General features: G+C 42.4%; 7 protein-coding genes across 7 annotated transcripts in view; 5 read left to right on the top strand and 2 right to left on the bottom strand.

Annotated features, from left to right (window-relative positions):
• Positions 1 to 3,480: 3,480 nt before the first annotated feature.
• Positions 3,481 to 14,233, top strand: LOC308380370 (semaphorin-7A; the record flags this gene model as incomplete). Its single annotated transcript, XM_080857689.1, has 14 exons — positions 3,481 to 3,559; positions 5,136 to 5,275; positions 5,525 to 5,587; positions 6,505 to 6,600; positions 8,421 to 8,523; positions 10,057 to 10,164; positions 10,549 to 10,688; positions 10,998 to 11,176; positions 11,938 to 12,046; positions 12,284 to 12,482; positions 12,700 to 12,815; positions 13,230 to 13,402; positions 13,541 to 13,596; positions 13,884 to 14,233. 14 exons carry the CDS (start codon positions 3,481 to 3,483, stop codon positions 14,231 to 14,233), a joined length of 1,911 nt encoding a protein of 636 aa, XP_080713815.1.
• Positions 14,234 to 26,532: 12,299 nt separating this feature from the next.
• On the top strand, positions 26,533 to 29,390 carry tlr18 (toll-like receptor 18; the record flags this gene model as incomplete). The annotated part of the gene is made up of 3 exons (XM_080858090.1): positions 26,533 to 27,572; positions 27,676 to 28,852; positions 29,040 to 29,390. 3 exons carry the CDS (start codon positions 26,533 to 26,535, stop codon positions 29,388 to 29,390), a joined length of 2,568 nt encoding a protein of 855 aa, XP_080714216.1.
• Positions 29,391 to 33,683: 4,293 nt separating this feature from the next.
• Positions 33,684 to 34,057, top strand: s100a1 (S100 calcium binding protein A1; the record flags this gene model as incomplete). Its single annotated transcript, XM_080857417.1, has 2 exons — positions 33,684 to 33,824; positions 33,908 to 34,057. 2 exons carry the CDS (start codon positions 33,684 to 33,686, stop codon positions 34,055 to 34,057), a joined length of 291 nt encoding a protein of 96 aa, XP_080713543.1.
• A 1,379-nt stretch (positions 34,058 to 35,436) lies between these two features.
• Positions 35,437 to 39,653, bottom strand: mettl25b (methyltransferase like 25B). The gene is made up of 8 exons (XM_080858310.1): positions 39,487 to 39,653; positions 39,232 to 39,350; positions 38,911 to 39,127; positions 38,241 to 38,303; positions 37,981 to 38,118; positions 36,918 to 37,858; positions 36,270 to 36,454; positions 35,437 to 35,592 (listed from the first exon to the last, which is right to left on the bottom strand). Exons 1-8 carry the CDS (start codon positions 39,586 to 39,588, stop codon positions 35,483 to 35,485), a joined length of 1,875 nt encoding a protein of 624 aa, XP_080714436.1. The 5' UTR covers positions 39,589 to 39,653; the 3' UTR covers positions 35,437 to 35,482.
• A 357-nt stretch (positions 39,654 to 40,010) lies between these two features.
• isg20l2 (interferon stimulated exonuclease gene 20-like 2) lies at positions 40,011 to 42,498 on the top strand. The gene is made up of 4 exons (XM_080858600.1): positions 40,011 to 40,135; positions 40,525 to 41,408; positions 41,652 to 41,852; positions 42,183 to 42,498. Exons 2-4 carry the CDS (start codon positions 40,704 to 40,706, stop codon positions 42,294 to 42,296), a joined length of 1,020 nt encoding a protein of 339 aa, XP_080714726.1. The 5' UTR covers positions 40,011 to 40,135; positions 40,525 to 40,703; the 3' UTR covers positions 42,297 to 42,498.
• Positions 42,499 to 49,401: 6,903 nt separating this feature from the next.
• Positions 49,402 to 66,810, top strand: bcan (brevican; the record flags this gene model as incomplete). The annotated part of the gene is made up of 14 exons (XM_080858089.1): positions 49,402 to 49,406; positions 55,947 to 56,029; positions 56,533 to 56,925; positions 57,409 to 57,583; positions 58,079 to 58,206; positions 58,522 to 58,815; positions 59,080 to 60,336; positions 60,614 to 62,050; positions 63,536 to 63,643; positions 63,967 to 64,125; positions 64,787 to 64,869; positions 65,089 to 65,233; positions 66,186 to 66,368; positions 66,701 to 66,810. The coding sequence occupies 14 exons, from the start codon at positions 49,402 to 49,404 to the stop codon at positions 66,808 to 66,810; spliced, it is 4,560 nt and encodes a 1,519-aa protein (XP_080714215.1).
• A 2,134-nt stretch (positions 66,811 to 68,944) lies between these two features.
• The window catches only part of hapln2 (hyaluronan and proteoglycan link protein 2), a 5,795-nt gene continuing 3,411 nt past the window's right edge, over positions 68,945 to 71,328 (bottom strand). The window contains exons 5-6 of the mRNA XM_080858324.1: positions 71,015 to 71,197; positions 68,945 to 69,606 (exon numbers count right to left, since the gene is read on the bottom strand). Of these exons, the coding sequence (XP_080714450.1) occupies positions 69,329 to 69,606; positions 71,015 to 71,197 (461 nt within the window). The 3' untranslated portion in view covers positions 68,945 to 69,328. The remainder of the gene's footprint in view (positions 69,607 to 71,014; positions 71,198 to 71,328) is intronic.

The following is a 71,328-nucleotide window of genomic DNA, read 5'->3' as shown; positions in this document are numbered from 1 at the left end:
CCTCACATCCCCATCCAGAGCCTCACATCCCCATCAAGAGCCTCACATCCTCATCTGGAGCCTCACATCCCCATCTGGAGCCTCACATCCCCATCTGGAGCCTCACATCCCCATCTGGAGCCTCACATCCTCATCTGGAGCCTCACATCCTCATCTGGAGCCTCAACTCCTCATCTGGAGCCTCACATCCCCATCTGGAGCCTCACATCCCCATCTGGAGCCTCACATCCTCATCTGGAGCCTCACATCCTCATCTGGAGCCTCAACTCCCATTCCACTGGCTAGAAAGCACACCAACAGCTACTCCTCCTGTGACGGCTGAAGGTATGGAAACTGCAGCTCTGCTGACTGAATACACGTGTTACCCAGTAGTTGAAATAGCGAGATCCACTTCAGCTAGCACCCACCCACACACACACACAGTTTAAAAGTGAACAGCTATGTTTGGAGTCCTAAAGACTCAAAGACCCCCCCCCCCCCACACACACACACACACACACAGTTTAAAAGTGAACAGCTATGTTTGCAGGGCATTTAGGTTTCCATCACATAACACCCCTCTGGCCCCAAGCTAACGCAATAGCGGAACACTTCATACGCACGCTTGAAAAAGCCATCTGCGCAGGAGAGATTGTGAGCATCCCTTGGAAACAGACACTCAACACATTTCTCAGTGAGTATCGCTCTACACCACACAGCGCCACCGAAGCATCACCTGCAGAACTGATGTTCCAGCACAAAATCCACACCAAGATCCCAATACTCACCTCAACTAAATGACCCTCATAGCAAAATCAGAACTCCTCCTTCTTCAAAGGGATCAGTGCTGAGACACACAGGATACCTGTCCAGATCCAGATGAGGGTGACACTGTTGTTGATGCAGCACCATAGGACCCAGGGTATCCTTCCAGAGGGAATGGGCAGCGGCCATTATACCTCTACGAGTAGAGTGTTCCATCTTTAAGACTGTTCACACTATTGTCTGGAAATGACTGTTTTGTCTTCAAAACCGTTTATATTGAGTAGTATACCAATTAATGTATTGAAAGGACCTTTCCAAACTGCTTGTACAGCACACGTATGAATGCATTTGACTGTTCCATCACCAAGACTGCTTGCACTAAACGCACAAATGAAACAGTTTGACCGACTGTCAAAGTTCCTACACAGGACCGGAACAATGTGATAATTGAATTTTGAATTTGCATTCATTATTCATTCATAATGTGCGTACAATATTATGCCATGTTTATGACAGCAGTGCGACAGTGACGGGTAGCCTGGCTGTCTACTGGATATAACACACATACACACAAACACACACATGGGGCGAAACCCCATAATTTGATGGACAATAAGGTTATTTTTGGTTAACGTTATAACATGCTAAACAAGAGAAGATTTCACTGTTTTTCAGCAGTAAGTAATTGTATGCTTTACATATTACATAACAAAAGACTTGTATAGCTCATTCATACAATGCCTTATTTGGGTAAGTCCATTTGGGTTGAAAGCCAGCAACCACGCGTGTTCCTGTTTGAATCGTTCTTTTTTGAAGACTCTGCCTCACTTAGGCCCGTTTCAGACTGCCTCATATGTGGTGCCATTATTCATTATTCACCCAGCCTTTTCTTAACAGTTATGATCTATTGCCTCTAGGTGGCGTCAAACTATCTTTTATATAAAGTAGGCTGGTAAGACGTCGGCTACAATAGGTCCGATTTACAGCACCAAGATTCAGTCATAGGGGTTATAAAAAAGAACGCCTGCCTGTTGTAGCCATAAACTCACAACAACTGTTGCTGTAGCTAGTTTAATTGGTAGAAGTCGCGGGGGTGGCAATTTAGACCAACATAGTTAAGCCTACTCCACTTTGCCAAACGTCTGCCCTGCGTTGCCTACAAGGCAGAGGGACTCATGATCTCACTGGACTCATGATTTTTACTGGAACAAATATTGTAAAAGTCACACAAAAAGATAACAGAACACGCCTGCACTGTCTCTTGCGTCAGGCGTCATATTCACTCGCGTTGCTCTAAACCAAGTCAATCAGTCATTTCCTATGGCTAATTATTTTCCATAATTTCTCAACAAAGTGAATATGAGCAACCTGTGATCAAATGAAAAGTATAAATAACCCGGAGTGGGCCGTTGTGGACACTTAACGTACTTTCAATACATGAATAATGGCTATGCACCACAGAATATCCTTGGTCAGACGTAAGTGCACCTGCACTGAGCAACTCCAACCTTCTGAAGGGCGCCTAATGAACCAATAAGGACAAATAAAATGAAGATCAGCAAAGGTACCAAGACATGCACCTGGTCCGACGCTGAACGGACACGGACATTCAGCAAAGTTTAATTTGCAGATTCATTTACACATTTTAAATACATTTTACCTCATACCCTTTGGTGGGTACCCCCACAACGATAGTGATTTCTGACGCCTTCTGTTGCATGTTTTATAACACGGGTAAAATGCAGCTTTAAGGAGCTATTTGTAACTCAATAACAATGCCTTGCAAACAATATGTAACTACTATACATTGGAATAATTGGTCCGTTTTTTTGTGATTTTCCATTTTATGATGTCCCTGACACCTCAGTATTACGTTGCATTATACTAATGAGAGTTCACAATCAGCCTAATGGTGTACGGCACCAAAGGCAGAGTGGCACTCCTGTGGATGTCTGTTTTGACACTTAAATCAATGAAAACCGTGGGATTCACACCAGGCAGAAACGCAGAGCTGATTCATTGTACGCGATTGCGTAAATTAATATCGATGGATGTGATACCGCAATATTGATCCACATCTTAGGAGCGTCTTTCTTATGGTGGCTAGTATTTAATCATCTCTGACTTGTTAAGAAACCGAACCAAACCGAAAGAAATAAAGACAACAATAGTACTATACTTATTCATTGTCAGCCTATCCATGGTCATCATACAAATCTCATTACGTGCATTTCAAATGCATCTCCAAGGGAAAAACCAAAATATTTGTCGTCATGGTAGCACAACTCAATATTTAAGGCCTACTGCAGTTAACGTTTGAAGTAAGTTATGTGTCGTTTTGGAGGGTTGAGTGTGTGTGTGTTTGCGTGTGGGGGTTGGAGGGGAGGGGGGTGCTTTAATCCATTTTTGCATGCAATTCCACCTTTTCCTTTTAGGCTTTTGAGGTGGAGCCTGCGAGCCCCCGACATCTTCTGAGGGAACCGTGGCAGAAGCAGACCAAGGGATTATTCGAGAGATAGATAGAGAGAGAGAGAGAGAGAGAGAGAGAGAGAGAGAGAGAAAGAGAGAGAGAGAGAGAGTGAGACTGGACCAATCCAGTGTATGATTACATAGGTTGGTTAACTCTTACCGCGCGCACACATACCCCTACAGGGTTTTCTGAGGTAAACATAAAATCGTTTGAACACTGTTCCCAGGACATTGTTTGAACATCTGATACTGACTGGACCTCACAAGATGAATCGGATCTTATTAGCAACCCTGTTTTCCGTTGTTTGGGCTGAGAGGACGCCTAGGCTGAAATTTGTTATCCAAGGTACGTTTTATTGCATGCAGTATTAGTATGTAATAAAGTTGCTGGGATGCATCCACCGGTGACTGTGACAATTTCGTTTCTATGAATATATGGTTTATTGGTAATATGCCCAAATTATGTTTCGCTTCCTGCCGTCGAAATAGTTAAATTACGGAATGAATGGTAGACACGAACATCCTGATGGAACCCATCGACTTATGTCTGATGACAGATGTATATAAATTAAAGATAGCCTACATTACTGATGATAGGTATATCTGAATATAGTGTATACATCAAAATATGAAACATATCTCAAGCAACTCAATAATTTTGCGGCGGTGCCACAACAGCAATGTGGAACAGCAAAACATATTTGTCAACTATAACGAGATTGGATAAGCGTCATCACTTAACCACTTGTGGAGCCAGCTGTCTGAACTGTTCTATCAGTTATGGGAAAATGCACAGCATACAAATTGATGTTGCGTGGAAGAGGTTCTACTAAGAAAGAAAATTAGCAAACATTTATTTCAACAAGAGTATTAAAGTAATAAATATTTTCTGACAACCTATTGGCAATGTTGGTGCTAAAGCACATTGAATTGTTTTCACTTGTCGGTCAGCTTGTTGCCATTTGCCCACACACAGAGACTGATCGTTACGTGGATGTGGAGATACCAACCTACGTTTTATGTAGGACTATAGATCGCAAAGCATATGTGAATCATCTTTGGTGCTGAAGCGCACGTATCATTACTTAATGCGCATCGGCGGAGAGGGTCTTGCGTTGCAGAACTGCAATGCAGTTGCTCTCACTAAGGCAATGATGGCACTGCAGCAGCACCGCTGGCTCACTGAAGATTGAGCAATATAAGGACCTCGAAAGCCTCACATGCAAACCACCCCCCCCCCCCCCCCCCCCCCCCCCACACACACACACACACCAATCAGACACTCGATAGATGGAAAATTCCACTCATCCAGATCACAATTATTCATTCAAAGCACGCACGCCACAACAGTTCATTCTCAGACGACCGTATAGGACCACAACGCACATAACTGTATGTTAACCTCGTTACCTCGTAAGACGTTTACTCGGCTTGCCAAACCGGCAAACATCAGTCCCGCTCACATCAGAACTACCCCTAGTATACTTTACCTTATTTTACAATCCATATTCAATTTTCTTACTATTGAATAAAGTGCATACGCACGCAAGAAGCACTATTTATCTATGTGCAAAGACGTGAATGAGTAAATGTATGGCGCGATACATTCAGCACCACGGAGAGTACCCGCTGCCTCGCCCCGCATCTCCTATTCAAGGCACGTTTAGCTAAATTGTCACAGGACTGGCGAGTCGAAACGTTCTGACCACACAATCGAAAATGCCCATCCCATCTGCATTTTCATCATAGCAACCACCCTTGCATGTATCACCGATTCAGCTCAGAACGGAAGAAACCAGTAAACAATTTGATGGTTGTTTAACACATTTGGAGAGGTAGTTCACCTGCTGACGTCCCATATTTTTGGAGCCCATTCCCAATAAAAAATAAAAACAAATTCCAACGTCTGTCTTGCCCCACAGAACCAAACAGGTTTCATTTCGAGAAACCAGAGAACTACATGACTGTGTACCACAAGCAGGGCACTGATGTCCTACTCGTGGGAGGCCAAGCTGTTATCTACATGCTGACATTCACTGACAAAGGAGTCCAAGACACGAAGGTAGGCGGTGATTTAGTAACCCTACGCCAGGACACCGCTGTTTCTCTGCCCTAGCTCTGACCCAGCTAAAAGACAGTGAGAAATTGATGACCTCAACTGACAGACTGTAGGCTAAAATCTTACAGATACACATCTATAAACTAAACCTATACTACATTATAGGCAACAATTCATCTCTGTTTAACCTGGTAAAACTCATTGCAGGTGTTATGTGTTTAAATTTCACACAACAGTGTACTTTCTCTTCAGATCCCAGTAGTAACGCATCAAAATGCTAAGGAAGCATGTATCGCCAAATCCACTTGGGGCAAGGTAGATTGTAATATTTAAGCTATGTATGCATGTTATGTGCAATATTCACACTGTTTTCCAGGTTTAACTGACAACAGATATGACCTGAAATGTGAACTAGAAAATGAACTCTATTCAGAGGGTTTTATTCTCTAAAGTAGAAGTCTCTCTGTATTGCTATTGTCTCAGAGAACAGCTGCTACGTCAGCTGTATTGGTTTTCCATCTGCTTTATGCTGACACTGAAAATAGGCAAGCGCAAAACACAGATCTGGGTCTGTTTTGTTGTTGAAAGGATTTGGTCAAATCTAGAGCATCACAGAAAGTAGAGATCTTGAACAGATAGAACAGATAGTAGATATTGTAGGTATTGACCAAGGTAGAGGCAACCATTTTGATGTGACCAGAATCAATTTGAACTCTATCACTCAGCAGATGGAAAGCCAACTACCATTCTGAAAAATGCCACCATGTAATGTAGCAGTCAGTGTAGCAGCTATTTTGACAAGGCATACAGTATTTGTACAAGGAATTATGTCTGGTCCTCATCTTTGTATGCAAATACATCCTACATTGTCATTTAATTGAGTATTAGCAGGATTGTGAGGGTATTGAGTCATTCTGTAATTCTGCAAATGGCCTAAAATGTGCTTTACTTACAAGCATAATGCATGTGGACTCCTTTAAAGCTGGACTTAAAACATTTGTATTCAGGAAGGCATTTATGGCCTTGTGTTTAATCTTTTCTGTTATGCTTATGTTAAAAAAAAAAAAAAAAATGTTTTATTGTATTATTATAGTTAGTTTCTAATATGTAGGCACTCTGAGATTCCTGTGAATGAAAAGTGTGTTAAAAATAAAATTAATTATTATTATTATTATTATTATTATTATTATTATTATTATGTGAATCTAATTTAGTATCTGTTTTGTCATCAGTTGGAGTGTGATAATTTCATCACCGTCATTGAAGAAGTCAATGATACGTTTGTGGTTTGCGGAACGAATGTAGGCATTCCCAAATGCTGGCTTTTGGTAAGACCACTTCCTCCATTCTATGGTACTATGTCAATGCTGATCATCACGTTATTGTTTATCGGAACATAATCAACTTAATGTGGTATGACCACATCCATGTGTCTTAGAAGCACTGTGGCAAGAAGCATTTAAGAGCACAGCTTTTAAGTGACACACTTTCATTGAGGGTTTGTAGGAAGGGTGACCTGGAAGGTCACGTTTAGATTAATAATCACCAACAGTTTCAGTCATTTACATCAACATGCTTTTTTTTGTACCTGGTGTCCCTTGAAAATGTCTAATTGACCAAAGTTTGAGAATCTTCCAATTTATTCAATCCAGAAAATTGTTAAAATAACCTAAGTTATAGGTACCTCTGAAGATGTAGCTACGAAGAAGTGACTTTGAAAAACAATCGTTAATTAAACTTTGAATGAAGCACATAGATAAAAGGTGTATATGTGGTGCTGTATTCAAAATCATTGAAGCATGGTAATGAAGGAGCTTAGCGAAGGATGGTTACTGTGTATATGTTAAAGACAAATATATGACTTCAAATCAGCATGACTGTGAACTGAATTTGTATCTGTTTATTATCCATCTTCCTGACCGGCATCCAAATCTATTACTGAAGCAGCAAGAAGATGTGAAAATCTGCCAAAAACGTGATCAAAGTGCTTACAACAGCAGAGCAGATATAATGAGATGCTAACAAACTAGCATTAAAATAAAATAAAAGATCGAAATAAGAGTGCATGAGGATGAGGGTACACAGGCATAGCAAAATAATAACAAGGATTGCAGAAACAAAACAGCCAAAGATGACACAAAATAACTAAAGGTAAAATACAGAAGATAAAAGATAGAGCTAAAAAGTCAACAACTAGTTTGATACTACATAGGTCACCAATCCACAGAGACAAGTTTAAACATAGCCTGTAAAATCAGTTCAGTTTCAGAGTGTAGGGGACACGACTGCAAAGGATTGGTCCCCATTTGATGTTAATTTAGACCAACATCTCGCCCTTGGTTAAGTGAAGGATGGATATCAAAGGTTAACTGTTCTAAATTGCAGTCAAGACCATTTCCATACAGCAGTTTGTACCTAATCAATAAGGTTCTAACCCCAAAATGAATGATTAAACCTACTCCCAACGCGTGCAGTGAGGGTACTAAACAGCTTTTGTTGAGTATGTGTTCACACAATTGCGGAGCCTTTAGTGTTTGAGACAAGTAAAAATAGCACTGAAAAAAGACAGAGAGATTAAAGAAGTGAAAATTCTCTATATGTCATTAAATCAGCAAAATCTTTTAATAGAAATGTCCCTCAAAGATTAAACGCAAGACTGGGATTTGTTTTTTTCCGATTTTTTGCAAAGGATAAAGAGATGGAGACTACAGGGTTGTCTTAAAGTAGATGTGACATTACAGAGCTGAGAGAACCAAAGTGACAGTGCATGTCTGTCAATTCAAAGCCACTGACAAGTACCTCAGTTTCAGCTGAATTTAGCTGAATGGTATATAGGACGCCATGCAAAGTGGCACAATGTGTAATCTCACTGTATTTGACTGACATGGGAAATGTGATGAAAGATGGAAGTTGAGATGAGCCGAAGCTGCTAAATAGGTATAAACTATTGACCTTTGACCTGGCACAGGGCCAATTATCTTCCAACTCCTTTTTGCCTTTTGCAACTTAGTTTTATTTTAAATTATTGTTTAGTATGTCTCATTACTATTTGTGTGTATTTATGTTATGTCACTATTTTTGAGTTGTAAGCTACACCAGATAAATTAAGTATTTATTTATCTATCTTTATGTGATCTGATGTCTGCAGAATAACACTGTGCTCAGCGAGGTGCCCAAGGATGGTCGCATGTCCCCGGCGGCAGACATCTCTCCTCCCTTCCCCTCTCATCGATCCATCAGCCTCTCAGCAGGTAGCAGACAGAGACGGAGAGTGTGATTCAGCCCCAGCCTGCTCTTAAGCACTGTTCTAAAGCACTGTTCTAAAGCACTGTTCTAAAGCACCGCTCTGAAGCACTGTTCTAAAGCACTGTTCTAAAGCACCGCTCTGAAGCACTGTTCTAAAGCACTGTTCTAAAGCACTGTTCTAAAGCACTGTTCTAAAGCACCGCTCTGAAGCACTGTTCTAAAGCACTGCTCTAAAGCACTGTTCTAAAGCACTGTTCTAAAGCACCGCTCTGAAGCACTGTTCTAAAGCACTGTTCTAAAGCACTGTTCTAAAGCACTGTTCTAAAGCACTGCTCTAAAGTACTGTTCTAAAGTACTGTTCTAAAGCACTGTTCTAAAGGACTGTTCTAAAGCACTGTTCTAAAGCACTGTTCTAAAGCACCGCTCTGAAGCACCGTTCTAAAGCACTGCTCTAAAGCACTGTTCTAAAGCACTGTTCTAAAGCACTGTTCTAAAGCACTGTTCTTAAGGACTGTTCTAAAGCACTGTTCTAAAGCACTGTTCTAAAGCACTGTTCTAAAGGACTGTTCTAAAGCACTGCTCTAAAGCACCGCTCTGAAGCACTGTTCTAAAGCACTGTTCTAAAGCACTGTTCTAAAGCACTGTTCTAAAGCACTGTTCTAAAGTACTGCTCTAAAGCACTGTTCTAAAGCACTGTTCTAAAACACTGCTCTAAAGCACTGTTCTAAAGCACTGTTCTAAAGCACTGTTCTAAAGCACTGTTCTTAAGGACTGTTCTAAAGCACTGTTCTAAAGCACTGTTCTAAAGGACTGTTCTAAAGCACTGCTCTAAAGCACCGCTCTGAAGCACTGTTCTAAAGCACTGTTCTAAAGCACTGTTCTAAAGCACTGTTCTAAAGCACTGTTCTAAAGTACTGCTCTAAAGCACTGTTCTAAAGCACTGTTCTAAAACACTGCTCTAAAGCACTGTTCTAAAGCACTGTTCTAAAGCACTGCTCTAAAGTACTGTTCTAAAGCACTGCTCTAAAGCACTGTTCTAAAGGACTGTTCTAAAGTACTGTTCTAAAGCACTGTTCTAAAGGACTGTTCTAAAGAACTGTTCTAAAGTACTGTTCTAAAGCACTGTTCTAAAGCACTGCTCTAAAGCAGACAGAGACAGAGAGTGTGATTCAACCCCAGCCAGCTCTAAAGTACTGCTCTAATGCGCTGCTCTATTTCTGCCACAATCGGGTCACAGCAAGCTGCGAAACAATGAACTCCAAGCAGATGTAGGGCAAAGTCAAACAGAAGCCTGTTTTGGCATGGGTCTGGAAGCCCTTTAATGATTACGATCACACACACAGGAAAGGGCACTCAGACACTGTAAGTCCCTGGAAAAGTAAAATGATTGTATTGTGTTCTGCCCTATTGAAATACTGTCCAAAACATACATTATTGTTGCTTAAATGCAAGGCTTTTTGACCCTTGAGGAAATTATGTGTTACATTCAGACCCTTTGTTATGGTATACTGTATAATTGTCCTTGGTTGTGCCTGCAGAGGGGAGTCTGTACTCGGCCCTGTCGGCTGTGGATCAGCAGAAAGGCTCTATCCGCCGCGTCTCTGGGGCAGGGCGCCTGCTGAAGACTGAGAACAAGTGGCTCCTCAGTAAGTGAAGCAGAGGCTGGTGTGTCTGTCTATCTGTATGTGTGTGTGTGTGTGTGTGTGTGTGTGTGTGTGTGTGTGTGTGTCTGTGTGTGTGTCTGTGTCTGTGTCTGTGTCTGTGTCTGTGTCTGTGTCTGTGTCTGTGTCTGTGTCTGTGTCTGTGTCTGTGTCTGTGTCTGTGTGTGTGTGCTTGATACATTGAGTAGTCACAGGAGGTTGTGATGAATATGCAAGAGGATTAGCGAGGAGAACACAAATGAGTGGGGATGGGCTCAGATTGATGTTTTCCAAAAGACTTCCATAATGGAATTGTAGCCGTCTTGTGCGAAAGACTGATTGGTCTCTTTCTCTCTGTCTTGATGCAACTCCTGGATTCCCTCACTCCAGATCCCCAGTTTGCAGGAGCAGCAGTGATCCCCGCATCACACAAATACAAGGAGGAGATCTATTTCATCTTCAGTGAGATCAACAAGACAGCCAGTGTGGATGATGAGCCCTATAGGGCACGCATTGCACGTGTCTGCTTGGTAAGTCTGCTTGTTGAGAGAGACTAAAACTATACAGCTTTTGATATAAATATACATTAACAAATACATAGAATTGCAAATGTAGTATATACCCATTTGTACTTAAATTGTATGTGTGTGTTTCTCTCTCTCTGTCTCTCTCTCTCTGTCTCACTCTCTTTCTCTCTCTGTGCGTCTGTGTGTCTGTGCGTGTGTGTGTGTGTGTCTGTGTTTGCCTGTGTGCGTGTGCGTGTGCGTGTGCGTGTGTGTGTGTGTGTGTTTGTGTCTGTGTGCGTGTGTGCGTGTGTGTGTGCGTGTGTGTGAGCTCAGACTGATGAGGGAGGTGTGAAGAACATCCTTCCGGACTCCTGGACCACCTTCCTGAAGGCTCGTGTGATGTGCGGCAGTGGAAACACCCCCCAGCAGTACAACAACATCAAACAGGCCTACATCCTGACTGCACAGGAGAAGAGGGCTGGCATCATGTATGGCCTTTTCTCCAATGCCTGGTGAGCATATGCAATGTGTGTGTGTGTGTGTGTGTGTGTGTGTTTGTGTGTGTGTGTGTGTGTCTGTGTGCGTGTGTGCGGGTGTGTGTGCGGGTGTGTGTGCTGCCTGGTGAGCATATGCGCCGCTGCTAAAGCAGAATGTGTAGGTGGACATGTAGGTTAAAGTCCTTGTTGAAAGGATTTGGTCAAATCTAGAGCATCACAGGAAGTAGAGATATTGAACAGGTAGAACAGATAGTAGATCTTGTAGGTATTGACCATGGAGGAGGCAACCATTTTGATGTGAGGTGTTTCGCTTCCAGGCTCTCAGACCATTACTCCTCACAGGTGTACACCGATCATCTCTACACAGAATACAAACACATGGATTGTGTTTATGTTGTGTTCAGCCTTCACACTGCATGTGTGCTATTATCTTTACAGTTAGAGTCAGTGATTTTAAACCAAAACCCTTTTTTAATCAAATGTATCAAATTGCTCATCATGGTCCCCTAGCTGTCTGTCGTATATGCATGCTTAAAAAAACAAGACAAAAACAAACTTTGGTGTTTGTACACAGTCCTGGTTCTGGAAATGGTAAACACACCTAGTGGCTTGGATTGAACCATTAACAATCATGGAATGGAGGGGTGTCATTTTATCAGCTGTTGAGTTCAAATATCATCAACCTTTTGCCAAAACCTTTAAATACCATTCACGTTCACTATTAATATCATAGATTATGAATGAATGGTGATATGAGGTGAACTATCTTCTTGCAGGGAGAAAACAGTAGTGTGTGCCTACTCCATTGAAGACATTGACCAGGCCTTCTCCACATCGAAACTGAAAGGCTATAACAGCCCTCTCACTGGACATCGCCCTGGAACAGTGAGATTTTAATTTTTCTAATAAAACTCGATCAAATCCAGAAAATAGCCTACACAATCAGATCGCTGTCAGAAACGTAATATGTACTGTAGCCTATGTGATGGAAAACATCTCAGAATGGCAAAAAAACAAGCAAAGACATTGTAATGTTAAAACAAACTTAGTCAAGACTTTTCTTCAAATTGAATTGGAATGCCCACCATGTTTGTATTAACATTAGCCCCTTGTTGTTTACAGTGTACCATGAACACCACAGCACCCCCTAACACCAAGATCCTTGAGGTCATCAGAGATCACCCGGAGATTGAGGATGTGATACGACCAATCGGTGGTGCTCCTTTGGACTTGCCCACTGAGGACCATTTCACCCATATCGTCATGGACACAGCATTGGCTGTCAACGGCGAACACTACAGTGTGGTGTATCTCGGAACAGGTAAGGGACTGAAGGCTGAGACTAGTGTAATTAACAAGCGGTGAGCAAATAAGATTGTGATCTTTGCCTCTGTGTGTGTGTGTGTGTGTGTGTGTGTGTGTGTGTGTGTGTGTGTGTGTGTGTGTGTGTGTGTGTGTGTGTGTGTGTGTGTGTGTGTGTGTGTGTGTGTGTGTGTGTGTGTGTGGTGGTTAATTGAAAATGTCTCTTGGTACCCCAGAGCAGGGAAAGGTCTTGAAGGTCCTTCACACTCTTGACGAGGCGTTCATCATTTCACAATTCTCTCTCTTCCACAACGAGGGACCAGTCCTTAGAATGACCATAGACTCCGAGAAGGTAAAAAGGCTATTTCTTAATCTCACGATCTGTTATTTATGCAACTATGGGGATTTACAGTTTTAAGATTATCTTTCAAATATTGTTAAGTTGCAACAGTTCACAAAACAAGCTATAATAAACAGATCTGGAAAACCCCGTTTTAGAGACTACAATCACTATGCCGTTTTGATGACACAAATACATTGAGCCTCTGATGATTGAATCCATTGTTCTACTATGCAAATATCAGTTAGAGATCTTTGCTTATTTGGATTGCAATGACAGAAAAGACCTCCAAATGCTACCCTGTGAATTTCAGTGCAGTGTTCCAGTGGAATAAAGAATTACGGAAGCTCATGAATCCTCATGAGTTCCGGCTAAAGTGAATGTCCATTCTCATCACATCCCAAACCTCTTGCCTCTTTCCCTCAGGGTCACCTCTATGTGGGCACCTCCACTGAGATCCAACGTGTTCCGCTGGCAGACTGCAGTCGCTATGGAGACAGTTGTCGAGAGTGCATTCTGTCTAGAGACCCTTACTGCGGATGGGACCCAGCTAAGAAGAAGTGCTTGGCCATCCCAGCTGGATACAACATTACTACGGGGTATTAAACGGCAATTACAGGCAAAATACTTCTAATTTGATTGCCATTAGATCATTTTAAAGACCCAATTTTTTGACAGCAGGCTTTTGAAATCCATGGAGTAATGACCTCCTTCTCTCTTCTTTCACTTTAAAACAGTGCACTCAGCCAGAACCTGGATCACTCCAATGCCTCAATTTGTGGGGATGTTAAAGGTGGGTATATTGTCTTACATAATACAAGGCACTGTGACCAAATGTTAGAGTGTATATGCAGTTTAGTTTTGCCTCTCTTGTTATATGTAAACACCCCACCCCCATGTGTACATGTTCTCCCTATGTGTATTGTTTGTGTTTTTGTATTTATTGTGATTTTTGTATTTATTGTGATTCATGTTTGTTTGTAAGTATAAGCTACTGGATGACCTTAATTTCCCTCGGGATCAATAAAGTATCCATCTATCTATCTCTGACTAACATACTGCCTCTGCTTGCCTCTCAAGGCATGAAGAGCCGCAGACCCACAGTGCCCAAAGATGTGATCGTCGACTCCAAGGGTCCTGTCCTGCTTCCGTGCCCGATCCGCTCCTACCACGCCACCTATCGCTGGGAAAGGGACAACTGCAGCAAGCGCTACCCCTGCACTGTCTCAGGGACCTCTTGCGTCCTGGCGCCGACCCCTGAGCTGCCGCTGAAGGAAGGCGTGTTCCGATGCGTGAGCGAGGAAGATGGCTTCAAACAGGAAGTGGTGTCCTATCGCCTGGTGTACAACGGCAGTCCGCTTCCTGCCTCCTTTGCCTCCACCATGAGCCTGTCTGTTCTGTTGGCTGCGGCCACCCTTTGGCTTCTGTAGGTGTGTGTTTTGCCCCCTTCCCCCCCTGGCCAATTTGCTGGTGAATGATGGATGAGATGATCTCAAGGTAAGGTTTCGCAGGGCAAGGGCGTTTGCAGGGCGTTTGCAGGTCGGGTGAATTGATGAGGGGAACTGCTGCAGTTGAACCACTCTGTGTCATTTGTGGCTGTTTACAACCCACGCAAATTCTAGGGGGTTTAAGTACGTCAGTCTGGTCTCGAGACTAGAGATAAATGGCCTTGGTCTTTACACTGTTCTCCAACGTGAATTTTTACACAACCCTCTTCCCGATATCATCAGAAACCTGATCTGACTCATGAACCAAAAATTATAGAAATAATTTTGTTTAAAAAAAATCAGTATTCTTTGCCCCACTCATCAACTGCAGCACCCCTGCTTTATATAGCTGTTTATGTATAGCTATCCTGTGCATGCGACCCCTCAGTCAACAGAAGCACAAGATCAAGATCGTAATTTAGAGTTAGCAATAATCCATTTGGCTTATCGAAAACAAAGTCTTCTGTTCAAGAAATCAAACAAAGGGAAAAGGCACTGTGGACTACTTATAAAGCCTTAGTGGCTAATACCATGAGGAACAACACAAAGAAATGTTGCTAACAGTAATGTCAGTTCATTTTGATAGTTGATAATATTGTGTGGCTCTGTTACCAGTTTTCTTCTCTTATTTGTTAGTATTCGATCTCCTAGCTATTGCGGTAGTTTCAAGAAAGTAGAAGTATTTTGCGTTGTCTCATAACAACTCAAATTAATGGTCTTGGTCTTGTTGTGCTTTTGGATCATTTTCTACGGCCCCCTGATTGTTCTGGCCCATTACAGACTCAAATGTGTGGCTGATACAAGCCATCAATGTGTGGCGTAGCATTTTGCAATATGCCAAATAAAGAGCATGCCCATCTGAACACATACAACAACTAGAGATACATCCTTTGCCCCCAGTACTTCCTGAGTACTGCAAAGGCATTCTCCATAAAAATGCACTTGAGATGGAAGTGGGAGATGTGGTGTGGTGTGGTGTGGTGTGGTGTGATGAGGTGATAAAGTGTGTGACAAGCAAAGGGACGATGCTCATAAATAATCTGATTATGCCCTTTTTGTTGTTTTTAGTAGTAGGTTAGTTAGGTAATTTTCATCTTTCTCAGATCTCATGGTTCAATGAGTGGCATCGTCAACATGCGGAACCAAAGCAACGCTTGGCGTAGTGCTACAGAGATCAAAACACTCAAGAACACTGTGGACCTATACTGGAAGCCAGTGCCAATGATTGGCTATTCGACTGGTGTGTCCTTACGTCACTGTTTATTGACTTCAAAGAATATTCTTTATAAAGAGGGTGGCGTCAGGGAAAGCTGTGTTTCGGTTGGCTGTAGAGGGCTTGGCTGAAAAGGTTTGAGCTGCGCTGATACATCTAATCGACTGATGGACTTCTACCCTTCTCTCCCTCTTTGTTATAGTGTTAAATTGGTATTTCTTTGGTCTTGACTGGTATTTGGTCACCTTGATTCTGCAATGGTCTAAGTCATCACCCCTTGTTGGTCTTGGTCTTCTCTTGGGCTTGACTCGGACTTAGATCTGGGTTATAATTTTAATCATGGACGTAAACACAGCAATGGTAAAATCCTATATTTCTGTTGATTCACCGACTAAGCCTAGAATTTGCCTGAGGTTAATACATTTACTAATGTTATGTTATGTTACCTTTGTATTAAATTAATGAATAAAAAATAGTGTACTGTAAAATTGCTGAAGTTATCGCATCATAAGATGCATTTAGAATAAAAATATGTATTCACTTAGATGATAGATTGTTTTATACTCATATACAATTTATGTCATGTCTTGTCAAACATATCGGTTTTTGTATGATTTTTAAAAACTAACTTTGCGAACCTATCTTGGGATGCTACGGAAGGCTCAATTTATCCTTTGCATTGGTACAAGCTTTGAATCTCGAGAGTAGAATTTACAAATTCTTAAAGCTTGAAGACTGCTATAAATAATGACAACTAATAAATCCTCAACGATTCATTCTGGAAAGTGGAGAAGTGGAACTTAAAGCCTTAACATACATGGGATGGTATCCCTAAGCACAATTCACAGTGAGAACATATCTATAGTGAATCTGTTTGAGACATGGCTTAGTGCACGTCATAGAGCCTTACTTTCATTTATGGTATTGCAAAGTAAGACAAGCCCTAGAGGAGCTACAGGTATCGAGCCTGTGTATGTCACTGTGTCCAATCCCCATCACGGCAGACTCTGTGTCATTTGCGCAGAGAGCGTTCCATAGTCCTTTTCCCAGTTGAGGTCATTTTAAGTGAGGGTCAGGTTACTTTGAGTAGATGAAATGTAGAATTGCGGTTTTTGTAGTTGCTGTGAAAAGGTGCTTGTGGCTATATATCAATACACAAGTATTGTGTATTTTGTTCTGCTCTGCAAATGCCTACTTCCACCAATGCTGCCTATTTACATTTCCTAAAAAAGGACATACTATATATTAGTTCTGTACTAAGGAAACATACACCAAACACTAATAAGAATATCACACAATGGAACTTTGACAGAGAAAATGTGTTATTTGCCTACTTTGTGAGTGGTAAGAAACTGAAAGAACATTAACCATCAGAGGTCAAAATGGAGCATCAGATAGTTATTATACCCAGTAGAGACCTCCTACCATAAGTGTGCTAATAGGTTGTGCTGTAAAATGGAGCAAGTCTTGTTATTTCTGTAACTATGTCTCTCATAACAGCTGACCCCAAATACCAGTGCGGTTTTTATCCTTTATTCTTTCCAACATACAGTATTAACCCTTCAGAACTACAGATATCAGTGTCTTATTCAACAGACGTGTTTTTAATGTAATTATGATAGATAGACCTTTGCTTGCTCTTGTGGCACCTGAAGTGGCTAATGCTTCCTCTTTTGTCCTTTTGTAGTGTTATCAAATGCCAAAATAGTGATACTGTACAAGTGCCATATTTAAGTACTCTGTCTGGTTGACTGCTGCATTGTGTTTTGGGCCCAGACAACATGTAACAACCCAGAGTAGCAGCTGCCCAAGGCCAGAACAAGCTTTAGTGGCTGTGCTATATGACAAGTCCAATGCCCAGACTAATGCAGACTTTCAGCTAAACACGTTGACAAACAGCATAACATATTTGCTATGTGAGTGTTCTTGATCTGTCATCTGCATTAAATGAAAACGTGTGAGGAAGATTGACAAACTTTGCTTCGTATGATTATACTTTTGCTTTCTTTACACCGTGAAATTGCTGTATCTGTTTGTCTTTGTGTCTTATCCTTTGTGTCGACAACTGTCATACAGACACATTATCAACAAACACACACACACACACATGCAAACCATTCCATTAGGATCCACACTTCTCTAAAAACAACAATTATTTGCACCTACAGTGTCCATAACATACTACTGTATATCTACGAGTCATAGTGTGGCACAGTGAAAGGGAATCAATGTAAACATTAGGAGTCTTGGTTAAACAGAAGCTAGATGACTCCAGTTTCATATTGATTCAGGTAAAATCATAACACATGAACACACTCGTACATTCATATTAATTTGGCTCTAGATAGGTTTCCGAATGGGCACAAAATCACTATGACAACAAATGTTCCTTCATATAATTGAATTTTAAAATAAGACAAACTGCTAGTTGCAGCTGATGCTACTGTCATGCATTCACACCCCTTTGAATTGCAGGAAGGATAATTTCCTTTTATAAAAAAAACATATGCTACATTTGTTAGATTTGGACCACATTTTGCCCAGGCCAAATATGTGATTTGTTTTTTATTTTTATTTAGATAACATGATTGTTAAGGTCTCTGCTGATACTTTGTGGCCTCGTGGTACATACATTTACCAGCATTTATTTTTTTAACAGGACAGATGTCTGTATGAAACGCAATACATCCAAACCTTATCATTTATCATCAACGTTTCCTATACTGAAAAGTGCAGAGAAAGAATAAAGTATTGAACAAAAAAGAATGGAATTTTCATGCATTCTCTTTTATTTCTTAACTATTATTTCTAATCACATGTACTTCTGATTGCTTTGATGGTGTGTTCAGGCTCAACCCTAATGATGGCTTCGAATTCAAACAAAAAATAAAAGTGTGAAGTTAAAACATGTCTTTGATTTTGGCTATCAATATACAGTATCTTGTGTATTCCAAATTCAACCAGCAAAATTATCACAGTTTCACAATGGTTGATTCTCGTCTATGAAGCCTAGCTTGTACAAGTGCATTTAAGATAGGATGTTCCAGCCACTGGCTTCAAAGAAAACCCAGGGACAACATTTTACTGGGCAATTTAGTTTACAAATGTGTCAAACTAGACTCATGAGAATTGCTGCAGCTCTTACCAGATTCCCTGTTGGTCACAAGATCTCTGTTGCCTTGTTTTATCATTCTGCTGATTCTACAAACTGAGCTAATGTGAGGGCACAAAATTAATGCTTACGTCATCATTTACCTCATCAATTACCAGGGACTAGTTCGACCAGATCATCTATTTTTCCTCACATTGGACGGAACTGGAAAGGACTTACTGGAATAGTGTTGTCTGTCCCTGCCTGATCAAGAAAGCTGGCAGCGTTCAATACCTTGACATCCGCTTACCAAATGCCTGCCAGAAGGCGAATTAGTCACTCCCTCCCATCATAACCGCAGATTGTGTCATCGAAAGGGTAGCGTCTCTCTCTGGGGGGTAATAAACCAGAAGCTTGTTTCGATGACGCAACCCCCGCAGCAATCATGAATGAAGAGCAATTGTATAGAATACAATTATGTCAGCACTGCAGTGTTGCCTAACCTCCACTAGCTGGACTCTGGTAATTGGCAAATGGGGAATGCATGAGTGGACTAAATTCTCACCTTGTCCATTAGTTCAGTTTTCATTCAGTTTTCAGTAGTGCTCAGCTGTCACTGTGTTGTAGCCTTCATTCGTAAGGGCTCAACTGGGTTCTGCATTGCATTTCGTTTTCAGTTTAGATGATTTGAGTTCTGTTGTATAGCACAAACATCCCAGAGCCAGGTTGCGATTATCTGGATGCATCGAACAAACACAGATTCGCTTTGGGTATAATGCATAACTCAAGTTCAAGATTGATTTTTGTTGATGTTTTAGTATGCCGCTTGGTTGTGTCCTCTAAATTATGCACTGAAATCCCTCAGTAGGTTGATTTTAATACCCTATAGATCCTTCCTTCAGTGCAGCTTTGTTTCCAGGTCTTCATGAGTCAGCTGCTTCAGTATGTGTGTGGGAGTATCGCTGCCTAGTGGCTGCTGACAGATACCTCCTACACAGACACCATAGTGATAGGCTACTGTATATATGCTAATGCTGCGGTTGAACTGACTGATCTTATTATCCTTCTTGAGGATGATTTCAGTCGAGGCAAGTTGAGGCAAGCAAAACAGCTGCTCCAGGTTAAAGCCATTTAGCCTTTAGACACCGCTGTGCCATGGAATGATCTTTCTACATCCTCAAACTGTTCTAACCTTAAAATCTACATCCTCGGGTATATCCTACAGTTACAACAGGAGCACGGTGGTTAAAAGCTCATCGTAGCTCATTGTAAAGCCTCTGTGGTAGAAGACTCTTTGCCTTTCTATGACACTACAGTTACAAGACAGTCAATGCAGGGCCCATCACACACCATTTCATGATGCTCTGAGAATCCCCCAGAGCCCTCATATGTCACACCGAGCAACTTCTCTCTCCTTTTTCTTGATGTCTTGATTATCTCACTTAACATTCAGTTCTCTTCCTATCCCTTGACCCACACACACACACACACACACACACACACACACACACACACACCAGGGGACGCAGATAGCACTGGGGACGGGGGGGACATGTCCCCCCCGCATTCATAGTGACCCTGATCCGTCCCCACCACTCTCCCTACGTAAGGCGACAATCATCAGTAAATAACGTTTAAAAAATGTTAGCTTCCCCCCCAGTTCAAAAATCCCATCTGCGCCGCTGACACACACACACACACACATACACACCAACTCCACTGCTCATCTGTTTTATCTTTTATCTTTCATCATTATTTCTCTTCCAGGCTGGCCTTAGGCAATGCGTTCCCTTCTATTTTGAACATGGTTCTTTATTTGGGTTAAAATGGAGTTTTTCCTGTCACTGTCACTGTCACCATGTTTTTCTGAGTAAGCTTTGAGAAGATGCTTACCATTTTTATAGTTATATTAATGAATAAAATGAATGGGGCAGCATAATTCCTTGAGCACAAGACTGAGGCCCAGCAGTGGAGCACACACACACACACACACACACACACACACACACACACACACACACACACACACACACACACACACACACACACACACACACGTCCAAATAGTCCAAATTGTATTCATCCAGGTGCATTCTGAGTTAGTTTCAACACAGCAAGGCTTACAAGCCCATATAATGGTTGACAGATTCAACTTTAAGAATAGGGGATTTGCTTAATTTGGTAATGATGAGTAGTGTTACACTAACACATGCTAGTTTTCGCAAGAAAGAAAGAAAATATATTGACTGAATGCAGAAAGAAACAATTAAAAGCAAAAAACTTAATTTTCCTTTGCTATCAAATGCAAACCACCACTACTAATTTCAATATTATTAATTGTGTAACAACATTCTCACACAAGCAAGAAACCACAACAGCAGCAGGAAGTGGGCCACATCCTCCTGGCCACCTGTTGTGAAAGATAGACTTCATCTGGTCTGATTCAAATTAGGACAGCCAGAGATGTCATATGACTTATTTACCATAGATATGCAACTCCAGGCTGAGCCACAATCCCAAGTTGAGAGAAGACACAAAACTCATTAGAGGTGATGATGACTATACCCCCAAAGAGACAAAGGCTGGTTGCCTTCTTCAGTCCTTCCTGCCTGATGGAAGGACAATTAGCACAACAAGGAACAACAATGGCTATAAATACAACTAGAGAGAGGCAGCATGCTTGGACATGCTTCAAATCCAGGTTGGAATCTTACCCTAAATATACCTGGAGTGATTTTAACCTGTATAGAAACTGCTAATAGCATCGGCAAAAGGACAAGATACCTGTATTCTCTGTTTATATAATAGAAAGCATTCTCTACATAGATACAATGCTGATAATATCCTACTGTTGTCATAGGATACAAGCTACTAACAACTCTTTCTTCTTCAGATGTCAATAAGTAGAACACGTGCAATAAAAGAGGTCAGAGGGGGCTAATGATCAATGTGGTTGCAGTCTGCAAAATATCAGCAATACGCAGCTCAGATGAATGGTAGGCTACACAACAACGGCACAACAACAGTCAAACCAAAATAAATAGAATATATTATAGTAATGCTCCATTTCAAAATCTCTACAACATAAGCAAACAAAATCAGCGCAGCTGGTATGCGCCAGAAACTGAAGTCTCCAACACCTTTAAAACCCGCAGAAAAGTTTAGCCATGTCAACACTTCGCAGTTCTGACTCAACTCAGCATTCCGGGCAGTGATTTGACGTCACCTAAAGTTCTATCTGTCTGCCTGCTTGCCTACCAGAAAGTACGTACTACGTAGGGTTTGTGTCTTCTTGATATCATAGTTAAAGGTAAGATTATTTTGCTGGACTCTGAAACATATGAAAACACCGCAACATGTATCTAAGTATTGATGTATTAACCTGAGGTTAAAACATTTCAGTTCTGCGTTCCAAAGCAACATCGAAACTCAGACTACAATTTATGCTACAAATGTATTTTATGTAGGCTACGTCCACCGGAGGCATTCTAGAAAACAATTCGAAGGTAATCGCTCTCCGTTGGAGAGCAATGTGACTTTCTGTCAGTGTGGGTGTGTGTCGTAGCCTAAATAAGTCAAGCTCTAACCATCTGGAAAATGACAGTTCTGGCATACCAATTTCTGCATACATTTTGCAATAAAAACGTTCTTGAAATAAAATACACACGTGTTTACGCCTCAGAATAGTAGAACGCTGTGAAAGGTAGGATATCTCAAGAAAAAACGTCTGAAAGAAAAATACCTGCTCGCATACCATGAGGAAAATCCACACAACCGCAAACATCTTGCTGGTTAATGAACAATGGGCGTGGATAATACTGGACTATATCCAAGGCATTTTTCTGAATGTTTGGAATGTTCAATACAGGCTTGTTAATTAAAGTTAATAGTCACAGGCTTTTTAATAAAAGTTAAAATGGAGTGTGATCACTCTGAAGTCATGAACAAACATTACATTGTTCTGGAATCTAGTCTTATATAAAAGACACTTCCTCTGTAGTCATGTTACAATACATATTTGTTCTGTAGGACATTATTCTAATCCCATGATATCAGTGTTACTCTGTTTAAAAAAAAAAAATCTATCATTTGTACAGCTTTCATCGAAATATGAAACCTTGGATTTTTATTTTGCGCACTTGTCTTTTGTTTAACCTGTTGGTTGTTCTGGAATGAGGAGGATATACTGGCTTGCGGATGCATACATGGATAGACAGTTGGTGCTCTTGTAGCACAGTGGCGGCACGGTCTCGTCCTGAAAAAACTCCAGCAGAAGAGCACATACCCAAGTCATGTAAAAAAGACTAGGGAAAAATGTTGGATATGGTTCTGGCCAAGAGGGTTGACATTTGACAGATGGCCCTAAGAGAAAAAATACAACCAGGGCAGACTCCCTTTCCAGTTTCAGGAACATGACCTTGAGGAGTTGTGTGGGAGAGGCAGCTCAGCTGGGATTGGATTTTATCTTTCAGCTGGGTCAACTGGGTCAACTGAGTCTGTCTACGTTGAAGGGTCCCATTGAGAGAGCATTACTGGATACTGTGGAGTTGCTAGGACTATAGGATTAAAAAATGTCAGATGATGGTGAACGACACCCTAAAAGGAAAAATGGCAGGGTGCAGTCCGTCAGTTCCGTGTGGCAGTCGACCTCCTCTGAGCAAGACAAAGTTTATATTCGCTATTGCTGACGGAAATGCAGGTTGTTGAATTTAAAACTAAGCATAGAAGAACTTATTAAACTTAAGTTATGTATTGTTCGGTATCAGTATCGTGGTTGTGGAGCAACCTGTTGTAACACATGATGTGTCTGTGTGACACATAGGCTTAGTTGTTGGGTGTGAATATTTGAATGTGCCTTTGAGAGGTTTGGCTGCTGTGGGAAGTCCCCAACCAGTAGCATAACTGAAATGCACCAAGGAACATCTTAGGTACAATTTAACTGTATAACAGTCTCCAGTTGGGAGTCCCTGTCCTGTTGTTGGAACCTCAAACTTATCTCAGTCAAAGTCAAATTGTCTAAAAGAATAATAGGTGATCCAGGCAAATCACTTTAACAGAATGTCATATATTTTTTTTACTGATGATACATGATATTTAAGTTTTTAAAAAAAGAAATAATATTATAAACTTATTTTTCAACAAGTTCAACTATACACAAAGGCCTTCTCCCTGTACCTCCTCACACACACACACACACACACGCACACGCACACGCACACCACACACACACACACACACACACACACACACACACACACACACACACACACACACACACACACACACACACACACATAAACACATAAACACACACACATAAACACACACACGAACAGCCTCCCCGCCTAGCCTGCAGGTCCCACTCAGGCTCTCTTTCTCCCTGTTCATCCATGCCTGCTCATGCTCATTGGGCCATCAGTAGGTTATGGGAAAAATGTCTAACAGAGTCTTTATGAACAGCTTCTATAATTAGTGCTAGAACAAAACCCAAGAAGTTCTTTATTGTTGATGATTGTGAAAAATCTAATAACATTTCCATTTCCTCACAATTGAAACAAGCAAAAGAATTGACCAACTCACTACTCTTCTCAGTCCTCATGACCAGACCTGTCAAAGTTTATTTTGTCAAAAGCCTATCCCTACCACTCTCTCATAAACCCATTATAAGTTTCCTGTTATTGTTGGCAATAGTATTAAATACTTGGCAAACTGTTTTATTTGCGTATTTTTTCAGTTTGCCATGTTTTAAGGCATCTAAATTTTGGAAATCCAAAGTGCCGTAGTGTTTGGGAATCAAAGTGCTAATGTTGTTATTCTATTTATGACTTCTATCACAGTGTTCTTCAAGAGCGTACAACAATTCTCAACGGCAGTCTCTTCCCCCTCCTGTTATCTGCATCATTCATAGCTTCTGTAGAGGCAGAGGAACAGTCCACTCTTGAGGATTCATGTTAGCACTGAGTGATTGGCATCAACTACAGCATGTGGTACAGGGGGTAGAGAAGTAATCTGGCAATCAGGGGGTTGCTAGTTTGATTCCCTGTCAAAGCGTTCTTGAGCAAGACACTGAACCACTAAGTACTCCTGATGTGCAGTGTGCCATCAGTGTAAATGTAAAATGTGTAATCATCCTTGTAAGTCGCTTTGGATAAAAGCATCTGCTAAATGACAAAATGTAAGCATGTTATTGGCAATCTGCAGTGAAAAGAGCTTTTCATTTACACCTTCAGTTTCCTGACTGACAGATTCAGGAACCGTTTAGGAAACCTTTGCTGCTGCTTTTGTTAGCTAGTTTAACATAAAAACTGACGTGTTCCAGTATGTGTATAATGTGTAAGTTACTCATTAACTTACTCAGAATTCATTAATTAAGTTTGTGTAATATTAATTTATGAATAGATCGATTACTTTAGTCATACTTCCTCAAAAGTCAAGTGTTGGGCATGAGGATGATGCCACAAATAGACAATAGTGAATGGACGTTCCTCTGGCGTGACATGCCAACTTATGTTGTGCAATAGTGAAGACACTCAATTGTGTAACAGAGTGATTATTTAACTTTGAGGAACTGTTGCATGGAACAAGGATGCCTTACTTCCATGTTGTGGTTGTTCTTGACTGGCATTTAAATTGCCAAGAGTCTGCCAGCTCATGACACATAATTGTAGTTGTATAGAAAATGAAACAATATAAGACATGGCCCCAAGTGAATGTGAGGAAATCATTTCTAAGTCAAATTGTTTAAAAAAAATAATAGGTGATCCAGGCAAATCACTTTAACAGAATGTCATCTATTTGTTACTGATGATACATGATATTCAAGTTTTGGTTAAAAATAAATAAATAAATAAAAAAACAGAAATAATATTATATCTTCTTTTTTAACAAGTTCAACTATACACAAAGGCCTTCTCCCTGTACCTCCTCTCACACACACACACACACACACACACACACACACACACACACACACACACACACACACACACACGCACACGCACACCGCACACACACACAGACATAAACACAGATTATTTAACTTTGAGGAACTGTTGCATGGAACAAGGATGCCTTCCTTCCATGTTGTGGTTGTTCTTGACTGGCAGTTAAATTGCCAAGAGTCTGCCAGCTCATGACACATAATTGTAGTTGTATAGAAAATGAAACAATAAAAGCAATGGCCCCAAGTGATAGGCATTTAATTGAATGTGACGAAATTATTTCTATGGGTGAAGCAAAGAAAACATCAAGTAGCTTGATTGCAGTATTTTATCGCACATGTTCAGCCTATTGCTCATTGATTCCATCGTTATCGGACTTGGTCTGTTCAGATCTTGTCATTCATCATTATCAGTAATCACAAAATTGTAGGTATAGACCCTAACCCTAACCCATCAACAGCTAGATGTACCTTTCAAGGGTGATGAATTGTGTAATTTAGTTAATAAATAAATAAAAGATAAGATTAGAGATTAAGATTAATTAGATTAAGAATATCTACAGTCATGTGAGTGGTCCTTGGCTTTGTATGAGAGTGAACCAGGTTGTGGTGGATAAGGTGAGATATGGAGCCATGAAATGTGATCCTGACTAAAGTTGCTATAGAAATGAGTAGAATTATGTGATCCTGACTTAAGTTGCTATAGAAATTAGTAGAATTATGTGATCCTGACTAAAGTTACTATAGAAATGAGTAGAATTATGGGATCCTGACTAAAGTTACTATAGAACTATAGAAGATACTATAGAAATTAGTAGGATTACATCTTCTTTAGCAGTGAGAGAGTTGTGTCTCAGCACCATCTATGTATTTGCTTCCATCATCAAGATGAATCCAGAGAATGCTTCAGAGAATGAGTTTAATTGTATTTCCAAAAGCATTTACTCAGCTAAGGCTAAAAAATCTAATAAATATTATATTTTTCTTCACAGATCATCATGTTGGGATTTACGTTGACTGTGGCTGCCATAGTCACCTCTGTACTGAATGTCCATGCCCACATATCCAGCCAGCAGGCTGTGGCTGCCATAGTCACCTCTGTACTGAATGTCCATGCCCACATATCCAGCCAGCAGACTGAGGTCAAGCATCTCTGCTCTGTCAGTGATGACCAACGCAGGGCTGACTGCCGTGGGCAACACCTGGATCGTGTACCTGAAAATCTCCCTGTTCCACTTGAGGAAGTGGATCTCTCCTACAACAGCCTTCAGAGGATCCACAGCACAGATTTCTCCCACTTGCCACACTTAAGGGTGCTAAACCTTGAGTATAACAACATCTCAGTCATCGAAGATGATGCCTTTAGGTTAAACAGTCTTCTGGAGGACCTCAACATTTTCAACAACTCTTTGGCGGTCGTTCCAAACAAAGCACTGACCAATCTGACTAGGCTTCGAAACCTGGAGATGTCAAATAATTTTTTTGGTGAGGTGGCTCTTGGTGATGTTTTCTCCACCTTCACTGGCCTTCAAGAACTATCTGTTGGTGGACCCTTTGTCAAAGAACTGAAGAAGAGCAACCTCCTCGCCTTAAGAAACATCTCACTGTTTAAGTTTGCCTTTAAAAGTGGCTCGAGTCTCTTGAAGTATGAGCCAGGCTCTTTCGAGTTTCTAAAGACTAAGAATATGTGGTTTGATATTGCCATGGACAATATACCAAATGAGCTGAATGCAATGCTAAATGATTTAGCCAGTAAGTCCTTCTATGTTCTTCGCTTCCGTAACCTGTTTGAGTTTCTGTACTACACAGGAGAAAATGACATTTTTCAAGGTTTGAGGAACATCAGAGCACAACAGTTAATTTTTTATCGTGGGAAATTTAATGAGAACCTGCTAAGGATGGCTTTAATAAACTTACAGCCGAGTGCCATTAAGGCACTTGGGCTATTTTTCATTGACTTTGCACGCTCTCCCACGTTTGTGGATACTGGAGCAGGATCGAGTGTGACAAATCTAGCCTTAGATCGTCTGGTCCTTTCGTAAGTATGCCATCATAATCGATCATACTTAAAATGCATTAAAAACACAAAACACGTGATCGTGTACTGTATCTTCAGCTGAATGTCTTTATGCCCCTCACAGGGATATAAGCAACCCAGACATTTTACGCTTCGACTGGCGTTTCACATGGTTCAACAAGATTCGGAGGCTATGCATTTGGAACGTCAACTTCAATTCTGTGCCCTGTGATGCGTGGTTGGAAATGGGTGCCATGGAGGTTCTAGACGTCTCCAACAACCGACTGAAAGACCATTACCTCATCAACAGGAGATGTGATTACGCGGGTACCATGCCGGTGCTTCACACCTTCAATGTCAGCTTCAACCAACTTACTAGTCTAAGTGACTTTGCATCGTTCGCAGGACAGTTTAAGAGGCTCCAGGTTCTAGATGTCAGCCACAATCAACTCCAAACAGTGGATGCCAGTGAGTGCAACTGGAAGCAGAATATCTCCAAACTGATCGCACATCATAACGCCTTGGTGGTCACCAGTTTCAGGTGTTTGCCCACAACAGTGCAGTATCTGGATCTCTCCTTCTGCAACCTGGATCAGCTTGATACTGGCTATTTTCAACAAGCAATCAATCTAAGAAAACTCCTACTCAGTGGGAACAAAATCAAGTTCATCCCTTTCGGCTGGAAAAGTCCCAATCTGCGGTCCTTGTCCCTGGACGGGAATTCCTTTGGCCTCATAAGCATGAACTCTTTCAAGGACATGCCCAGCTTATCTACACTGAGAGCAGGAAATAACCCATATCACTGCATTTGTGATCTGCACACCTTCATCCAGAAGACAACATCTGACAGAAGAGTGAACATCACTGACTGGCCAGGAAATTACAAATGTTATTACCCAGAGGACCTGGTGAACACAATGATGGCCGACTTCTTCCCTGGGCGGGTAGCTTGTGACACCAGGCTCGTAATTCTCATCAGTGTCATCACTACCGCTTTCGTGGTCTTTAGCATTGTGCTAATGTGCTACTTCTTCAATGTGCCCTGGTACACCAAAGCAACATTCCAGATCATCCGAGCAAAGTACAGAGCCAACAAGGCGGGAAGTAGACCGGAGCAGGACTACGACTACCATGCGTTCATTTCCTACAGCCACTCAGATGCTGAGTGGGTAAGGAACCAGTTGTTGCCATGCCTAGAGAGCAGCAAGCCTCCATACCGCGTTTGTATCCATGAGAGGGACTTCACGCCAGGAAAGTGGATCATCGACAACATAATTGAGAACATCGAGAACAGTCTGAAGGTGTGGTGGGCATTAGCACACAAACAGTGAACATAGATACATCTTCTCAGTCTCACCTACAACGTTTTGGGAGCTTTATACTGTAAACTGCTAGTCAGTTGCCCCTTAGGAAGTAGTATAATATGATTTTTATCTACTTCTTAAATGAAATTCTGTTTTTAATTGTATGTTTTGTTTATTCCCCTAGGTCATTGTTGTCCTTTCACAGCATTTTGTAGACAGTGAGTGGTGCAACTATGAGCTCTACTTCGCCCAGCAACGAGCAATCGGTAAGACTTTCAGTGATGTCATCCTTGTTGTGAAAGAGCCCATCGACCCAAACTCCTTGCCAAGCAAGTATTGCAAACTGAAGAAAATGCTGAGCACCAAGACCTATCTGGAATGGCCTCAGCAACCAAAGCAACAGGTCTTCTTCTGGGCGCAGCTCAAGAGTGTGTTGGGCAAACCTAGTCTCCCCCAACACAGGCCTGACAGCACGCATGGCATCCCTACTGAGAGTGTGGTGGTGTCTGTCTCCGAGTTGGCTGAGTTAGAGTAGGCCTTTCAGGGACCAGCAGAGCCGGTTAAGATACTGTGAAACAAAATATGTATGACCTCATTTATAAAGTTATAGATTCCATCCTTTAACATTGCGTACGCAAAAACCTTCTACAATCTACATACGCATACAAATATTCTGATGTTTAAAACCATGCATGCACCTGTACGCAGTCTTCTCATTATAAATACCAGCCTGCGTTGAATTGTGCATGTCATACTCCCCCCAGTACCATCCCACAATCATCCATAAATGGTCATCGTAAAATGGCTTATGAAAAGAACTTGTTCAAAAGTACAGCCTACCATTTGTCTGGTCTTTTCATAGACTGCGCATTATATGGGGTGCCTAGTGTAACAGACCTTTTCATTTTGTGGGCAAAAATGCTACATGCACCTCTCACTTTGTGGACAAAAGCAACTAGTTTAGTTCACGAAGTTATTGTAAAAAAAAAAGTAAATTATTTTACTGATATACTTATTTAGCCTATACTTGAGATAGGTGGAGATGTGCGTTATATTTCATCTGTGCTTTTTCATCTGGGACTGAGCTGTATTTCGTGATATCTCTATTGGGCATAGCTGATTTGTGTGTCTGAAAAACGTTGCGTTAGCTCTACGCATTGGTGAAAGGATGAATATAAATGTGCATCTTCTTTTTCCGCATAGAATTGTTTATACTTGCCATATGCATATTTCAGCCGTAACGCTAGTTTTATTGTGTACGTAGCAAACTTTATAAATGAGGCCCCTGTTGCTCTGCAAACATGTGACTTTTCCTGCAGAACTGGGTTCAACTCAGGGAAATGAAACATCTGCTGTGCAGGTATCGTGTTGCGCTAGCATATGCAACGTGTCTCACTTTTAAACAACAAGTAATGCAGCACGTTTTCCCAGTTCACATGTGTCGCCACAAAGCACCAGGAAACTATGTAATCATTCCCAGTCTCTTGGGCCCTCCATCATCGGGGCCCTTTGAGGACACAGATGCCCTTCATGTGGAAACTCCAAGACTCTCAACTGAGGACTTGGAAGTGATGAAAGGTGACAACTCAGTGGCTCAGGCGGGATATCTCATGTCACACTTGAAATAACAAGTGAGCTGTTGGACAGGCATCCACCACCGATGAGAGCTTAAGTCTTGGCATTCAGCTGACACCAAACGGATGAATTCAATAGAGTGCTAACTGCTAAGGCTAGAAAGACCCATGCAGTGTTGATAGCAGTTATTAGGGCCTGTCTTCACAAGGCTAAAAGTAGCTCCTTACTTCCCGATTCCATACATACCAATGACTTTTATTTTATTTTCTGTCGACACTTCTTTGAATTTTGCCTCCAGTTGCTGTTGTGTTGTTAGTGGTGGATTCCCTGTTGTTATTTTTGTTGTATTATTGTGTGATGTGCAGCTCTGTTTTGAAGCGGGGAAGACATGTCTGGTCTTGACTTGCTGGCTGCTGGCTGACAAGTCCAGACCTGCTCACAGTGGAAATGACCAATCCATTACAGAATATTTGTTTTTTGCCTATGTCAACAAACATCCAGTAGAGAAAGCATCCGGTCATGATTGTTTGAATAACACAACCTTTAGCTGAATCTAACCATATCCTCTCAATTGGTTTATGCTCTCGACGCAGAAAGACTCAACGTTTCTTTGACCTAACCTTCCTACTTTTAGTCAGGCATAACAGGCAATTCTGTCAACAATACTTAATAGCATGGAGTAGACACCTATAAAAGCCTTGAAACAGTGTATCAACCAGGCATAGTCTAGATTTTACTCCATCGTTATTAAAACAGGAAATCTTTCGTAATCCAGATAGGTTGTCATGAGAGGTCTCCATTTCTGGATGGCGAACTGCAATGTGAAAATAGATGCAAGAACGCCTTTTTTAACATAAATGCACTAAAGACATTTTTTTATACAGTATATATAATTACGATTCAAAATGATCAAATACTTGTGTTTGGTGATCTATGGCTGTGCACATCACATCATGAGATATGCCTACAATTTTGTAATAGAGATTTATGTTTGTACAATATTAAGCGTCATGTTTTACCTCAAGATGTTTTGTTGGAGTCCTAGCCTCAGAGTCCTAGTCTATGCTCTGACTCCTCAGGTGATGTTTGACATGGAGAGATTTCCCCCCCATTTTCTGCTTTAAATTGTGTCCTGTAACTATCACTTGTAAAGGTTCAAAGTTAGGGTAAACCTTTATCAATGTACACAGTGTTCAGACAAACAACAAAAGTAAATAGTATTGAGTTTGATATCCATCCTCTAAATACACCATGAAAGTGTGTTCCTGTATCTTTGCCATTAGAGGCCAAGCTATCTGGGTTAATCTCAGTAAGCCTCCTGCTGCCATTTACTGTAGGCTAATTGCCAAATCATGTTTGAGGCTATGGGCTATGTTTACATTTTTCAATTTTATTTGTCAATTGAATGGATTATTGTCACTGTTTCTAAATAAAACTTCAACCCATTTTAAAATGCTGTATTCTGCCCCCCTCAGATAACAGGTGGCACATAACCAAATGTTATTGCATACAAAAAAATGGACGCTGAGAGTTAACTCCAGTGGAAGTTATCACAGTATCAAAGACCGCTTTTTTTATGAGACTGCATCTCATTTACCTGGTTGGCTCATATGGCCTTGGCTTGTGCCGTAATTAGAGATGGCAGCTTGAATTTCCAAAACAAGGGAAAGGTTGGTGCAGCCGTTCTAGGTCACGAGGGTAGACATGATGAAACCTAGACATCCCCTGGGCAACGGAAGCTGGGGACGCTTTTGTACACCTGGAGCGATCCTTAAGAGTGAGAGCTGTATAGTCGACCATCACGGAAACTCAGGAAATATTAAATATTAATGATGCGTGTCTGAAGCGCGATGGAGCGTTACATACAATACAAGGGAAAACACCAACATTTAGGTTAAAATTACTAATACATTTAATCGAGAGACAAGACTGATGCCTCATGCATTTCAAGAAGTATTTTTTATTTTATTATTATTTGTAAACAAGTGCATCAAACATATGCACATGAACATGAGCATAAACACGAACAGAGCCGAAAAGAAGGGTTGCAGCCAGTGGATTACACAAAGCTGAAAACAGCACATTGTATTGACATTAGAGTAGCCTATTAATGTCTAAAGGGATTTTTTTTTTTAGAGTAGCCTATAGACAAGTAGGCTACAGTTCTAATAAAAAAAAACACGGTTTATAATAATGAATGAAGCATAGATCTGTCCCCTTTACAACACATGACGTAGGTAAACTCAGGGTTACCTGAAAGGCAGATGGCACCTGCGCACCTGTGGTAAACGTCGTGTGGACGTAACCTACGACAGGGAGGAGGCACCTTGTGTTGATTCCTTGAGCAGGTGAGGAGCAGCTTTATATTCAGTTGGATGCCACATACACGAGTCATTCTGCTGTTGTTTAGTCTACGCTGTACGGAGGTAAGTTTTCATATTGATAAACCTATATTAGCATATTTGCCCTAATAATTAGACTTGGTAAAGGCATGGGTATTCGGAGCCCTGAAATTGAGATCTGTCCGCCTTTTTTGCAATTGGAAATATTGTATTGGTTCTGTTACATTTAGCTATATGCATGAGATTGAGCTATTTAATCTGGCTTTATCTTAATTGATGTGGAATCCTTCATAGACCTTATGCTTGTGTTGCGTCAAATTTAAGCGATTTGCTTTTAACTGCAAGGAGCGAAATACATCGTTTAGCGTTTATTTAATTCAAATTAAATTGGTTTTCTTTCACATTGTCTTATGCAAACTTATTTGTATAGAATGGGGTTTGGTACTTTGAAAATGTATTTAACTATTATGTAGGCTAACGTGTGTAGAGTTTGCCTTTCAAATGTATCACTTTACTCTATGAGTGATGTAGCATTGATTGTTATATGAATCCTTTGTTCGTTTTGGCAAGACCTGATAACATCGTTTTGCTAATGGATGTAGCCTACCTGTTCAACTTCCACAAACACAAAACAAGATGACATGCATAATTGATGCAGTTTGGTCTGCTTATTGAAGATGTCAATGTAACCGATATTTAACAGACACAACTTGGCCTTCATCGACATCAAATATAATCGAGAGGACATTTGACCGTGTAACTGTAATCTGAATGTTGTGCCTCGTTAATCTTATGGTTCAAAGTGAAATTTTCTTAACAGCACCACTGCTAACGTGTGTGGTTTTAGAAGTTCACAAACGTTAACATTAGGGCCATTTTCACCCAGGCTTGTTCACGGATCTTCAAGAAAAATGGTATCCCAGTTGGAAAAATCAATGGAGGGCCTTATCAAAGTATTCCATAACTACTCCTCAAAAGAAGGGGACAGATACAAGTTGAGCAAAGCCGAGCTGAAGAGTCTGTTACAGGGAGAACTCAGTGACTTTCTGGCGGTGAGTTAAACAAAAGTGCGTCAATTACCCAAGGTTACTTTACAGTCATATTCTAACTGGTTTCTCCAATATTCCATCTTTAGGCCAGTAAAGACCCAATGGTCGCAGAAAAGATTATGTCTGACCTCGATGAAAATCGTGATGGGGAAGTTGACTTTCAAGAATTTGTTGTATTGGTTGCAGCCCTCACCGTTGCCTGCAATGAGTTCTTTATGGAGAGCATGAAAAACTGAGTCCTTGCTTTCTGGCCCGTTTTTACACGAATCACACAAACAGGTGTTTATATCTTTACCAGTAATTTTAATGTGATGACACATGTTTGTTACAGTCTTTTTCAAACCGGATGTTGCGAATACCACTTTCATGTGTTGGAAGACCAATCATTATGTCAATGTATTCAGAGTGTAACGTGATGTTTCAAGTGTATTTGGAATTGTACATCTATGGCTAACAACTTGTTGAGTTTGTGGCAAGTTGCAGTAAAGGACCTCTTTCCCCTAAAGACTATGCATGCTTTCTATTTGTATCCAGTATGACCAAAGAAGCTTTTACAACCAAACAAACTGATTAAATCAAAGCTGTGAAGACATACTCAGTCAGGTGTGCCACTGGCAGAACTACAGTCTATTATTTAACCTGTCACTCATGTAAAACAACCTTCGTAGCCCATACCTAATTGTAATTCATAATGTCAAGCAGAGGCTTGAAAGAAATTGCGAATGAAATGGATCCTTGTGCACCGACATCTTGCCAGGGTTTTTAAATACCACTTTGGCGGTACACTTCAAACTCAAAACCCTATGCTGCTGCAGTGCTGATTAGTATGTAAACATAAACCTTTCCCAAAATTAAGAAACAACATCCCAGGGCTCTTCTTTGTTATATTTATAGGTACATAATTTTCTCACCTCCCCGGGGGGCAGAACGTTCCATGCTTTCTATCTACTGGGTATGCCACTGCAAAACAAATGACTTGACACCCAGGCAATAACATTTCAAGCACAATTTCACCTTCAACACAGAGCGGCTCAGACAAAGTGAAGGACCAGACATCTTTACGATCAGATACCACAGTAAATTACATTTTGGTTTAAATAATAGGTTTTTGGCCTTTTTTTAATTCATTTTAATTAATGGTTTGTAAATGACTTAATTCAAATAATCTGTACAGTCTTCCTAACATGGTCTTCAATACTGTCTTATTTACATTCCTTACACTTATTCCATAAATTATGCATAACATTATTGGCAAATTAGCCTTGGGGGAGGATTTTTACAACAGCTGCAACTTAGTGTACATGGTATGAAACCACTTTATTCCATTAGCTAATATGCCACGAGTCCAGCCTGACATGTCATAAACTCTGCAAAAAAAAATTAAAAATGCATTTTACCACAGTTTAAATCTTCAAACTATGACCCTCAAATGCATACCTATAGATGTGGTCGTCCGTTTTCTCTTACTGCCTCTTGGTATGGCAGTTTACAATATCCCTTACAATACGAACAAAACCCTTCTCCAAAACACCTGTAAATACACTCTGTCCAGGGTTACAATACTACTAAGGACACACATATGATATCCATACTGTGAAGAACAGTAACAGCCCTTTTAAACTCTGTTATTAGTTAAACCTTCTTGTATTGGGTTCCCATCTTCAACCAGCGTCCTTTACCCCTTCATGTAGTCCCTGCTTCGTGGCCACGAGTACCAGGTTTCGAGGGGAGAAAGCAGGATCAAACAGGGGCACCAGCTGACTCTGTATACCTGCATTTACATAATTAACAGAAGAAATATGACATGCATTTAGTCATTACCTTCAACAGGATACACTGGCTTTATAGCAGACTAAAAACGAATGATTTGACATTGCAAGGTGAGAGGGTGAAAAATGAACTAGATGAAACACCATGCAACAGCACATATTCAAGTTAATTGTTTTTCACTTTATGCACACTTCATGCAATTTTTTGGTCAAATGGTGTCCCGTCCTTCTACAAGGTACCTGCTCTCTGACATGTAATTGCAAGCCAGATCAATCTGACAAGTATGCAGGTACTTTTCTTTTTTTTATAAAGATGGCTTCTCATTTTTGTTTTCAGTTGGTTGACTCGGGTAATGATATGGCCACGCCAGGTACACTACACAACTGGAGATGAATTCCCAAGACAAACGATTAGGCATCCCTAGTTAACCTAATGCTTATGTTAATGCTATTTCTATGTCGACTGGAATAATCTAGCCCAGAGTTGAACTGACAAAGAGGGAACAGAAATTCCCAAGAGGAAGATTGGGCATCCATAGTTAACCTAATTCTTATGTTAATGCTATCTCTATGTCGACTGGAATAATCTATCCCAGAGTTGAACTGACAATTCCCAAGAGGACAACAACAGAAATTCCCAAGAGGAAGATTAGGCACCCCCCCCCCCCCCCTCGCTCACCATGCTCCTGCAGGAAAAGCATCCGGTCCAGCAGCACCAGAGTCTCGACCACTGGGGCCAGCAGCAGCACCAGGCTGAAGTAGGCCACCACCCGGCCGTGCTGACACAGCTTAGCCTCCACACATGCCTGGCTCAGAGGAAGGTCTGCAGGCAGACCCACACGCGGGAGGCCCAGTCGTGCATACCTGCAGTGGTACACGTAAGCTTATATTAGCGGGACATCGCAGGGCAAACTGTATTTGTACGGTTGATACGTGTTTGTCAAATAAGTGTGTGTGTGTGTGTGTGAGTGTGTGTGTGTGTGTGTGTGTGTGTGTGTGTGAATGAATGTCAACTAAGATTCTTTTTAGCATGTAAGCTAATATTAGCGTTAAATCACAGGGCAAACTGTACGGTTGATACGTGTTTCTCAAATAAGTGTGTGTGTGTGTAAATGAAGGTAAACTAAGATTCTTTTTAGCCCCTCAAGATAACCAGCTAAAAACAAGCTAAACACAGGCCTTGTTCATTGAACCAGATAAAGGATCTTAAAGGATTGCTATTAGGGTGCTATTATTCATTATTTGCCCAGAGGCCACTTGAAGAAAATGCTGAAACCAGACAAGTAGTACAGGCAGGTGCACAGCAACCCAAGGCCCATATACTGACTCTGCGAAGGGAAGGGTGTGTGCTTTCTTGATGGTCTGGATGCCAGCCCTGCGCAGGTCTGGGCGTGCCGCCCTGACGACGGTCTCCAGCACGGCACGATAGCAGTGTATCTTCAGCTGCTCGCTCTCCTCGCGAAGCCTGTGGAGATAGTCCTCCACCGCGTGGCACGCCCCCTCTCGTGCCTTATAGGACAGCCGGTGCTCGGGTAACCCCCTCACCCAGTCGCTCATTGGATAGCCAAAGTCTGAGCGCGAGGCGGTGGCTGTTTGGGCGGTCGGGGGAGGGGCGACGACCCCTGGCGGAGAGGGGTCTTCCTCGGTGGTGATCTTCATGTAACAGCAGGCCACCGAGGTAATGCCTTGGACATGAGGGCAGCTGACAAAGTGGCGCAGGAGGGTGGCGCTCAGATCTCCACAAGCATGGAGGCCGGTTAAGATGAAACCTCCTCCCATGTGCTCTCTATCCCCAGCCGAGTCAGATGATGAGGTCCTATTAAAATGGCGGCTGGCTGATTGTTCTGCGCAGACGCTTGGACCACACCTACAGGGACGCTTCACCAGTGGTGTTTGTGTATGATCGGCTGCTGCTTGCGCTGGGTCTGATGAACAGTTGTGTACCTGGAGGTCTTCCAAAAAGGGGCCATGGCAATCAGTCACTCGGCGCGGTGACACTGTCCCGTCTCCCGTAGAGCGGCTCGGAGTGCCACACTCTGCCGGGCTCAAACACTGGGCCTCAGAGTCCGGCTGATGAGCCGAGGCTGACATTGATATCCACTGTCTCTTTTTACAAGGGCCACCTGTGGGAGCCGGCCTCTCGCTTTCATCGTCCCTCCTATTCAGCTGCTCGATGAAGTCTTCCCATGAGGCCTTCGGATTGACCCAGCCTACAACGTGATGAGGTGATGGACCAGACACCACTTGGGAAAGCTGGCCAACGTCAGTCTAGGAGAGTGGAAATAGTGGCGATTAGGCAGATACCATCTGAGGGGGGGCGGGGGGGGGGGGGGTATGTGTGTGTAGCTGAGATGAATGTGGAGTTGGTTTGTTAAAGCTTAGACAGTTACCCTTTTCAGCCTCTCCTTTTCCAATGTACAGCGGACCTGTCCATCAAACTTTCTGGCCATCGATACCAGGTTGGCATCTGCCTCAATTGCAGTGACCGAGAATCCGAGCCCAAAAGATAAAAAACGTGTAAAATGCCCCTAAAATCAATAAAAATCAAACAATAACATTATGAATATATTGGTGATTATCAACATAATCCATTGCTGTCTTGGCATGCTTTTTTTTGTGTAGTTTTACACAAGTTTGTAGCAAGAATTACCTGTCCTGAACCCACGTCAACAACATTATCACAGCTGGTCAGGTCACACAGATTGTTCACCATCTGACAAGAGGAAACATGTCAACACCAACGTCACAAAATCTTAACAAAATGGGTTAAATATCTTTACCATAATGGTATAATCTTAGTGGGATTTAATCAAGATGCTGCTCTCTATGGCTTTAAAGGCACCCAGTGCAACTTTATGTAAACATTCAATGAAAAATAAACATTCAGTTTCTAGTCTTTTTTGCACGTAGTAAGTTTCAATAACTCCATACCATTACATATTGACATTCAAGGAGCAAAGATGAGACGTCGTTGTGTGGTGAGAACTGATAGAAAATCGTAAACAACAACAATCGCCGGTGGGGAGAAGCCATTTTTCCATTGACTGGAACCTGCTTTATTTATTGTAGGTTACCAAAAAATAAAGAAAATGGCGGCGATTGTTGTTGTTATCGATTTTCTATCAGTTCTCACCACACAACGACGTCTCATCTTTGCTGCTTGAATGTCGGTATGTAATGGTATGGAGTTATTGAAACTTACTACGTGTAAAAAAGACTAGAAATTGAATGTTTATTTTTAAGCCTCGAAAGTTGCACTGGGTGCCTTTAACATACTGATGATAACATCATCAACATCGTACACAATCCTCTGAGCATACCGTCCCCAGCCTGCGGATCTCATGTTGCTTCTTTGGTTTCACGTGCTTTCGGAAGAGGTGTCCTAACAGGGAACTCTGACATTGATTGCTGTGGAATTCTTCTGGTTTCCCAGTTCCAGTATGGAGCGTTGTCTGGCCGGGAGGAACTCTTGGATAGGCTAACGCATGTGCAGATGCTCGGAAGGCAAGGAGAGAGAGAGGCCAGACAGATGGATATCTGGTCATGTAGTGATGGGTTGAGGGAGGGGGAGAGAAAGAGAGAGATATTTTTTTAACTGGGTGCATCAACAAGAATTTGCTTTAACTAAGGAAAAACTTTACCTTCTGTTCGTGACTGTTTTGTCAAGTAGTAGATCAGCAATCTGGGGGGGTGACAGCTTGCTAAGGGACTCCTGCCAGCTTATTGGCAAAGACTCCCAGAGATTTTCACTGAAAAACTCCTGCAGCAATAAACAATATTGTAAGTAGCTGAACTATAAACAATAAATAGTTCAGCTATAAAAGTAAAACAATATTGGTTGTAGCTGAACTATAAACAATAAAATAAAACAATAAGAAAGTTGATATATTACTTACAATGATGTATGAATCTGAGATGTGCTTGTAAAAGGTAAGAAAATTGGTAACATTCTTGGCTAGATGTCTTTGCTGCTCATCGGTGAGAGTCGCTGAGAACATCGTTTGAGGACAAGATAGGGGACTTTATCGATATAGTTGGCGACGACGTTAGGTTGTCAAGCATAATAGGTAGATATGCTAATTCATTATTTCCCTTGCTTGATGCGAACCTTATTTAGAAACACAAGATATTTTCCAATGCTAGTATTCAGCTTCTTCTGGAGTTCAGTGCAGTGACAACTTTACTGTTTACAATGAAATGGCTAATGTGATGATTCACGTTTAACGTTTACTCTGTAAATACAGCGACATATACTTAGTTCATATTAATCCAGCTTGGCACATTTGGTAAAAAAAAAAGTAGATGGAGGTCCAGGAAAGAAATTGGTTCACCCGGCTTCTCACGCCAATGCCTCTCATGTGGAAACAAACTCACCTTTGAACCAGGAAGTACATACGTTGGACTTCCCGAGTCCCAGGAAGCCGAAGCCAATCAGCGTGGCAGGGGAGTTAGCTAATGTGTGATTATTTCGTTAATTGTTATGGTCCATTACGTATGGATAAATGAATTTACGACTACATAACACAGAAACACGAAAGTCCTACGGTAGGTTTGCGATTTTATATGAAAAGTCTAACCTGTTCGCTAGCAAGATAGGTGCTCATATGTTATGTTAGCTCATACAGGCTAGCCGGCTTGCTTACTTGAGTTTGCGACATTAGCTCAGCTGTTCTCCTATTGTGTTGTTGGTTTGGATGTCCCATAATACTATTTCCAATACCAACAGTAAGTAAGGTTACAATATAGGCTAGCAAATTGTCTCATAGTGGCACGTCAATTTGTGTAACAGTTTAGTAGTCCTTTGCTGGTAGCCGATGTGTTATTGTTCAAACGGTGTAAGACTTCTGTGGCATGTATGCTGTACCTTTTAAACGTTTGTTTCGCATTTTCTATTTTAATAAATTGTAAATTATTTATCTTTTTCTCTACCTTAGATGTCCAAGAGGCAGAACTGGGCTGGTTTTAAACTAATTTGTGTTTTAATTGATGTACACCAACACATCCAGTGGTTCTACTACACATTGTGTTTGACAGTATAAGGCCTACTGGAGCACTCAGAACTTTAGGAGGCTTGTAAAGGAGTGTACAGGAAGTTGAAGGGCCACTGTCAAAGATGTCAGGGCTAATGTTGCATATTGATACCACTGAGCCTAGTGAGACTGGTGGGGGTAGTAAAAAGCCAACTGCAAACAACAAGCACAAACGCTTCCTCAAGAGCCGTCAATTCCTTGAAAGAAAATGCTATATGAATGACAAACAAAACAAGCCCCGGCAAAAAAACAGACCATGCCCGAATGGCAGATTCCCGCACCAGCAGCACCCAGGACCGAAGCCTTTCCAGAGCTCTGGTAAGCAAGCGCCAGCAAAGTTTACCCCACATCAACAAGAAGACGCAAGTTCCTCCACCACCTCAGCCCATACTCACCTACAAGCCTGCCTCAGTACCAGTCAAGACAGACAACACATGGCCCACACTACAGCGGATCCCAGCAGCTCGTCCTTTTCTCAGGGAAGAACAGTTACAGCCACCTCAGATAGCAGCAGCAGCATCATCATCACGCAGGCTGTATTGGGGAGTGCGCCCCCCTGTGGAAACCCACTGAAGTACTTGGCCATAGACTGTGAGATGGTGGGCACGGGTCCAAAGGGCAAAAACAGTGAGTTGGCCCGCTGCAGTATCGTGTCCTGTGATGGGGACGTTGTCTATGACCAGTTCATCAAGCCCATTAATCCGGTTACGGATCTGAGAACCCGCTGGAGTGGAATCCGTTGGCAAAACCTACGGAATGCCTTACCATTTACAGAAGCAAGAAAAGAGGTGAGCTAACAATGGTTTTGTCTTTATTACAGTCGGTAGATTAAATGTGAAGTAGAAATCCAGTAGCCTTATATCTACTCTTGTCAGTATTCGAAAGACTAGTCCGCCAGTAATGTTGACATTGTTAATGCTGATAGGGTAGGATCTATCCAAGTGTATCCTTGTTCGTTTCCTGTAAATGTTCCAGTGAACTGATAAAGAAGTACAGCAGTGGTTCTGACAAATTTTTCTCAATATTTGGAGATTTTGAAGATCATCTCAGGCAAGGTGCTGGTCGGCCATGCAATCCACAACGACCTCAAGGCCCTGAAGTACAGTCACCCAGCAGTGCTGATACGGGACACCTCTCGCATTCCTCTCCTGAACAAGAGAGCGGGTATACCGGAGACAGAGATTGTCTCGTTAAAGAGATTCACCAAGGCTCTCTTCAACCGTGACATTCAGGTGAGCATGAGATGGAGGGCAACCAGTCACACTTCCATATACTGACTAGGTGAATCTGTGAGGTCCCCTGACCAGTAGCCCCCACTAACATATCTTAAAGTTTGAGTCCCTAATTGCATTTGGAATGTGTCAATGTGTTATACCCAATAATTTGTTAGCATATATGTTGTATGGGTGTATGTTTTAAAAGAATGATTATTTAAAAAAATATATATATATTTGGCAAAGCCACCATTTTCATGGTTGATAAAACAATCAAACAATCAAAATCAAAAATAAATCTTTCTCAAGGTACTGTCTTTAAAAAAATATTTCGATTTCTTTTTTTAGACGGGGCGGAATGGGCATTCGTCTGTTGAAGATGCAAAGGCCACCATGGACTTGTGGAGAATTGTGGCAGTAGACTGGGAGAAAGCATTAACATCCAAACCGCTTCCTCAGTGATACACTGCACTGTGAACCTAATGGCCTACGTCTACATATTTAATATGAAGACTTTTTAGCGTTCAACATTTTGAATGCGCAGTTTTCTTGGAAGTTACAGTGCCCCCCTGATAAAATGTTATGACATGATTAATGTTGCCACAAGGGGGCAGTAACAATTCAACTTCAGGTTTTAGGGAAATGGGAATGTTAAAAATGAAGATCCTCAAACGAAGACCAGAATCATATCTGTGTTGGTGCTTAATATACACAATTCCTTGAAAAAAAGTAAAACATGATTTTATACTTCCTATCTCTCTGTGCCATTTCAAAATGCTTTAAATAACATTTACACCACATTTGAAAAGATGAATATGTTTACTTATGGTATCATTATATGTGACTGCATTTTTTGAAAAAAAAAAAAAAAATATATATATATATATAAAACTATAATTATAGACATATATTAAATCAGGAACACAGTAGGGCATCTCTTACCTTTATACTGAACGTCATTTCAGTGGAAAATACTGTTAAGTGTAATTTTCAGTAAGACAACTCTTAATAAGAGACTCTTCTGGATTTCTACAGATAATGTAGTGTCCTGGCTTCAAGGGGGACATTGAGACGTCTCATTTAAGGTCTTCGGGTTTCGCAAACACCTTTATAGAAGGAAGAATACACAAACTCAAAGCATTCTCTGTGGTTCTCTGCATTTTCCTCTCTCCCTTTCCAACTCTGGCGGTCCAGGCTTAAGAAATCTGTTTTTGAGGCTTTGTTTTTCATGTTTTCCCCTCGATTGGTAGTTTGCTTGTGTTGAACCTGGCACTTGCAATAACTCATTTCGAATAGAATCACCCTCTAAATGAATACTGACAGAACAATGATAGCTGGGGTTTAAATAATATAGATATGTGCGCATGCTAGTCGTGGAAAGTTGAATAGATAAAACCACATACGACACTTGCAGTCTGTTATTGGTCAAATAGATCAGAAATCACATGTATCATGGCAGAAGTAACCACCCACTGAAGCTGAACACTAGCTTTTTAATTAGATTTCTGTGGGAAGAAGGCAGAGCCTAAATCTTTCAGTACTAGGGGCCTGGAGTAACCTTAATATTTCAGAATATTTCTCAGAGTGCCCTCCTGTCTTCATAACCCCCACTGATTATGAATGCCCAAGGACAGACCCACTGTCACTCAGACTGTACGCTTTGGAAAGCAACCGCAACTGGTGGAGTAAATCATGCAGTTATAAGTACAATTTTCAAAATAGAAGGCTTGTCAGAATGGGCTTGATCAGAGAAATGACAAACACAGAGATACTATCGATCCTCCCAAAGGGCCTACGTCAGATGTCATCAGTCTTGGATGAGTTGCTTAGCAGCAGGAGTGATGGGGTCGATGTGTATGCAGGGGAGGGGCCGTTCCCTCTCTCTCTTTCTCTCTCCCTTTCCCTCTCTGTCTCTCTCTCCCTTTCCTCTCCCTCTCTCTCTCTCTGTCTCACTCTCGTTCTCCCTCTCTCCCCCTCTTTCTTTCTCTCTCTGCGGTTTGGATGGAAGGCCACAGGTTGTCTGAGAGGAAGACGAGAGATAATCTCACTTCTTCCAGCTCACACTGTCCCCCTTCTTTAAGTCTCTGGCCCAAGCCCTTGGCAAAACCCAGGGCGTCAGCAGGATTCCTCCTCTGTGAATTCAACACCACGACATTAATTATGCCACTTCCCCTTCCCCTTCCTCTGTCCATCTTCCATGCAAAGATCCACAGCTGCACTGATGCTGCAGCTCATCAAAGAGGGGCCTTTCTCACCAACAACCACTGCTCTCTCAGACACACACACACACACACACACACAGAACAGCTTGGTTCTCTGATTGCCACCCCTTCCACTACCGCTCTGTTGTGACTGAACTCAGTCAACCTGTCCAAATGGAACATTCCTCAACAATCTGTGTTTATTGGGATGGGCCGCTTATTTTCTGGTGAAATGCTGTGTTAAAAAAAAGTATTTCTTCCCAGTACCGTCATCTCACCATCAGTGTTTTTCTGGGAGCTGAGAGATATACAAAGGACGAATAACTTATTCCCCTAGACCTAAGCATATAGTCGTGTTTTTCCTTAAAAGGTGTTTTAAGAGGTGGAAAAGACAGTCTCCACATCATCAGTTGACCATATGACAGTGAGCAATCTATTTCAGGTTATTAATAAGATTACTCAGGGTTTGGTTTGGATTACAGTCAGCTTCCATAAAAACCTCTGGAAGATTTTGGTAATGTCTTTTAAATCCTCCAGTGGTTTTGGTGAAACTATGATTCAGAAGAAAGCTACCCCGTCCACTACCTCCAAGATGTTTTATGGCTTTGCCGTGTACGTGGAATAAAGGGCAGCTCTTTGTTTGCTTTATCCTGAACATGTTCCACGTCTCTTTTACAATCTTATTCAGCACAGACAAGCATAACTGTCTAGACTGTTTCGGAACAGTTGCCTGGGAATTCATCCTACGTTATGTTTGGAACTGGCATAGCATAGCAACATGGTGAAGCTGCCACATTCATGGTCATATTTGTTTAAATTGCTCATACTCTCAAATACATATTCTCATAGGCACAACTTCTAGCTGTCCACTGAATTGCCTGTGTCAAATGAGTCCACACACAGGACTACTCTGTTGCTGTCTCGGGCCCGGCTCCAAGACTCTGGCTAGGCTATCAGCACCTCCTATGCCAGTTGGCTAATTCTAGAACATTGCACTCCCTCGCAACTAGACACTGGAAGATCTGAGAGCGGGCCTTGTGATGACGCACCGTTCCCTGTCAGCTACTGTGGGTAGTAATTAAAGAGTTCATTGCTTTTGAAATACTAAGGGATTGATCTAGAGGGGGTCAGTTTGACCGGGATTTTTTGTTAATGATTAATCAAGTATGATTGATCTTTGACATCTGGTAATCTTACAATGTGAAATGTAAGGTGTAGTATTATGAACCTCCTGCACGTCTCTGGAAGTTTCATCTTCTATCTGAATTCTTTTTTTTTTACCCGTTTACCTTACTGAATGGGTTTTACAAAAACACAAGTAACAAAAATCATATTTTTTAACATGTATAAAATACAATACACCGTATTTAGAATCAGATTTAATCAGATTTTTAAACACAGTGAAACATGGAAATGAAATCAATCATTTTGGAGTCTAACCACTTCCTGGCAAATTTGTATCCACCTTCCTTCCTCTGCGAAGGACCGCAGTGTTCAGCAGTCTCCTAAGCCCTGGCATTGACCCTCTCGCCTGTGCCTACATGCTACATTCCTCCAGCGTATAACACCTAGCATGGTCTGTCAGCTAGCGCGGGCCGCGCACAAAGCTGTATTCACCCTCCCTCCCCCATTGCTACACATTGCTCATCACTGGCTCTTGCGCTCAGTCTATGCCTTGCCAGGGGCAGGACCACCTCGTGTCTTCATCAAAGACCAGAGACGTGAGTCCATGTGTTGTTTACCATGTCACAGGCCAACTGTTTGAACTTTCAACTGTCTTCAAGTCCCTAACTCTTCACTTTGTCTTGGGGTACACTTCCTAAATCAACACGGAGTTCCTGACTGAAGTGTTGCATAGACGTGTTGGCAAATACTGTATGGATTGTTGGACCTGCAAGTCTGCATAAAAAGAATCACATAGATGTTGTTCACACTTTTGTGAGTTTACATCAACAAATCAACAGATAAATTATTGGCATAAAAACACTGAACTCTGCAATGTCTGGGCCAAGGAGGCATGGCAAGCGGATTGTACCCGGGTGTGTCTTATACCTCAGTCGATAATAATAAAGTTCTCGTCCACAACTATGATAACCTTAAAATAATAATTTCGTAATGACTTTTATTCGCTGTCTCTTTAAAGATGTGTGTGATATTCTGACTTTAAAACCAAAGACAAATGAACTGAGAAGCCACAAGGCCATCGAGTGTCGTCGTGTCACTTTAAGGCCACCTTTGACCCCTTGTCTGTTATGTTTTGACACGGAAAACTGAGAAAGCCTGACAGGAAGAGCAATGAAGGTACTATATGTTCTTGCCATATGGGTGTGATAGCGTGAGGTCATGCGCTGGTCCATTTGCTTGGTGTTTACATGGTGTCGGAATTCCTTCAGTGCCTGGACTACACTACAGGTATACTCATCCTGAGCATTTGACCACTGACACCATTTTAAAGGCAGTGATGTTTGGCTAAACAAATACAGATGCAGTCATAAACACAGGTGTGCTACAAAACTTGAGTTTTTATCGTGATTTTTTCCACATATTATTTCCCTGTTGTGTTGTGTGAACTCTGTGTTCTGACACTCTCCTGGGATTATTTCAGATTATTCCTCGTAATCTTCCTGTTTAAATCCTTTATTGAGTAAAAGGCTCAGTTGAAATGTTCTTGGTGATGACGATACACTGTCCTGTTGGCTAACACTGATTTCACCTAAGCATTTTAATTGCAGTTAACATACAGGTCGTTTGCGAAGTAAGTGAATATCAAAGATTTTTTTTACTTTTGAGTAATACAATTTTTTCACTCTCCTAACAGTCTTAGTTCATCAGTGCACCTGGTTTCATCATCAATCCGTCTGAGTGAAATTAAGCTCTGCTAACTGAACCAAACAAGCCATGAAGATGACTTCACTGACATGATGCTGGGGACACTTGGGGTCAATCCCTGCCTTGTGACTTTGGGGAATTATTATACAACAAAAATAATAATTCAGTCACACGTGCACACGTATGCTGCTGTCAAGGAGTTTGTCTTCTTTTGAACTATTTACTGCCTTGGCATTAGGTAGCTGTTCCACCTTGATTAAAGAGGCCAGTGTTTGTAATGAGAACACTCCACACTGTCACACCAGATCTGCCAGTCTGTTGATATGTTTACAGGGGACATGATGCAATGGGAGAGTTTACTCTCATCCTCAGTCCCGTGAGGCATGGAGGAGCAGGAGGAAGGAACCTAAGGCCACTGCCACACTAAGCAAGACAAATCTGCCATTTGGAGCATCTCTTACAATCAAGGTTAGAATCCCCTCTCCAGAGTGGGAAGGTTGCAATCTACCCTGCTATCAGAGCCTGTCTGACCGCAAATCCGGTTTGAATCCGCGAATCTGATGACGTAATTATCCCACGTGAACGCTGGAAGCTGTCAAGTAGTCACGTTCATCTTCCCAATCGCAATAAAAACAAAAACATTTAAGTCTTCTGTTCTGTTTATGGCTGGCAAACAACAATCTAAGAAGGGCACGTATTATTCAGTTACCAAAGCAGTCTTCTTTATGGGGACTAATTAGCACTGCACTGAATTACATTAACATGTGTAATTGTTATTGTGTAGCAATAACTCAACTAATATTACTAGATACATATAATAGGGGACATTACACTAGGCAACATGTATCTCATTCATATCTCATCCAGTCGAAATCTTAGCAGGATTGATTACTACAGCAGATTCACCAGTTTCAATGGGTGAGTGTGGCCGCAGCACAGCGCAGCACAGCTTTGTCTGGCCACGATTGACTAACCCCGAATCCGTTCCGGAAAGTATGAAAATCGGCTTAGTTTGGCAGTGGCCTAAAGGGTAAGACTCCTCAGTGCTCTACAGACAAGATCAAGAGTTACAGTGCATTGCAGAAGTATTCAACCCCCTGTGTGTCATCGCCATTCTAATGATTACGAAAGATACTTATACACATATTTTACCAATCAGTATTTTTATTGTGAAGATTTATGCTTGAGTTTATTTCCAAAGGCAGTATAGTTATTTGTTTGCTAACATTAAAAATGAATTACATGAACTGAAATACTACCTGCATAAGTATTCAGACCCCTGTGCTTTTGAGGTCCAGGTTAAGGCAGAAATGGCAAGTTATCCACAAGTGATAGAGCGGTGCCATGTGTCTGAGCATAACTGTTCGAAGTGAAGATATCCACCGAAAATATGAACTGGTGCTGGAGGCCACCACAGTCTAGCCATCACCCCAAAGTGTCTACAAAGTTCAACGGCTTCAATTGGGCTGAAGGTGTAGGAGACCACAATCTTAAAGGCTCTCTATGAAACTGAACACTGTTGGAGGGTGACAAAAAGAAGCTATTGTTTTAGAAGATCCATTGCTTATGATATGGGGGTTGTTTTTACTGGTCATATTAGAGCAAAATAGAGTTTTTGGACAATCCGCAAAGTGCTACATGAGGCGTAAAAAAGACCATCCCAATCATAAAAACTAGCAGTGGTAGCATCATACTGTTGGGATATTTTTCGTCTACAGGAACAGGGAAACCTTTTAAAAGTGAAGGCAGAATGAATAGAAATTAATTCAACACAATATCTGTTCTGTTCTACACAGTCTGTGTTAGAACTAAGACTGGGTAGAGGGATTACCTACCAGTAGGACAATTACCCAAGGCACATGGCTAAAGCAAGAAGCAACACTGGAGTGGCTCAAAACCAGTAAAGTGAACATTCTAGAATTTTTGCAAGCCACTGTAACTGTTACATCTAAAAAAGGAGATAGAGATTGTAATGAATGTAATGACCATGCATGGTTACTTCCCTACTGCATAACATAAGATTATCCAGAAATGTTAACATTCCAACAAGTAACTACACCAAGAACAAATATTTTATAAACTCAGATCGCACTTTGTGTCATGTCTACATATGCTGTGGATTTATTTGGTTGTATAAAATGGTCACCAGGCTTATATGTGTCTAACCATAAACTGGACAAGCTATTATCCTATATGTGTACATTATCACCTTGAGGTGTCACACTTTTTCATATTAAATTATATCAAAGGAAACCTGCCATTTCTTTCTGGGCCTTTAAAATTGTCTTTCGAAAATAGTGTATTGTGAAACCAGGCTGATGCAATGTTTCTGTTTTCAAGGAAAGTTGACTGATGCAAAAAAAAAAAAACACAAAATAATTCTGGAGTAAGACCCATTTCCGTGGGGAATTGCTGCAGTTCGACGCGCCAGCTTCCCCCCCCAAGCCCTTAGCTGCCTGAGATGCGTCTCTGACTAACGGCTGCAGGTGCAGGACTGAGGCACCATCAGCAGCGTGTGTGCATGCCAGTCTGCAACGATGCGGTAGGCTCTCCCAAACCCCAAGTTCTCTTGTTCCGTTGTAAACCCAACTCAAGACAATTTCCCAGAACGCAGAAGTGTAACCCTGTAAGTAGCCTATCCGTGCCACCTCGTTGCCGCAGTGATTCAGAGCACCTTTTAAGATGATCCGGGTTTAAAGACGGGAATCAGCGTGTCTTGCAAACATTTCCCCTCAGTTCCCACCCGTCCCACTTCCCTCCCGCATCATCCAAGGGACAAATAAGAGTGCGTTTGTCGTAGCCCGAAAGTGGGCTGTTCAGGCGTTTTTCCTACGTAATTTCAGCCACCTCTCCATCTCAATCTCTTTCTCTACCTCCTTCGCTGGCGGACGGAGCGTATTACTATTACCCACCTTTCTTTTCCTATGTGTGTTCGACTAAATGATCTATGACATCATTGCTCCACTTTAAGCCACTGGGTTAATACAGAAGATCTACCTGGAGAAGCTTCAGCAACTAAAATACGTGCAAGAGAGGATACAGACCTTCACGACACCGGTATGTAAAGGCACTTTATCTTTTTCCTTTTAGACTGAATAAAGCACCATTATCTTTAAGAACTGCTCAGATGACATTGGGAATAGACAGAGTTCATTAAAACGATTAATTTCATTGTAATGTGTAATCAGCATTTATTACTGTAGCTGGACCACTAAAGTCCGGTCCACCTATTGGCACCTCATGCAACCTCACATTTATTAATTGTTGGTCAGTTATAATGACGTGTGTCCACTGGATACAAACTAAAGGAAGTTTCGAGATTTCATGCAGTATTCCGGTTTTCCTCCAATGCCATACTCAGATTAATTTTTATTTTATTTTAGCTCCTTGAGAAAAGTGAAGGGATTTCCCTTTCAAGCAATCTCATGTAGCAATAGCATTGTGATGAGCCCCCACGCATGTGCCATTGTGCTATTTATACATTTTCATTTGCAATAGCAGAGGTTTGGGTTTCATGTATTGTTGCCTTGTTACCATACACACAACCTATTTTGGGTTTATTACACTGTAGGCACAGTCCTCACAACTATTATAATGAACAACATTTTCAGTAATTTGTTAATAAGAACATATATTTGGCATATCTCTTGTGCCCACTCAAGTATGACTTTCTAAGCAGGGAGGATGGCCCCTCTCATCAAGGATAGAAGTTTTGTCTTTTGGCAGGAGATTAGTTTAGTGGCCTATTAAACTTTGAAATCATAAATTGTTGTTTAAATTATATCTGTGTCATTGTATCTGTGTCATTAGTATCTGCTATTGGAGTTTGTTTGTGTGTGTGTGTGTGTGTGTGTGTGTGTGTGTGTGTGTGTGTGTGTGTGTGTGTGTGTGTGTGTGTGTGTGTGTTTGTGTGTGTGTGTGTGGGGGGGGGGGGGCAACTGAAAATGGGACCCTACCAATTTGCAAGGTAATTAACAATACATTCTTACTGGTAATGTGGTGATACTTTCAGTCTTCTGCAGGCTTTGCCATGCACTCACGGTCCAGTGCCTCCTTATTATAGACACTGCTACCATAGACCTCACAGCCATAGGCATCTTCACAGCCATATTCCCAAAACATTACATTCCCTGCCTCTTTTCATGCCCTTTATTTAGATAACATGGCAAGGCGTGCATACAATATGATTCCATCTATTGGCTTTGTATGCGAAACATTACAAAGCAATAAGAATGGTGTATTTCCGTCATTCATGCATTCATGCTTTTGTTTCCAGATGAGTGGCAGACCATTTAAATGTAGTGTGGCGAGCACAGATGCTCAAGCCCACACGCGGGCAGAGGAGGCTGTAGGTCTGACCTAATTTCAGACAGACTCTGACAAGCCCCTTAATCATGTTAACATATATGGTACCCAGGACTTCGTGTCTGCCTCAACCCACAGAGGGAATTACGGTCAACAGGATGAAGTTGTTTCACATTAAAAAAGGAGACTTTTTATTGCAACAACACATGGGCCATTTCTGCCTATGGGATGTTTGCACCATTTTATGGAGGGGGGAAAAGAAGGATATTTGGGTCACGTGGAATGTAGAGCCAGGGCTGAGAATGCGGATCCTCGCATGGGCATCATATGTTATATATGTTCGACTAAAACCAGGGCAAACATCACACTGTATCGCGCCCTTAAGTGTTCCAGCTGTAGGAAGTGTACAGATCAGAATCAGATTTTATTGGCCAAGTAAATTTTCCCAAACAAGGAATTTGACTTGGTAAAGTGGCTCTCAGTGTGCTTACACTGAATAAACATCACAGCACAAAACAATACAATACAAACAGCTAAGAGGTCGGAAAAAAAGTATAGACAAGATGTGGTGAGCCATGCGAGCAGGTTTGGAGACCTCTTCATTTCTGGACCTATATTTGCCCCCTCCGCTTCATGTGTTCAGCAAATACACACGACAACACGAGGGTGGTTACTGTAACGCCTGTGTTTACATGTGGAGCTTTAAAGGCCAAAGTCCACAGAAGACATGGGTTTCCACAATTTGCTCAGATACAGCTAGCCTAAGCGCTTTAAGGAGCTCAGCTGCAGCACAGTGATTTTTTTCTTTTGTTTTTGCCTAATCAGCCCTGTAGCCGAGCCTGCAAATAGGCAGTACACACACACACACACACACACACACACACACACACACACACACACACACACACACACCCCAGTGCGCTCTCTTCTTAAAAAGCCACAGGCGCGAGGGCTCACGTCATTCTCCAGGGCCCAGGAGCTTCCGAGTGCTGGCCTGAGTGCTGGCCGGCCTGCTGCACGTGGGAGTGTGTGTGTGTGTGTGTGTGTGTGTGTGTGTGTGTGTGTGTGTGTGTGTGTGTGAGTGTGTGTGTGTGTGTGTGTGTGTGTGTGTGTGTGTGTGTGTGTGTGTGTGTGTGTGTGTGTGTGTGTGTGTGTGTGTGTGTGTGTGTGTGTGTGTGTGTGTGTGGGAGTGCTGATTCACTCTAATCTTGGTTTGTGTCCCCTTCAGGGCCGGTCAGCTGCCTCCCTGCTTTCGCTCCCCATAGCAACACCCCCCTCTCGTCCCTGTATACACTCAGACACACTCACACTCACACTCACACACGCTCTCTCTCTCTCTCACACACACACACACACACACACACACACACACACACACACACACACAAAAACACACACACACACACACACACACACACACACACACACACACACACACACACACACACACACACTCTCATACCCATACAAACACACACACAAACTCGATTTCCTGTCTAATGTGCTTGTAAAGGGCTACCGGTTACCCTTGGAAATGAGCAGACTGAGTCATTTGAGGTTAGGGGAGACAAAACTTGGAGGGGAGGGGGTAGGAGGCTCCCAGTAGAGAGAGAGAGAGAGAGAGCGGAGAGAGAGAGAGAGAGAGAGAGAGAGAGAGAGAGGAAAGGGGGGGGGGGGGGGTTCTGTAAGATGGTGGCTGCCACCTCCAGAGGTCCAGTGAGGACCAGAGAAGAGAAAAGGAGGGGAGAAAAGAGTAAGGGGAGAAATTAGCCTGCGGTGTGTGTGTGTGTGTGTGTGTGTGTGTGTGTGTGTGTGTGTGTGTGTGTGTGTGTGTGTGTGTGTGTGTGTGTGTGTGTGTGTGTGTGTGTGTGTGTTTGAGTGTGTGAGAGGGAGAGAAAGTGGCCAAGAGAGCACGAGCAAATCAGTGTGTGTGTTCTTTGCGTAATCTTCTCTTCTAAGCAGGCCTGGATGAAAAGAGGTTTTTGGATGTCTCATTGTACTGATCAAAAAGGTATTACCAGAATGGGGAATGAGTTGGACTTAGAGCTCAATTCTCAGGGAGACTGCATGGAAGAAGAAGAAGAAGAAGGAGGGGGAGGAGGAGGAGGAGAGGAAGAGGAAGAGGGGGGATGGGTGGTGTCGTGGCACGCTGGCTCCCTTCCCTTCCCCCATTTCACCCGTCCGCCACTCAGTCAGCCTTAAATGACCTCTCCCTGGCATCGGCGAGGTCGGACTTCCTTCACTGCGATTTCTCAAGGTGAAGTCATTTGGTATTCCAGACACCGAGGCCCTGTGTGATGTTGCCTGCCTAAGCACTTCTGAGGTTTCTGGAGCTGCCTTGTCTTCCCAGCTCCCGCTTTTCCCTCTCGGCCGTCCTGTCGGAAATGTGGTCGTGGCTGTTGGCCGCTCACGGCCGGCCGGCGGGACACAAGTCTTTCTTTTCCAGTGCCGGCTCACCTTAAAGCAACACGTGCCAAAGTGATCAGACAATGTCGCGACTACATCTTGTGCACATAATCGAGGCGGGGAAGCAGGATGTGTGTGTGCGGTTTTTTTTTTTTAAGTTTTTTTTTTTAATGAAGTTAGAGAAGAGGGCAGACTGGGAGGGCTGGCAGCTTGATTACTGGTTTTGCTTCAAACCATGCTGGGTTCTCTCTCAGCTCAGCTCTGTTTTTTCCTCCTGTCTTCTTTTCCTTTTTTTTAAAGGTCTGAGACATTATGGAGTCTGCCACCATGAATCACAAGAGGCTCTCTAATTTCCTTTTGAAAGTGGCCCAGAATGCCGTGCTTGAATCCCGCGGCACAGTAGAGAGGATGCCCGTGCCCGCCCGCAAACCAACACCCAGTGATTTGCAGCCAAATGAAACATATTGGCAGATTGGCACACTGGTTGTGTGTCATTGTTTCTAGAATTTTCTTTTTTATCACATACACTGACCTTACTTTGTTTTACGGTGACATTCTTGCTCTATATTTGTCTGTTCTTTCTTGTGTCTAGCATAGCAATGTTTTATTCTTCATGGTTGGTTCGGTTTGATTTCAGAATCAGAATCAGAATCAGCTTTTATTGGCCAAGTTAGTTTGCACAAACAAGGAATTTGTCTTGGTGCAGTGGCTCTCACTGTGCTTACACATATTACACAAATATACATCACAACACAAAACAATACAACAGTGCAAAACAATACAATACAATACAACAGTGCAATGGTCAACAATCCAATAAGTCTTAGAAAGTATATACAATAGTGCAAAGTGGCTACACGATTGACTGCACGATGATGACCTATACTGTCTATATTTATATTCCAGCTCATTCAGATTAAGAGCAGCAGCAGCTGGTGCCAAATGTGTTTCAGTGGCAGCAGGAAGATTAATGCACTAATTTACAGTTTAGTCAGTGTTACAGTTTTATAGTGAGTCACCACTAAGCACAAAGCCTTCTGTGTTTCCCCCTCAGCTGCTCCAGTGACTGCTCTGCTTTCAATTCAGTTGGCCGTCAGAAAACAATAAAACGGGTTTTTAAGTTTCACTTTGACTTAGAAGTGGGTAGGCTTTGACTCAGAGGGCTTTTATAATCTAGTGATGAAATGGGTTGTTTAAACTTATATAGTTTAAGTGACCCCGGAATTATTAAAAGATTTGAACCACACTGTAAAAACCACCCATTAATGATCACAGTGCATGGTGGTTGCTGGAGAAATCAAACCTGCACTCAGCAGGTGTCCTTGGCAACGGGCTCCCAGTGTTCTTTGCCCCCAGCATGACTAGGCACTTCATTTTACTCGCACAAATAGCATCCCAACTGATCCAGCGGGGGTCCTCTTTTCCTGCTCTCTCACCCTCAAAAATACTGAGCCATTTCTCAGAGCGCTGTTGTGTTGTCTCGTCTTGTCTTGTCGGTTGGAAAGGCCATGTGGGTGCCTTGATGCGTGGCGAAGAGAAGGGGGTGTTGAGAGACAGATGTACAGAGACACACATTACTCTTTTGGGGGGAGGGGGAGGGCAAAGAAGGTTTGGATTGTTAGCTATACGGCGCGAGGGATCTATCAACATTCTGCTCACACAACTGAACTTGGAAAACTTCACCCAAGCCAGCTGGATCAAGACAGAGGACACACACACACACATTCTCGTGTAACACCCTAAAACACACACACACAGAGACACACACACAGACACACACACACACTCACACACACACACACACACACACACAGACACACACACACACACACACACACACACACACACACACACACACACACACACACACACACAGCCTGTGTCTCTTTCAAGGCATGGACTGGTTTAATCCCTCTCAAAGCGAAGCATGGTTAAAATTGAGGATCTCACATCGCATCTCGCAGTGGGCACTAACCATGTCTGTGAAACCCTGTCATTTCCTGAAGGTAACCCAATGCTCCATGTCTCCATCACCTCAGCTTCAGTCATCTGGACAGAGGAACACTGCCATGGACCTCCGCCTTGTAATTGACTCTGATTTTGATAAATGACAGTGTAATCACATATGTTTTCTGAATTTTTGGGGGGGTGGTTGAATCTCTCTCTCTCTCACTCTCTCTCTCTGTCTCTCTCTCTACTTGTCTGGTACTTGCCTCTTCATTTTTCTAAAGCTACCGTCTGAATTTTTAATTTTTTTCAAAACTTGCTCTTCGATGTGCAAGCGTTAATGACCCGAGTGTCCTTGTCCATCCCAGTTCACTCATATAAACTGTGACTTGCATTTTCCTCTCTGTGTCTTGGTTCATTGCAGATTAGAAATGTTCCTGTCTCGACTACTGTGTACCATCTGTCTGCTCATCGCACCGCTCTCCAGCACTGGCAGCACCGCCTCAGGTGGGTCATGCTTTCCATCTGACGTTCAGGAAATAATTAAAGGCAGTAAGGTGCCCTTTAGAACTTGCCTTTATAGCACTTGTGAAAGTTAAGCTCTTTTGCCCCGAGGCGATAACAGAAGTTCCTCTCCACCTACTGTGTAACGGTGTGTTAGGCAGTTACACGGCAGCAGTAAAACTCGGCTAGACTTTAAATGACTTCCAGCTTTCAGTAAAAGAGTACATATCAGCTTAGTGTACATATCAGTCACTGACGATGGCGTAAGGCCGAAACGCGTCTGTACTAAAATAAACTGGTCTTATTGTTAAAAGAGAAAAGCTTGAGAGTGCGGTTTTCATTCTACCAATAGTTTACATTCTTTTACTCGCACCCGAAAACGCATTTATATATTTGTTTTGAAGTAGAGCGCGCCTATCCCTACATGTACATATCAGTCCAACAGGTACCAAGACACACAAGGATGATTGATTTTCTCTTCTCTCTCCTTTCTGTGTTGAAAACAGATGATGCGAGACTACTGCAGGTGATCATCATTAAATCCCCTCCAGTCTCTGCCGTTTTGGGCGGGTCCCTTAAGCTCCCATGCCTAGTGTCACTGTCCCAGCCACCCCCGACTGCTTCTACCGTGGGCCGCCATGCCGTCCTCACCCTTCCTCGGGTGAAGTGGAGCATTTTGTCCTCGGAGAAAGAGACAGAGATCCTGGTTGCCCGCGGAGACCGGGTGAAGGTCAGCGAGGCCTACAAAGGCCGGGCCTCTCTGCTGAACTACGCTTCGTCCCCGGCTGACCTCACCCTGGAACTACATGACCTACGGCACAACGACACAGGCTTCTACCGCTGCGAGGTCCAGCAGGGCCTGGAGGACGCCCACGACCTTGTTCAGATAAAGGTCAAAGGTAAGCTTACTCAGTAGTGTGTGAAGCTGGGATTAGTCAGGGCTTGTGCTGCTGCATGGTCAGTGGGGCCTCAAGGCTGTGAGTTGTATCTGCAACAATGAGTCAGAGGATTATTATCATGAGATTTCACAGGCTTACTGTATACAGCTTCATTTAGTCTACCGTAGTATTTATTTATTTGTTTGTGTTTTGTATTCATGTGTTTAAAGGATACCAAAATTTAGTTTTTGCCCTTTGGACAGTTATTTGCCATGGTTCCCTTTATTTATTATTATTATATATTATATTTATATTTATATTATTTATATATTCTCTTCACAGCTTAATGCAGTGTACCGTAGTATTTATTTGTTTGTTTGTGTTTTATATTCATGTGTTTAAAGGATACTAAAATTTAGTTTTTGCCCTTTGGAAAGTCAGCATTATTTGGCAGGGTACCATTTAAAAAAAAAATTTGATTTTTTTTACAATGTGTCTTTGTAGGTGTTGTGTTTCACTATCGACATGCTTCCAGTCGCTACGCCTTCTCCTTTGATCAGGCACGGGATGCCTGTGAGGATATTGGGGCCCAAATCGCCACCCCAGACCAGCTCCTTACTGCCTACAACAGTGGATATGAGCAGTGTGATGCAGGCTGGCTGTCTGATGGATCAGTCAGGTAACAAGACCTCTGGCCAAGTGCCACGATACCCATATTTAATCTGTGTTTCTGTGGCTCTACTGGCAGAGCATAATGACAGAAATGTCGAGATAATGTGCCTAGTCCTCAAAGGTGTGCTTTTACATTTAGTCATTTAGCAGATGGTTTAGTCCAAAGCAACGTACAAGGGAGAGAACAGTCAAGCTAAGTGCAATAAAAAAACCTGGTGTAACAATAAATACTACTTTACATAAGAAATAGAAAAAAAACGACCTAGAAAGGAAAAGAAGTGCAGGAATGTAACTGCTGAAGTGCAGGTTAAGCTCTAGTCAAGGCACTAGTTAGGTACTTTGTCACTACACAAATGAATGTAACCTTCAGCTCTGTAATGACACATGACTGACTGAAAAAGGACATTTTTCTTCCATGCTAATATTTGTTCAGTAAAGACAATTCATTGTCCTAAATCGTCCAATCAGACCAATTTGCGTCTCTTGTGGAATTTCTCTGCAGGTATCCCATTCAAATGCCACGGGAAGGCTGCTTTGGAGACATGGATGGAATGCCAGGAGTCAGGAATTATGGAATGCTTGACTCAGATGAACTCTATGATGTGTACTGCTATGTTGAGAACATCCAAGGTATTATGTCTGTGCAAACATAGGCTAAATTAAGATGTGACATTAAACCAGATAGGATCAGAAAATAGCCAGTATTGTTGAAGTGTGCATGGTAGTGTACGTCTGTCTGTGTTTGTCTCTGTGTTTGTGTGTTAAAGTTATGGGTAGTGCTTGCTCCCGACTGTCTTTATATTGTATGTAAGTATTGGAAGGACCCCCTCGAAAACGAGATGTTACATCTCAGGGGGCTATCCTTAAAATAAAGACTAAAAAATTAAGACTAAAAAAAAAATGCAGATCTGGCAAACTAAACATCGTCTGTCTCTGTTCCCAAAGGGGAGGTCTTCCCTCCAACCACTCCCCAGCAATTGACCATGGCAGAGGCTAAGGCTTACTGTGAAAGGCAGGATGCAGAGTTAGCCAGCACTGGCCAACTCTACGCAGCCTGGAATGATGGCCTGAACCACTGCAATCCTGGATGGCTGGCAGATGGCAGTGTACGCTACCCCATTGTGACACCGCGAGAACGCTGTGGTGGGTCGGAACCTGGAGTCAAAACTGTGTATCTCCACAGCAACCAAACTGGATTCCCAGAGCCTCACATGCACTATGAAGTGTACTGCTTCAGAGGTAGGTACATTTTTAGTGGCACATTTAGCTGATTTACCTGCGGAATACTACATTAGAATCAGACTAACTTTTTTATTGCCAAGTAGGTTTACACCTATCAGGAATTGTCTATGGTATATTGGTGCAAACAATAAACATACATAACAACCAATAAACATATTAAGTACTTTTACAAACATAGGAAAAACATTACATACAATATATTAAAAAATTACTGAATATGTAATATGGCATTTATCCATGTGTTTACACCTTCCTTCACAGGCACTATGGGCACCACTCAGACAGAAACACCAAGAGAGTACCTGGCCACAGAGCCAGAGAATCCAACTCAGGGCATCGTCACCCTGTCGGACCCCTTGGAGGAGTTCAGCTTGAGCCAAGTGACGGAACAAGCAGAGAATGAGGCCCAGGGTGCTGTTGAATCCTTTCCAGTTCTCAGCAAACGGCTCCCGGGATTAGGAAGGGGGGTGGAGGTTCCTGCCACCACGATGCCTCCTGAGGAGGGCACCCTTGCTGGAGATCCATTCAGTCCCACGACGCCTGCGCCCTTCGACGTTGAGACTTTCTCCACCCATGACCCGTGGCAAGAAGTGCCCATTCTTACCAATCCTGTTGACTTTGAATCTGTGCCTGAAACCTATAGGGAGACCAGCAGCCCTGCCCAAGCAGCGGGTGCCTCCCAGGAGAATGTCAAGATCTTTCTAAAAACAAATCCAACGTATCCGCCAACCGAACAAGATGAATATGGCTCCGGTACCAAACATTACCAGCCAACGCCTGAAACCAATTCAGAAGAAGAAGAAGAGTCTTTAGTGGATTTCAAAACAGGGGGCACAAGTGTACCAGAAACAACCGTGAGACCTCTGGTATCAACACTGGAATATGAAAAGTCAGGAGAGGCTAAGGATTATCTGACCACTCCAGAGGCCATCCTGGAAGCAACTGACCCATCCCAATCTCAGGTTGATATTGCAGTGAAAAGTTATCAGGTTCCTGAGATCCGTAATGAAATTATTGTTCTGCCAGAGTCCACCACTGTAGCTCAGGTTAATCCCACCCAGGAATATGACCGCTCAGAGTCAGTAAGGTTTGAGGACATGACGGCAAGTCTTTCGGAGAACAACGACACAGAGCTTCCATCTACTGACCCAACCACGTCTCATGACCTTCTTTCTGAAACCGAAGACACAGATCAAACACAGTCATCAGCAGGGGGCGCTGAAGAGCACATTTCTCCTCATGAAGACCAGGACCAGGACCAGGACCAGGAACAGGTCCAAACTGTCCAAACTACCCAGCCTTCCCTCATGGAGGCCACCACACTCTCCGCGCCCTCGGAGGGATCTGGTGAAGAAGACACGGAGGTGGTGATGGTGCCCGAGTACCCTTCTCCAGGAGATGCTGAGGAGGAAGAGGAACCTGGCACTGCCGCCTCAGCGGAGTCAGCAGAGCTGTTCACCATGACCCCAGAAGACACAGACTATCACACCTCTCCCGACCATATCCAGGTGCCAACAGGTAAGTCTCTCATTTTTACACAAGTTGTAAAAATGAAAACAGTTGTGAACCGCTCTGAGGATACTTAGGTATTGGTGTTGTGTGTAAGTCCAATAGTTGAATCCCAGCCAGCCCCAAAACATGAATAATGAACTATTCATGTGTTTACAATATTCATTATCAACTATTTGTGTTGATGTCTGTGATAGGTTCTCTCACTGATTTTAGTTTGATTGTCAATTGGTAGGCTTTGATCAGGAGAAGTCTAGTACACCATCTCCATACTCATCTACCACAGTATACTGGGTGGAGCAGGAGGCAGGTGCGACATCTGAAGAGTCAGTTTCCTTTCCAACCGATCGTCATGGAGACCATGATCATACCCTGACACCCACCATAGCTGGCGTGACAGAGGGAGGTTCCGGTGAAGGCTCCGGGGCGCATGATGATGATGACATCATAACAGTTACCCTGTTGACCACTCCAGTGCCGTATTCAATCGCCACGGCAACGAGAACTCGCCAGATGGTGGAGGTTGCTTCTGGCACGCCCCGTAATCTGGATATCTATATACCAGAGAGAACCACGCTGTCAGCCTTAGGTGTGACCTTAGAGGATCTAGAGAGAGTGGAGCAGGAGGGCCTGGGTGAAACTCCTGTCATTATGTACACCACGACTCCACACTTCTTAGAGACGACAACTCTCGGACATGAGGGGAGTGGTGAGGATGGACACGAGTCAGAGGAGGATCAGGTCGAGGGATCCGGGCAGTCGTCTGGAGACGTACCCGTTCTCGCAGAATACCCTCACATCCTACAACCCAGCGCCACTGCCACCACTCCCCTAAACCTCACAGAAAGTGAGGATGAGAACTTCACCGGCCTTCTCGAGGACATCAACGGCACTGACATTTTCGATGCTCTGAACACCACTGACACACTAAAGACTGACACCGCCACAGACATGCCTCACACTGACGTGGAGGTCACTCTGCTTCCCGGGGTGACACAGACCCCAAGTTGGGAGACGCTCATCTCTTCCACAGCTCCTCAGGAGTCTCGCTCTGACCTGGAGTACAGCGGTGAGACCACTACAGGGGCATCTCAGGACTCATTGGCTAAGACAGACTCTACCACCACAGGGGCGTCTCAAAGCTCATTGGCTGAGACAGACTCTACCACCACAGGGGGGTCTCATCACTCATTGGCTGAAACAGACTCTACCACCACAGGGGCGTCACAAAGCTCATTGGCTAAGACAGACTCTACCACCACAGGGGAGTCTCATCACTCATTGGCTGAAACAGACTCTACCACCACAGGGGAGTCTCATCACTCATTGGCTGAGACAGAATCCACCACCACAGCAGTGTCTCAGGACGTATTGGCTGAGACAGACTCCACCACCTCAGCCCCTGTGGTCTTCACCAGCTTGGAACCAGATGAGGATCAGAGCACCTCTACCACATTTGCACCAGTGGAGCTGGACCTCTTTGATGCCCTGACGACAGCAACCGCCACCTCAGAAGAAGAGGATGTTGATGAGGAGGAAGTGACGCCTACCGAGCCTGCCATCCATCGACCACTGCCGTCTCAAAGGGCAGTGGTCGTACGGACGGGGAATCTCTCAGGTAATGTCCGAGCCACACCATGCAAAGTGATGCCTACTGAGCCTGCCGTCCATCGACCACTGCCGTCTCAAAGGGCAGTGGTCGTACGGACGGGGAATCTCTCAGGTAATGTCCGAGCCACACCATGCAAAGTGACCTCCCTGTCCGCCATTTTGTTTTTCCTCCTTGTGCACATGTACTGAGATCACCTCCTCCTTCACCTCCCCCTGCACCATGCACTGCAACACTTTTCTCTTCGCTCCTTCTCTGCACCTCCTCTGCACCTCCACTCTGTCTCAATGCTGCAGCCTGATTTTTCCCACCACCTGACTCTTTCTCACTTCCTGACTAAGCACTCTCGCCTCTGCTTGTCTCTCACTGGCTGCTAACAGCTGCCCATGTCAGAATCAAAACTTGTACTACTAGCACATTGTGTAGGGGGCAGCACTGAGCACACGGCTTGGATCCAGCCTGTGAAAAGACTGAGTCTACAGCCCAGCCACAAAGCAAACCTCCTCAATTACTTTTGGTCTCTCCAGGCTCCCCAAATGGGACACATGACTTAATGCTTAATCTTGATGCTTGCAACTCAGCTGGAATGAACACCCGGTAATACTTGTGCTGATGACTCAGTTATGGCTAGCTGGGAATTCTTTCGCAGACCTTAGTTGATCTTTACAGTCCTCTAAATGCTAATGCGAGACATAAGCATGATTTTTAGCATTCATGGCTACTGCTTAGAAACTGAAAGTCACTGTGTTTAACTTCCAGAAATGGCTGCAGGTTAATTGATGCACTTGTGATGTACTTGCACTAAGGTGATCTAGATGTGATAGGGCTGTTCTACCTCTCCGTAAAAAAAAAAAAGGTTTATGAATGCCTGATGTGTTACTACTGAAACCCCTAACCCTTTAGAGGACCTCAGATTAACATAACGTAGTGGAGTAGGCGTTAGATACTTGAAGAAATATTAAAGCACTTTAGTTCTCAGACAAGGGCACATTTTTGTAGCTGTCTGTTGTGTGTGATTATTGTTGACAACGTTGCATGTATATGAGTGCAAGAGTGACCAGTGAAGGTAGTTTACACAGTCGATGTACTGGATGTTTGAAAAGCCATTTTTTTCAGGACCTGCTGAAGTGGCAGCAAAGAGATGTTTTATTGAATGTATTTTGTGTACAGTATTTTTACAAGGGAAAGAATTATGTGGCTTAGTGTGTTGTCTTCACATCCAGCCCAGTAAAAATGACTGACCAGTTCTGAAAGAAATAAAATACTGCCATCTTGTGGCCAACTAATTACCCACCGCTTTGGTTGTGTTTTGACTGCATGATGATGCAGGCATTTCTGGCCTTGTGTTAAATCTTTTCTGTTATGCTTATGTTAACAATTTTTTATTTTATTTAATTATTATAGTTAGTTTATAATATGTAGGCACTCTGAGATTCCTGTGAATGAAAAGTGCGTTAAAAATAAAATTAATTATTATTATTTATTATTATGATATCATTATGAATAGATCGCACAACAGCAGAAATATAAGTTAGCGCATTATCAATGTAAGTAAAAACACGGTACATTCGTAAATTCAAGAAGATATTTATGATTCAGATGCCTGCGCGGAGAACCCATGTGCCAATGGTGGCACGTGTGTAGACAGAGGATCCAACACCAAGTGCCTCTGCCTACCAACCTATGGAGGGGATTTCTGTCAGATAGGTGAGTAGATATTAAATTCAAGATGTCTTAAGAGACAGAGGTTATAAATGAAGACAGCGACTAAAAATGTGTACATTTAAATATATTTCCTTAATGTGACATAATCCACAATATTCACAAACCTATGCAGTAGGCAGCATGTCATTAATTCAATGTGGAAGCAGATTAGAGGAAATAGAAAATGTATCAATGAAATAGCTATCCACTATTTTTCAGTACTGTAATTTGTTTGTGTGTCGGTGTACACGTACTGTACTATGTGTGCCTACATCTGTCCACGTGTGTCATTTCTTTTAACTGTACGTGCGGGTGGCTATCCAAAGAAATGGAGCATTGCGAGCCAGGCTGGGAGAAGTTCCAGAGCTTTTGCTACCGGCACTTTGTCAAGCGTCAAAGCTGGGAGGTTGCAGAGCAGCACTGCCGCATGTGCGGTGGCCACCTGGTGTCAGCCATGAGCCCCGAGGAACAGAACTTCATCAACGGTATACCGACACTAACTTCTGAAAAAAGTAGCCTTGTAAGAGGGTTGGCACTCAGTCACAAAGTAATCATATGGTGCTTTAGCATTTCCTTCCTGTCTTGAATTAAGCCATCAGGTTTGATACACTATGACATTTAAATGTTATACTAACAAATTCAGAAAGTTGATCCAAGATAAGTAACGTGACTTCTATTTTCTAGCCATTGAAGTGTTTTATATGGCCAGACACCACATATTTTACTAACTTTAATTACTGCAGAATTTAATAAAGAGACAATAATAAACAGGTTTGCGAGTTGAGTCAAAGCAGCCTTGTGATACATTTGTATGGCCGCCCAATATGCAACACAACTGCTTTCCTCAACTTGTATTACCTGTGTCCAGAAAAGGTGGTTTATGTATATTACTGTAACACTATTTATTCTAAGTACATATATGAGACATACTTTCCTAATTTCCGCTTTTGAACAGTGAGTTCATTCTGTTGGGGCCTAGTCTGCCCATTCCCCCCCAACACTACTTGTTACTACTAGTTTTGACTACTTGGGGTTTGATAGCTATCTTGCATTCCTGTGGAACCTCATTGTTTACTATCCTTAGACCTCTCTCACTCTCCATCTCTCTCTCTCGCTCTCTCTCTCTCTCTCTCTTCCTGTCTCCAGATAGGTACAGGGAGTATCAATGGACAGGACTCAATGACAGGACAATCGAGGGAGATTTCCGCTGGTCTGATGGAAACCCTCTGGTGAGAGTCATACTTACCCCTTCCTCTGTGCTACCTCACCTACCTATTTATTTTCTTATTGATGTGTACAAAAATACATTCATTTTATTTTGTTTTATTGTATTTTAGTTTAGTTTAATTTATTTTATTTTAGTTTACTTTAGTTTAGTTTATGTTATTTTATTTTATTTTATTTTATTTTATTTTATCTTATTATTGATGTGTTTATTTCTCCTTAAGCTTTATGAGAACTGGTACCGTGGGCAGCCCGACAGCTACTTCCTGTCTGGGGAGAACTGTGTGGTGATGGTGTGGCATGACGATGGGCGCTGGAGTGACGTGCCCTGCAACTACCACCTCTCCTACACCTGCAAGAAGGGCATCTGTAAGTATGCTGACTGAGTCCAACAGCATACTGGTATGCAGCAAAATGCTGATATGATTCACGCAGTCTTAAAGGCACCCAGTGCAACTTTCGAGGCTTAAAAATAAACATTCAATTCTAGTCTTTTTTACACGTAGTAAGTTTCAATAACTCCATACCATTACATACCGACATTCAAGCAGCAAAGATGAGACGTCGTTGTGTGGTGAGAACTGTTAGAAAATCGATAACAACAACAATCGCCGCCATTTTCTTTATTTTTTGTAACCTACAATAAATAAAGCAGGCTTCCAGTCAATGGAAAAATGGCTTCTCCCCACCGGCGATTGTTGTTGTTTACGATTTTCTATCAGTTCTCACGACACAACGACATCTCATCTTTGCTCCTTGAATGTCCATATGTAATGGTATGGAAATAATTGAAACTTACTACGTGTAAAAAAGACTAGAAATTGAATGTTTATTTTTCATTGAATGTTTACATAAAGTTGCACTGGGTGCCTTTAAAATCAGTGACATTCCTTTATCTACTACTGTGAGATAGACATTCACTAACACTAATCACAACACGAAATGGAAATCTTGGGTTTCAAAATAATAAATAACAACCAAAGGTTGTGTTTGGCAAACATAGGCCTACACATGAGAGTAAAAGTTAAGTGTTCCTGGTGACGATAAACTCTTTCCTTCTGAAAATTGTTGGAGACCCGCATGATAAAAGCAGTGATATACGTAGCCTACTCAAGGCCCATCACATGTCCCAAGTACACACCAACTATAGAAATGTAGGCTTTCTGCTCATTCAAACGTCTATATAGCCTGGCAGTATTGTTGCTGTAACATCAACAGTTACAGCAGGAAACTGCGCAGATGGTCTGGAAATGTACTACAGTATTTAGGTGCACTGTATTTCCTTATATCTTGTGCACTTCTGCACACATCTCTGCCCTAGCCTTCTGTGGACAGCCCCCTACGGTCCTGAATGCAAAGATGTTTGGCAAACGGCGCCTGCGCTACGAGACCAACGCCAAGGTGCGCTATTACTGCGCGGAGGGCTTCCTCCAAAGGCAGAACCCAATCATCAAATGCCTCGCTAACGGCCAGTGGGAGGACCTTCGGATCACCTGCACATCAGGTAGAGTATGACTAATGCTACTTCCACAAATTCAAATTGGCTTTACAAACGCAGCATTTTTGGCCTCTGGTTTCTGCACGCCGGCGAACAGCTGTCTCTCTGTGCTGTTTATCAATTTCAGCTCATTGTACCACAACATTGTGACGTTGTTGTTCACTTTGCATGACTAGATGTGCCTGTAACAGCATGTTTTTTTTTCAGACCATGAGGTAATGTTGTTGGGGCGTGAGAAGTACAGTGTAGCTAAAGGTGTTGCTACTGGCAACCATAAGAATCATTTTGAATTTGCCCCGAGTCTGTCAGCTCTCTGAATGGATGTTTTCTGTCTCCAGTCTCGCCCAAATCAGCAGCCACTCTGCCAACCTCCCTGGGTGAGGAGGTGAAGGTTGAGGACACAACGACGGCCTCGCCACAGTTTTGGGACATCAAGTGGAGCTTCTAAGAACCTCAAAGGAACCCAACAGAACTTCCACCATTAATCCTTAATCATCATCCATCCCAAGAGACCCTTTCCTATCCCACAGGCAGAACCCACATTGTCTCCGTATTTTTAGCATTCTTGAAAACTTCATCACCAGCAATGTACAAATCACAAGGATTATATGCTGTATATTTCCATGACACAGAATTACAAAGATGTTCGTAATTCTAAGATCTCAGTCACAACGTAGCGACCACCCTTTTTGCTCATTTTTTTCACTCACAAGATGTCTTATTGATAGAAGACACCATTTCATAACATCTCACAAACACTCAGTTTTAATTATCCCGTGTCTGGGAGAATGGGTTTTCTTATTCTTAACTGCCATACCGGTGCTAATGACGGGCCTTGCTGAGACAGCACAACGAGAGCACACAAGCTCCCAGGCTCAGCTGGTCCGACTGCAACTTAACAACCCCTTCATACGTCTTCCTTTCATGCCGCACAGAATGGAGGCTTCCGTTTCCATTCCGTAGCCTGGTTTTGGTCGGTTGCGGATTATTCGGATCCCAAAAAAGTACAATACCCGCGTCATATGACGTCATACAGGAAGTGTAACATACTTTCAGGCATTGGTAGGGGTACCGAGACCTAGTTTTTAGCCTTATACTATAACCCTAACCCTAACCCTACAAAATCCTAAGAAAAAGTTGATTCTGACACTTAGATAACTTTTTTGGGATCCGATAAATCCGCAGCCGTTTTGGTTCCCCTCGCCCGCACATTTGTACCGCGTCGTCATCTCTCTATCTGGTGCTGTTATTCAGGTCTGTCAGAGGCTATCGCTAAAGGCAGCTCAACTGCTGTACGCAATTATCAGTTATCACTGACTAACATGCCAGAGACAGCAGAACCAAGACACTGTAGTGTTGTTGTTGTTGATGTTGTTTTTGTTGTTGTTATTGTTGTTATTTTCATAATCTAAATGGTAAGTCCATAGATGGGTTTTAAAAACTTCTCAAGAGAAAAAAATGAACTTAAAATGCACTCAATTTTTACATGGAGGTGTTTCTTTCGAACACTGTGGCACATGCTAACGACTTTTAAAACCATATTTTCCTGTTGTGCTTCACCTAACGTCTGAAATCCTGTTCACCACTCAGTCCTTTGCCAATTAATGATAACAAGATTACAGACCTGTATTTTTTTTCCACTATCCCCTAGTTCTGCAATGCTTTGAAATTCCTTTTTTTTAAAGGTTGAGTTTACCTGACAAACGAGAGAAAATAAACATCTAACACTCAATTTGAGCTTTCTTGACATGTTTCTGAGTTGAATGATTATTGGTCTTAACACACTAACCACACTCTTTAAAATGTAGCACCAACTTTTTAAGCACTTTTCTGATTACGTAATACTTTCTCTTCATGGTCATTTATTTTTAATAGCTATTTTTTAAAGTATTGTGCGTATACAAGTTAGAGGTCATCTGAAGAGTTTGACCAAGGTTGATATTAAGTTAGCTGTCACCATTGCGGGAAAATATTAATCCAAATGTAATTTTGAGCTGTGCTCTAATAATGCCTTTACTTGTAACTCTGTGAGTTTTAGAGACATTGAAACCAAATCAAGCCATACAGGTCCATCTGGTCTATGGTACCCACACTACAGCACAGAGCTTGTTTCAGGATTTCACAGCTGAATAAAGGAAGTCATCTTTTACTAACATTATGGATCAGGTTCTTGTTTTAAATTATAAACCGTTATCAAATGTAAAGGAGAGGAAATAGAAATCTTAAAGAAAAATTTTATGTTATGTTCATCTCTGACGCATCATTTGAAAATGAAACACTTTTTGAAACACAATTTCAATGGCTATTTGCATGGACCAGTGGTGTGATACAAAAAGAAAAAAAGACGTGTTTACATTAAGAAGAAATGACAAAGCATAACAAAACACTTACTAGTAAAATCAGTAAGACAAAGAAAAGGTCGATGAATGACCTCGACACATTACACAGGCAACTGCTGAATGGATTAGTAGCTCTTTATTGACTGAGTGCATTCCAGTGCATTCAAACACTCTGAAATAGACATTATCACCTAAGATATTGGATTGTTTTACTCTCTCTTTTACAATACTGTTTTAATTAGTATATTAATTTTTTATATAGGAATAGCCGAGGTGTTTACATTTTACTAACTATACATTCACTCTTCATTTAATGAATCACTTTATGTCATTAATCACTTAAGACTATTGGGTTTTGTAGGTGGATAATTTAACCATTGTAGTACAAAATTACAAGGCAGCCTCCCGTAGTACACAAAAACCCTTCAAGACTGATGACAAACTGTTGCATGTTATGAACAAAAGAAAACAACACACCTGAAGATTTTGTGCAGAGCAGAATGGCTTTCAGGATTTAATACTGCACATTCTATGTGTCAGTGTGTATGTCCTTTGAGAATAGGCACATTTAATTCCCTTTGTTTTTAGAGGGAAATGTTTTTTTTTCTGCATTTTCTCCACCGGGGGTCACCTGTAGCAGTAGGCCCCATAGAGGCGCAGGGTCTTGCTCGGGTAGCCAAAGCTGCGCACCCCGGGCTCGGGCAGACCTCCACAGCGCCCCCTGGGGGCGGTGATGGGGAAGCGCACGCTGCCGTCCCGCAGCCAGCCCCCGTCGCAGCGGTCCAGGCCCTGGAAATGCCACGCCGCAAACAGCTGCCCGACCAGCGCCAACTCCCCCCCGTCACCCCGACACGCCCGCTCCGCCTCAGCGAAGTTCAGAGGCCCCGACAAGAAAAAGACAGATCCTAAACAGCGGAGATTGAGAGAGAGAGAGAGAGAGAGAAAGAAAGAGATAGAGAGAGGGAGAGAGAGGGAGAGAGAGAAAGAAAGAGAGAGAGAGGGAGAGAGAGAGAAAGAGGGAGAGGGAGTGGAGAGAGAGATAGAGAGAGAGAGAGAAAGAGAGAGAGTGAGAAAGAGAGGACAGAAGGAGGAGAGAAAGGGAAGGATTTGGCGAGGGACATAATCAGATTATTTACCTCTCAGGCTTACTGCCAGTTTTCAGTTTAAGGAAGCAATTGCAATAATGTTATCGATCTGCTTTGCTATGCTGCTTTAGATTATAGTTACTTGTCCTTTAACGCAGTGATACAAAATACAAGACATTTGGCAAATATCTGCCCTTTGGCTGATTAAGTCATATTTTCCAAAAGACATTTCCATGTGTCCATGTGTGGATGTGGTGGGAGCCCTAATGTCATTCCTGGACTCCTGTTTCCCACAGATTGACCTCGCTTCCACAACAGAGGTCCTTGTCTGTCTCCTCTTTAGACCATCAGCAAACCCACTCCTGGCATTTCCTGAATACAGCCATTGCTCCTCTGGTCCTCCAGAGCCATCAAAGCACTCGAGGCAAACTAAACTGATGCCTTTAAGTCTCAAGTTTATCAAATCATTATTAAGTGTGTGTGTGTGTGTAGGTTAAACAGAATAAGGGGAAACTCAGAGGAGTACATTTCATCTTTAGAATGTTGTCTGCGGTGCAATGGTCGACACGTTGATATAAAGCAATCAAAGGCTATGTTCAGTATAGTCTCCTCTGCTAAGGCAAACAGCTGCTCTAATCTAAATGTCTCATTGATACCCTATGAATAAAACCTATTCAGTTACATCTTTTTTTTAGCCTTTGGGTTCTAGTGCCTAAGACTTCTTAAAATAAACAAGATTTAATTTAGTGAATAATTAAGTAGAGCACACTTCCATGTTGTTTCAATGACAGTCAGGCTTAAGCTTGTGGTCATATGTTAGGGTAAGGGCAATATGTAACGAGGTAGAAGTCAATTGTATCAGAACCCAAGTGTAAATATGCCAGGAAAATTAGCCTTTTTGCGCAGTGTTAATTACTCATCTAACGTAAGTCTTTTTTTTTAAGATTTATTTTTATGCTTTTTTGCCTTTACTCGATAGTTCAGAGAAGGGACAGGAAATGAGAGGTACAATAGGTGGGGAGTGGACAGGAAAAAATGAAATGAAATCAGGCCAGATTAAAACCCGACCTCCATGGGCATCAAGCCCAATGTGGTCGGGGCGACTGTTTTCTTACGTAAGTCTGATGTACCTAAGGCTATTTAAAATAAAGATTGACCCCTGCAAACCCTAGAGAGACTTGTGAAACTGATCGGAATCCTGTGAAACCAGATGACCAAACCCTCTCACCTGATGTGGCAGATGTGAAGCAGAAAGTGTCGAAATGGTCCTTGGTCTTGTGCCGGGGGCCGTAGCTCCGGATACCTGGCAGGAGGTCACCTCCGCAGGCTGGGCGGGACACCAGGATCGGGTAATGAACGGTCCCGTCACTCAACCAGCCGGCGTTGCACCAGTCCAGCCCGTCAGTCCAAGCTGCCTCAGGGCGAGAATGCAATGAGTGCTCAGCGCTCAAATCATGACCTGCGTTAGCTTTCTGTAATTGTCTAATTCCTTTCGACACCGACAGTCACTGATACAATAGTGCCTGATGCAAGACTGTGCCG

This window comes from Sprattus sprattus, assembly GCF_963457725.1.
Source record: "Sprattus sprattus genome assembly, chromosome: 19".
In the NCBI taxonomy this organism is placed as follows: domain Eukaryota; kingdom Metazoa; phylum Chordata; class Actinopteri; order Clupeiformes; family Clupeidae; genus Sprattus; species Sprattus sprattus.
Note: the sequence above shows the minus strand (reverse complement) of the source record. Positions and strands in the feature narration are given on the sequence as shown.

What these genes read in the sequence shown, in the direction of transcription:
- isg20l2 (XM_080858600.1), top strand. Translation starts at nt 40,704, where the DNA reads ATGTCAGGGCTAATGTTGCATATTGATACCACTGAGCCTAGTGAGACT. An exon ending in TTACAGAAGCAAGAAAAGAG is followed by an intron (nt 41,409 to 41,651) that starts GTGAGCTAACAA and finishes CAATATTTGGAG; the next exon opens with ATTTTGAAGATCATCTCAGG. An exon ending in TCTTCAACCGTGACATTCAG is followed by an intron (nt 41,853 to 42,182) that starts GTGAGCATGAGA and finishes TTCTTTTTTTAG; the next exon opens with ACGGGGCGGAATGGGCATTC.
- mettl25b (XM_080858310.1), bottom strand. Translation starts at nt 39,588, where the DNA reads ATGTTCTCAGCGACTCTCACCGATGAGCAGCAAAGACATCTAGCCAAG. An exon ending in AAAAGGAGAGGCTGAAAAGG is followed by an intron (nt 37,859 to 37,980) that starts GTAACTGTCTAA and finishes CCACTCTCCTAG; the next exon opens with ACTGACGTTGGCCAGCTTTC. An exon ending in GCTTTTCCTGCAGGAGCATG is followed by an intron (nt 35,593 to 36,269) that starts GTGAGCGAGGGG and finishes ATGTAAATGCAG; the next exon opens with GTATACAGAGTCAGCTGGTG.